Genomic DNA, 72,089 nt, shown 5'->3' with positions numbered 1-72,089 from the left:
TCTACATGACTCGTGAGAAAAAATGAAAAAAACACATTGTGAAATATCCAAAATGCCTCTAGAACAGAATAGGGTAAAACTCCCTAAAAATTCCACTTAGAGTTTTTGTTTCATCAAGGATGGTGTTGTTTGCCAAAGTGAGTATGCAAGTGCATGCAATATGATAAAATAGATATACCAACATGGCCTAAAGCCTCTTTACATTCCATTAACAAGTTTTAGCATACAAAGCCTCCATAGTTGATAAAAATACATTTTCAAGCAAAATATGACACCAATTGAATACAAGTGCAAATATAAACTTGCTTGGCCCTTGGCCTCATGTCCTACATGTCAAATGCATTAAAAGGAGTGTACTTATATACACTTTACATACGTAGAATCAAAGAATACAAGTTTGATACATAAAGCTACCAAACGATCCAAGGCAATGAAATCTTCAAGTCTTGAGTCCTGTACCTGAAATATGCCCCAGTAACGTAGGGGTGAGTAACATAAAGCTACTCGTAGGAGATGAGCAGCATCGACCTAGCATTTTATAATTTTATCACCTTAAGGTGAAACATATCAAAGGGGTTCATGCCACCTAACGTCTATGTCAAAATAAGACTCAGGAAGCATCTTAAGCTACCTTAAAACATTTCTAGCATAATCACATTGTTCATGCAATTCAAACAACATAGAAATATGATATACAAAGTAACAAGATATAGATTCTCAAAGTCTTCAACTTAAAATTCAAGATACGAAAACAGTAAGAGTGGGTCATGCCACATAACATCTATGTTCAAAGTGAATCTATAGGATCATTCCTCAACTACATTTGAACATCAAAACACAAATTATGATATCGATGCAATTTAACCAACATTGGAACTTCCAATACAATGCTTAAAGCTTGATTTCTCAAAGTTAACATCTTGCAACTTCAAATGGGAAATCAAATAAAGAATAACAAGTTACGATATCATTTAGTTTTCAACTTGAAATGAAATACGAAATCAAACAAAGTGGATACTCGGACGTCACGCCGGATCACACCGACAACATAGTTACTTTAGGGTTACTAGCCCATGGGTAACCTCCTTATATGCGCATTAGACTATATAGAGGGACAATCCCCCGTACTAGAACCAAGTCCTAGCCATAGCCAACAACGACATCCCCAAGTTTCCAACATCAACAAATTGTGCAACAACGTATATATATCAACATGTATATACAAGATATCAACCATTTACTAAGCACAACCCAATTGTGGAAACATGTACAATACATGCTCAAAGTCTACAACTACTATGGCATGAAAGATGTTAAATACAAAGTGTGCAATTCCTTTCACATAGCAACAATATATTCAATAAGGAAAAATATATTCTCATGAATATAAAAGTAACAACTATGTTATTTAATACTCAAAAGTAATCAAGTGAACATACACCAAACCAAATCCATGATTTAAATATAAAAACAACATCCAAAATGCAATTAAATCGATGGAGTAATAAAATAGAATTTAATTAGACATAAATAGTTAAATTCTCTAAATTCCAAGTTAATCCCAAATAACCTCAATTTAATATATATTGAAGGACATGCCATGGTCATCACATATATAACATCAAATGACAATTTAAGTGATTAAAGCACTTAAAACAAAATTAATCAAGCTAATTAATTAATTTCCTCTAGATTTTTAAACAATTCTAAATGCCCTCAATTTAATCTATGTTACAGAACATGCCAAGGCCTATTTAAATACCACATTACAACTTGATTTCATGCTTGATACAATCATGTGAATTAAACTTTCACTAAAGATAAATATTAAATGAAAGTTGTAATTCTTAATCAAATGAGCCAAATTTAATATATGTTAACCAACATATCCAAGCATAATTTCCTAGCATGTTACAATTCAATTCCAAGTCATACATATCCTTGAGCATTAAATCCTTTACAAAGAAATTAATTAAAATTAAATTCCAAGATTTATACAAAACATGCATACAAGTTGTATAAGCATATATAATCATCAATACAACACAAATATAATCCTAAGACACCCCCTACCTCAATTTGAGATGAAAATCTCAAAAGCCATCAAAACGAAACGGCTCCGAATCTGACGAAACTCCTAGGTTTTGTCGGGGACAACACGATCTATATGAATCTCCAAGAAGCCCCATGAAAATCCAAACTTGGCCTAAATCCCAAACTCAAAATTTGGTCAGAAATGGTTTCTAATAAGGGGTAATGGTAGAGCACGACGAGGCAAGCAACAAATGCAAAAGCCGAAGGATTTTCACTTAGGAAAAGTAGGTTAAAGGAGGAAAGAGAAGATGGCAGCTCCATGGGCATCCATGGCTGCCTTTGGTCGTGCAAGGAAAGGAGGGAGAAGAAGAAAATCTGATTTTTCTTCTTTAAGGCACCTATTTATAGTAAATCACAAAAAGTGCCCCGAAAGGGCCCCGCCGGGTCCGGAAAAGTGGATTTTGAGGAAATGAGCTCAAACGTCAAAAATCCATCAACAAAAAAGATTCAAAATGAGAAAATATGAATAACAGAAGAAACGGTGTCAAAAACTGAGTCCTGAGCAGAAAGTAAGGCCCCAAACAAGTTTGGCGGCAACTGGTTCCAGAACTCTGAAACCGGAGAAAAACGACCAGAACGGAATTCTATGAATTTACAAGTCAACAAAAAGTGAAAATGAATCCCATACGAGGATCCAGGCTCAGGACAAGACATTTTTTAATAACTTTCGTTAATTGCACAATGGCCCCTACAAAAAAGGTTAACTTCAAAACTACCCCAGAATGAAAATATCTTCCAAAAGATATTTTCTTAGATGCCCCTGAAATAAAATATCTTGAAATGATATTTATGAAAAACCCCCAAGAAATGAACTTAATTCCAAAGATTTATGCATCCATGCCCCTGTGGGCACCGGGAGCAACCGGAGTACTTTCTTGCAAAAGTAAAGATACGTATTTCGTGGAAACCACTCACGATAAGGATACGTGAAGTCAAAAACTAACTCTGAGCACAAGAAGTGAGGTTATGCCAAAAACTGACAAACGGAGATAAGACGAAATAGGGAAAAGACGCAATAGCGCATAGTGTCCAAAAACAAAAAATGCGAAAATGACTCAGTCCTCAAAGGAAGTTGTCAATTCACATGACTCAAAAACCAATTCTGAGCACTCGAGATGACACTAAGAGACGAAAAACCATCCACAGAAAAGAAAAGACAACGGAAAAAATTAATCCGCAAAATTTGAGGAAAGAGGGAAAAGGAAGAAAATGACTGGGTCATTACAACTTCTACGAATAAAACCCTAGCTGAGTAATTACTGAATCTGATCCCTCAGCTTTCGCATCTCCACTGCATGGTGTCCTAGCAATAGGTGTAGTGCCTGAAGCTAGGTCAATCACAAAGTCTATCTTGCGACTAGGTGGCAACCCTAGAATCTCCTGAAATACATCCGAAAATTCCTGTACAATTGGTATGCTATCCAATGCTACAGAAATCTCCTCCTCCGTTTCCTCCTCCACAAAAACAAAGAAGTGCTAGTAACCCCGTTAGAACGTGGCATAGCGACAACGAACATATCCTGGTATGGTGAACACAATAGACCTATCAATCAATTAACTCGGGCATGGTAGTGCGATAACCAATCCTTCCCAAGTAACACAGCATAAATGTGTATGTCCAGAACCAATAGATTGGCTAGAAATCTGAGTCTACCAATATCTAGTGTCACAGGCTTATCACTCTCATGTACAATGGCAGTATCGCCTAAAGGTATAGATATACCCTGAGGTCTATCGCATAATTGTGGCACCACTAAACTATATCACAAATGTTCAGAATACTCCGTAGAGCAAAACACGTAAGGTAAACAAAATACTCCGTAATCTACTCACTTTTAGATTATCATTCTATCCTGGGAATTCCTTCTTCGAAATCAAACCTACCATATTGATTTACATAAGTTCTTTTATAAACTCCTTGGTAATCGTCCCGTCTCAACACAACGTACTTATAAGCAAATATTTGTTTGCCTGTCCAAAAACCACTTACTCCACTGTGATAATCATTTACTATCATGACAATCACATTCCAAACTAGTTTAATAAAACCATTAATGTAACTATCACTAAAACGCTCTCATCAAACACAAGAGAAAAACCAAAATCACCAGTTTACTTTATTAAGAACTTCTTTAAACCATAAACTGTCAAAAGAATCATCGTAAAATATTCTTTAACATAGTACTAGTGTACGTGGTTAAATCCTTACTACACTTTTACTAATATCTCCACTACTACTAGTAATTAAATTTACTCTTAAAAGAGCATTCATCTTTGAACTCCGGTATCCTCCAGCTTAGACGTTCCGGTATCTCCTCCATCCTAATCTTCTTCGGGGTCTTCTTCTTCGCTTGGCTCAGCTTCAAGCACCACCGAAGTTGTGTTAGGTCCACAGTATGGTGGCTAATCTCGCACACCAGAAACCTTCCTTGACTTATACTCTGAAGCAACACCTATTGGAACCAATTTCTTGGTCTCCAATTCTGCCTTCTTGGTCGGCCTTCGCTGGGGAATCGTCAGAGTAACCTTTTTCTTCCTTGGGTCCTTCTTTGCTTTCATCGCGGACCACATCCTTTTCCTAGTGCCAAACATTCTGAAGTTACAGAATAAACTTGACATTAGTACGTTCTAAGCGAACCGTAAAGGAATAAAATGAATCCTAAACTTAAGCTCTAAATAAGATAATATGCTACGCGGAAGTCTTATACGATAGAATCCTAGAGACACTAAACCTGGAGTGCTCCAATACCAACTGTGATACCCATCAAATCCGAGACATGGGTTGATCAGGCCCAAGCCCAAACCCGAGGGAATATCAAACAATCAATATTTAAATAAAACAAGATATACAAAAAGATTTAAGAAATAAATAATAAAGCTGAAAGAATTACTAATATAAAATCCTCAAACGTGAAAGATTTGCAATAATCCAAACTTCCCAAAACCTCCAAGAGTACAACTCGGGAATCCATCTAATGGACCCCTACATAAAATCCCAACTGAATATAAACAACTGAAGATAAAATCCAGATCTAAAATATGGAATGAAATCCAACGTCGTCGATAGAGTGAATGACCATCTCTGCTCAGCCCGAACAAGCCCTAAGATTGGAACCGTTCGATACCTGAAAAATGATAGTGGGTTAGGCCTACGAACAAGTTCTATTCTAACTACAATCCAAATAAAGAACCGATACAGAGATACATCCTAGATATCTCAACAATATCTATCTAGTCCGTACATATATGTATATATCCACACTACGGGACTCTCACTGGACTACAAAGGGGTCTCAACCTGAATAGAAGGCAACATGCAAAACGTACTCGAGGTGGGCATGAGTACCTAGACCTAACAGGGTACACCTCAATCGTCATAGCCAGCTATGCATCCCAATGCATATACGCTCCCTAACCAACGATCTTAAGACTCAAGCTCACATCGTGGTACCACAGTTATATATTTAAAGTCCGTCCAAAACCAGAGTATGTCATTCAATTGTTCATTGATCTGACATACGATTTATAATCCAGTTAGTCATTCAACTTATTAAGTTGATTTGACTTAACCACAAATAACAATTAATCCAGATAGTCACTCAACTTACTCAGTTGATCTGACTTAACCACAAATAAAAATTAATCCAGGAAGTCACTCAACTTACTCAGTTGATCTGACTTAAATATAAATAAGATTCAATATTTTACAATCCAATTCCCTTATTCTAATAAGGTAGGTCTTAGCGTTTTGAGCTAAACCACCCCTAGTATACCACCGTTCTATACCGGTGCATACAATCCATAACATCCATATAAATTACAGAACATAATATAATAGTTCAGTAATTAAAGTCCAAAACTGTAATCCATGTAATTGCATAATAGAGTTTAATATTTCAGCAATTAAAATCCAAAACATCAAGCTATGTAATTGCATAATAGAGTTTAATATTTTAGTAATTAAACTCTAGAGTATGCATAGATAAAGTCTAATAAATAAGTGACTATTATACATTCAAAACCAGGTTTATAGTCCATGCTACAGTCCATTAAATTGTTAAAACAAAATTAAACAATTTAATCTTTTCTATCTGTTAACAATATGCAAAGTTGTTTAATTTCATACTGTTCATTCTATTAGCAATACGGAATAAATTATGCAATTAGAGGGTTTAATATTCCATGAAATTTCATTTAGAACCCTCAATACATTCCCCAAAATAGTTCAGAATACAAAACTCGTCCAAACAGTGCCCAGAAAAAATTCCAAATTGTACTAATATAAGAGAGCTTGCTCTCAGAACTTGAGAGCAGGCTCTGTCATGCATGGAGCCGGCTCTAGAGGGGTGGGAGCCAGCTCTACATCCCTAGAGCCAGCTCTACACTTGAGGGAGCCTGCTCCCTCTTCCATGGAGCCAGCGCCCTGAACCTTCTCTGGCCTTCTGCTTCGTCTCTGGCCACTTCCAACTCTTCTGTTCTTCATTAAAACTGAACCTAAGAGTCTGAAATATATCCAGTATCATCCCAGTCCTTTATTTAAATCAGTTTGCACTAAAAACAATAATGAAAACAATTACCAATTCATTATGCTTTAAGGTCCGACGATGAAATCCAATTTTGCAATAACTATTCCAAATAAAATTAAACACATACAGGCAAATAATCTAACATATACTAAGCATGCAAGATTCCTTTAACGTTCGATTGAACTCCTAGAGATCGTCTAGGTATGCATAGAACACAGGCCAAGGGGAGAGAGAAAGAATAAAACTTGCCTGTGAGATTTTGAATCAAAACCTCGTCGCCGTTTTCCTAAGTTTTCCAACGACGTCTGTTCACTGTCAACCTCCTACTACTCAACCTTCCCTCCTCCTAGGTCCGTCGTTTAATCCACAACCAAAACCCTAACATAAATCCCTCTATTTTTCTCACAATACTCTCTCTATTTCTCTGTACGTGAATAGGGTTCTACAACCCTTTTGGAGACTTATAACAATATATTTATAGGCAAATATAAAGCTTAAGTCCACTTTTTTTTTCATTTTTTTTTCCTAAATGAAGGAGTATATTAAAATATAAACAAGATAGTACAAGGGGCAATATGAGGGCATACCCTCGTAAAAAACACAACCAAAATCTTAATCAGGAAACTCAATATCCTTAAACAAGGACATTCAAAAAGACATTAGAAGAAAGATTACAAAATATCCTGAAGAGAACTCCCTAAGACATCAAACACTTTCCAAAAAATAGATTTAGCTAAATCCTTAGCCCCTCTAACACATTTATCATGTAATCTATTATTTCTCTCCCACTATAGGAAATAAAGAGTAGCAGTAAAAATCATTCTAGCCATCTTCCTTGTATGTTGCTTTTAAAAATGGTGAGTAAATTGTCCAAGCAAATCATTAATTCCATGGACCCTTTGCAAAGTCTATCCACAAACCTCGAAGAGAAAGTTCCACACTTTCCATGTGTAATCACAATCACAAAAAATATGATCCAAAGTTTCTCCTTCTGTATATCACAAATAGCATCTACTTGCAAGAGTAAAACCTCTTCTTTTCATAAGATTATGAGACAAAATAGCTTTGTGCATAACCAAAACTGAATGCATTGACCACCTAGGCCGGCCTCCATTCCAACATAAACCAGCCCATTTAACCTCTTGATTACTCAATCTAGCAGCATCCCATGCAACCTTAAAACAAAAAGGTTTAATCCACTGAACTATATCCTCACCTCCATTAATTAAACGATTCCTGAACAGCTGCACCAGTTCCTCTATAGTATTTCGTAATGTGTCTTCATCCCACTGTCCATCTTTAATAAACTCCTGCATAAGAATATTTTTATCTTTGCTTAAACAGCCTAACAACCTGTGGTTAAAAAGCTCACGCAAGAACTTCCCATCACACCAAGGATCCAAGAAGACTCTAATTTTCTATTCATTACCAATCTTAAATCTGCAGTTAACTTGTAAAAAATCTCTGACAGCAAGAATACTCTTCCAAACAGATGAATTAGTACCTTTAGGAACAACTTTCCAAAAGGTAGATCGCCTCAAGTAACAATGCTAAAATCAGCTACCCAAATTCTATCTTTTAATAGAAGAAAATCCCATGCAAGACAAATTTTCACAGCTGTGTCAATATCAAAAATTCACCTCAATCCAAACCCACCTTCCTCCTTTGGAACTGTGATCTTATTCCACCTTAAACCATGAATTTTTTTTCATATTTTCCATATGACCCCAGATGAAATTCCTCATTCTCCTCTCAATGATACTTGAAACTGCCATAGGTAAAGAGTAAACAGATATCCAATATTGAAGCATTAGAGTAGTGACTGCTCGGCTTAGCACCACTCTACCTGCCATGGAAATATGCATTCCATTCCATCTAGAAGTTATAGCTATAACTTTGTCCACTAAACTTAGACAATCAACCCTTCTCAACAATTTATTAGAAATTGGAACTCCCAAATAGGTAAAAGGCATTGTACCAGCTTTACACCCAAGAGTTCTATGGATAGCAGATCTTCTTCTCACTGTTCTAGTAAAAAATACTTTAGATTTATCTTTGTTAACAGCTAAGCCAGAGGTTTTTTCAAACTGCACCAGCAATTTTTTCACTGTTAGAATACTACCCATGTTAGCTCTCACCACTAACAGCAAGTCATCAACGAAGAACTGATGTGTGATTGGAATTCTAGCTTGTATAACAACCTATGAAGGAACCACTTTACCTCTATTCACTTCCCACTCCATGATTCCTGAGAAATAATCAGTCACTAAAGTGAATAACAGAGGTGACAGAGGGCAGCCTTGGCGAAGACCTCTACCAGGTTGAAAGAATCCATAAGGAGATCCATTAATCAAAATAGAAAGGCAAACTGAGGTGATACACTCCTAAATCCAGCTTATCCATTGATTTCCAAAGCCAAATAATTTTAAAATCTTAAATAAAAGGGCCATTGCACAGTATCATAAGCCTTCTTCAAATCAATCTTCCATGCCATTGTAGGTTTAGCCCTCTTAGCCCCAAAACCTTTCATAAGTTCATTAGCCATAATAATATTATCTTGAATCCTTCTGTCTTGAATGAAAGCAGATTGTTCCTTGCCTACAACATTTCCTAGCACATTAGCTAATCTGCTAGCTAAAATCTTAGCCACCACTTTGTAAAACACATTACACAATGAAATAGGTCTATAATCCTCCACCTTTGTAGCATCTTTCTTCTTTTGAATCAACGTGATGAAAGTGCTACTAGTGCTATTTCCCAATACCAACTTCTTGGAAAACTGAATAATAGCATCTGTGAATTCCTCACCAACAATGGACCAATATTGTTGAAAGAACCTGGCTATGAATCCATCTGGAACAGGAGTTCTGTCTGCCTCCATTCCAAAAACTGTAATGTTCACTTCCTCCTTTGTGACAGTAGCCTCCAACAATCCATTATCTTCAATGCCAAGAGGTTTCCTAATATAGTTAGGATCAGGATCAAATAACATAGAAGAACCCTCTGAATATGCCTGTTGAAAATGATCAACAAATCTTCTGCAAATTATAGTAGGATCAGTAGATATATTCCCTACATCTTGAATTGCTGTCATATTATTCTTAGCCCTGTGATGTTTAATTTTTTGAAAGAAAAACTTGGAGCATTTATCTTAGTCTTTCATCCATGTAATCCTTGATTTCTGAGCAAGAATAATATTTTCATTTGAGATAGCAGATTCCAGTTGAAGCCTACAATTATCCTCCTTTTAAATTAGTTCCTCATTCATTGGATCCTTTGCCAAAATAATTTGACAGTCAGCTAAATTTTTTCTACACGATATCACTTCAGCAAAAACAAAACCAAATTTCTCTATATTCCACTACTTCACAGCTTGTTTGCAAAGTTTTAACTTGTATAACAGCTTTGATATAGCATTCCCCTTGCACTGCTTAGTCCAAATAGAAGCCACTAACTCTTTCACTGCAGGCTGCTTATTCCACACCAGTAAAAACCTAAAAGGTTTTAGACCTGAAGCAATCTTTATTGGTATATTGATACATAATCCCCAGTGATCGGATGTTAATGGGGGAGTTAAAAGAATATGTGAATCAGGAAAATTGAGAGACCACTCCTCATTCATCAACCCCCTATCAAGTTTAGCATAAATCCTTTTATTGCTAAATCTGTAATTATACCAAGTATAGAGGCCATTAGCAGTGTGCATATCTGTTAAAAACAGCTTATCAATAGTATTATTGAAGTCTACAAACACTCTAGGAAGATGTACTCTACCTCCTTTCTTCTCACTATTGAATCTAACAACATTTCAGTCACCCAATAACAACCATGGACCATCCACTATCTGAGCATAATCAATCAAGTCCTTCCACAGCTGTTTTCTCTCACCATCAGTGTTCTTAGCATACACAAATGTAACGTAAATAATTAAATTCGTCCCTCTAACCAAAACCTTTAAGTGCAGCAATTGAGCTTTAGATGAAAGAACATTCACATCAATTTTTAGAGAATCCCATCCACACCAAATACGGCCTCCATTATCCGCATTGTAATTGTTAGTCCATTCCCAATTCCTTCTAATCTTATTCTTTATCTTCTAGAATTTAGTAATAGCAACTCTGGTCTCAACCAACCCACATAAATAAATCGAGGAACAACTCAACCAAGCAATAACTTCCTTCTGCATTGATTGCCTATTAAGTCCTCTAACATTCCAAAGCCTTATAATTGAGAAATGGAATTTGGTGGTACAACCCCACCTGCCAACATACCCCTTGTAATTCTGACACTAGAATCAATTTCCACTTCCTTCTTCCTATTTTTCTTCTTCTGTTTCTTTGATGATGAAACATCACTAGGTGATACTGGATTCCCTTCACTATGATATTGTCTTCAAACAACTTCACAGTTATTATCTTGTGTTTCCAAAACCACCTCTTGAGAATATACAACACAATCATCAATAATCTTTCCCACATTTTCTAGGGAAGTTATACTGACTGCATCAAAACACTTCTTCTTAGATGTCTCATGTAGTGGGTCTATCAAAACCACATCTTCTCTATCAACACTTTCCTCAAGCACTTGAAAAGTATTCTTTGAAATAATCTGATTTTGAATAACTGGTTGTTCCAACTTCGATATTCCTCTTGATTTCTTATGTATAGTAAACCCTTCCAAATCTTCTTGGGCATCATTTGGAATTTCCACTTCTTAGATATAGTAATCAAATCCATGATCCCTTATGCTAATGGCTTGTTCTTCACAACCCATTTCTCTTTCGATTTAGTAGCTTTAACCTTATTCAGTGGACACATAGCTTCATTGTGATCCATTTTCTTGAAACTCTTACACACCTGTGGCTTCCATTCATATTCAACCTTTGCTTTACATGGCAGCTCGTGTAGTTTAGTTTAAATCAATTCTGGAATTCACCATCGACCTCCATTTCATCCAAAACCCTTACGTAGAAACCCTTATCACGGCTTTACACTATATCTTCCATATACAAAGGTTTGGCAGTATTTGACATAATCTTGGAAATAGACGTACCACTTCGTACATGCATAGGTAGATCACAAACCTTCATCCAAATAGGGACAGTAGCCAGAATATCTCTTTCTAGTTGAATACTCTTATACCACTTTTTCAGGATAATGGCACGACCTTGGGAGGTATGGAATCTCGATAGAACTTGAAGTAAATCCTCCTTTGATGGAAACCGTACCTGAAAAAAACCATCTTTCATGGACATAACCACCACATCCTTATGCCATCTCTTCTGAACATACGCTTTAAAATATGGATAATAGGGTTTACTCCCAAGAACATAACATACCACGGAATTCTTCCAATACTTTAACTCCTCAACAATATCTTCGTCTTCAATAGTAACATAATCCTTTCCTCGACACTCACTATAATAAGTTAACGGAGTGAATCCAGTAGAAACTGAATTCAACAACAAAGAACTCCATAAAGGGCGACTTACAGTGGGTTTGGCCACATATGGAACACTACCCGCCATAGAGGAGGGTTGCCCCTCCTCCATCATGATGTCTTCTTCCCTAAAACCCTAGGAAACCCTAGCACCAAAAAGAATCGCACAGTTGAGGGGAAAAGGGTAAAAGGGTCATCAAAATTGAATAATGCAATTTAAAATATTTTATTTTTTTATTTACAACCTAAGTCCACTTATAATTAGGGGCGGAACACCCTAATTAAATCCTAGTCAGTCACAACGTGATTTCATAAAAGAATAAAACCCTAATTTCACATTAAATTAATAATACTAATTTAATCCAATCAACTCATTTAAATAAACTAATAAACCATTTAAACAATTAAAACTAATTTAATCCATTTAAAGAAAATAAAAATACAATTAAATAAACAATTCAAATAAATAAAACAATTAATCAATTAATTAAAATAAACAGGCAAATAAACAAATAAACAAATAAAAATGCAATAAAATAATTATTAAACTGTCGATACTATCCTTTTTAAAATCAGGAGTATTATATTCTTCCCCCCTAACAAAAGAAATTATGTCATCGGAATTCGCTCTTACCTTCTTCTAATATTTCAGGAAACTACGAGCGAATGACATCCTCTCATTCCCAAGTAGACTCAGCCTCATTGTGATGACTCCACTGAACACGCACTAAAGGGATAACCTTATTACGAAGAATTTGATCCCGACTGTCGACAATATGACACGGTGGCTCCAAATATGTTGCATTCGGCTGCAATTCTGTAATGACCCGGTCATTTTCCTTCCTTTCCTTTTCTTAGATTTTCATGGATATTTTTTTTTTCGTTGATCTTTTCCTTTCTGAGTTTAGTTTCTCGTCACTTAGTGTCATCTTGAGTGCTCTGGAATGATTTCCAAGACTCTTTTCTTTGCATTGACAACTTCCTTTGAGGATCGTGTCTTTCTGTGGCATGTTATGAACTAGTATTTATACTGTCATGCTACCTTACTGACAAGTAAGTGTGGGCGGGTTCTAGTCATTGTTCGTACTGCCATGTCATTCTTAGCCATCTGTCTTGATTCAACTTTTCATTGTCTTGGCATTCTTTCAGTGATTGACTATAATGACCCTGTCATTTTACGTCCTTTCTTTTTTCGGAAATTATCTTTTTTCGTCTTTTCCTTATTTCGTCCTTTTCTCATTTTTCACTTTTACTTGCATAACCTCATTTTTTGTGCTCGAATTTGATTCTGGTTTTGCATACGTCCATGATATTTAAATTCCATAACATCTACATTTTTACTTTTGAAGAAATGCATATTAAATGCTTACTTTCTTTGTAAAAGTCATGAAAACAAGACTTTTTGTAATTATCTATAACTTGAGAGGTCTTTAGGTAATTAGGTAAAGTAATTATTTTTCGTCTTAGGGACCATTTTGCAAATTAATTTGGAAGATATTTTCAAAAAGGACCTTTTTGCAATTTCTGAAAAATGTGACAAGTGTCACATTCTTATGGTGCCATTTGTTGATTTTGTGGTGAAACCACTTGGAGGCTTAATCTCATGACACATGGAGAGTGAAGATTTACTCACTTATTGTCCTAGGATAGGTGCACTTGTTGGCATGGATGGTTGACAAGTGTAGGGTTAATATTTAATCTTGGAAGCTTACTTGGATTCATGACAAGTGTAGGACTCACCTTTAGTCTTGCATTAGTGTGTGTGTGAGAGGTAGTGCAAGAGCACCTAGTAAGTGGACAAGCCCACCAAATTAGCTTAGGGTTTACACATTTTAATTCATTCATCACTTTCCTCTCAAGAACCCTAAGGAAGCCACCATTGGAGAAAAGCTTGACTAGTAGCTTTGACTTCATTTTTGGTGCCCTTTCACTCACCTTAGAATTTTGAACTTAGAATACTTTAGGTTCCTCCCACTCCCCTCTACAAAACCCTTGTTTGGTTTTTCATTTTTAAGCTTGGTTGCCTTGGATTCAAAAGGAACAATCCTCTTGTGAGGTAAGGGGTGTTATCACTTATCTTCCAAGTGATTTTATTTGTTCCTATAGTGATATCTAAGTTATATGTTTGTCTTGTATTAAAATGAGAAATAAATGATTAATTGTAACTTGAATGTAATTCACTTTAGACTTGATAAATAACATGACCATGGCTTGATTCATAACATATGTTAATTTAAGGTCATTTAGAGTTGTTTTAAAAATCTAGAGGGATTAATGAATTAATTTAATTAATTTTTATTTATTTGCTCCTATGACTTAAATCAAGTTTTGAAATGATTTATATAATAACCATGACATGTACTACAACATATATTAAATTGAGCATGTTTAGATGAGAAATGAAATCTAGGGAATTTAGTTGTTTTATTTAATTGTTCAAATTATGATTTTAAACTTATATCATACTTGTGAGGCTATGTTCTTGTTATTGAATGATATTATTGTAATTAGTGGAAAATTGCATAATGATTATTCAATATTCTTCATGCCATTTTAGTTGAGAACTTAGGGCATGTATTGTGTTTCTAAAATTGATTTGTGCATGTTGATGGCTTTACATTGTATATATATATGTTATGTTGATACATATATGTAATGTGCACAAAATGTTGATTTTGGAAACTTAGGGATGTCGTTGTTATGACTATGGCTAGGGCATGGTTCTAGTATGGGCGAAAGTCCCTCTATAAGTCTAGTGCGCACATAGGGAGGTTACCCATGGGCTAGTAACCCTAAAGTAATCACATTGTCGGTTTGATCCGGCGTGACGTCCAAGTATTCACTCTGGTTTGATTTTGCATTTAAATTCCATGTTGTTAACTTTGTGAAATTATATCTCATTGTGTTATGTTGAAAGTTCTATTGTCACTTGATAGCATGAATTAAATGGTATTGGATTGTAACTTGGTACAAAGATAAACCCATGCATTCCCTACGAGTAAACTTGTTTACTCACCCCTAAGTTAATGGGTGTTTTGCAGGTAAAGAAGCCTTAGTGTGGGATGCACAGCATTCTTAGACTTACTAGAGTTCTTGAAGTATTTTTGATGACATAGAATATGCATATGTTAGCATATCTTGTCCTACTTTGCTTACTTTAATAAAACTTGTACTTATTATCTAAGTTACGTAATGTGCACTTAAGTGCACCTTTTGACACTCTTAGAATATGTATGTAATGAGGCCAATGGCCAAGGACACATATATGCCATGTATGCTACTTTATCTTTATAGTTTGTATGTGGAACTTAAGGGATTTCAGCCATTGAAGGGTCATATTTTGCATATGACATCCCATAAGGCCGTAGGCCATTGTAGCACATCTATTTCATCATAATACATTTGCGTGCATGCTCACTTGGGCAAAATTCACACCATTTCATGAAATGAACTTCCTTTGGACACTTTTTGACATTTTAAATTACAAATCTGATGTGAGGGGATTTTAGGAATTTTACCTTGACAAATTAATTCCGTTCCTCAGATGGTCACTTAGAAAATGTGATTTTAGGGGGGGTTTCTTCTTTGTATTTTTGCAGAAAATGCCATCTTGGCATCGGAAATTGCATCCGAAGTTCAGCTCTCAGTTTTTAAATTTAGCAGCTTTTTGGACCCTCTGGACCAGTTTTCTTGGGAGGGCATTTTGGGCATTTCACATTGCGAATTTTTCAATTTTTCATGAGAGTGACGTTGAAAACTCGATTTTGAGGGGGGTTTCTTCTTTGAGATTTTCCAGAAAATGTCATCTTTACCCTTAAATTTCCATTTTTCCTGGCTGCTGCCAGGGTTTCTTGCTACCCATTCTGCCGCCTTCACATCTAAACGGTTACGAGGGGTTTCGTAACCGGTTAGATGAGTGTGGGCAGTGTATTTCTCATGAATTTTGGCCTCCTAACCGGTTAGGAAGGTCTCCTAACCGGTTAGATGTTCATGGGTTGCCTCTTTTGGACCGTTTTGCTCCTTCTTCTTCCGTTAGCCATATCTTCTTCATCCGGACTCCGAATCAAGTGATTCTTGAGTCTAAATTCATTAATTTTTCATTGTCTTTCCAATGGTGTGCTCAGTGGCACCCACTTTTAAGCTAGAAATGATGATTTTGACCTTAGGTTCATTCTTGTTCCGTGACCTCGTTGAGGGTCATAGTGGTGTCTTAGAGCCATGTAGTATCTTTAGAGACTGTTGTTTTGTCTTTTGCTTCAACATTTTGGATCCGTTATTGGGTCATCTTTGGGTTCATCACTGATGCACTGGGTTGAAAAACTTGGGCCGTCACATTGACATTGGGTTAATATGCCGATTCGTTGGGAGGTGTCACTTAGTCTTTGGTTTTCGCGTTCCTTTGGATAATCTTCAGGCTTTTGAAGTTGTCCTTTAGCACCTTATGGTGTGTCCTTTAGTTTAATATTACTTCAATCTTGATTGGTTCTCTTTAGTCTGTTCCTGATTTCGGGGTCGAAATCTCTTTAAGGAGGGTAGGTTGTAATGACCCGGTCATTTTCCTTCCTTTCCTTTTCTCAGATTTTCACAGATTTTTTTTTTTTCGTCGATCTTTTCCTTTCTGAGTTCAGTTTCTCGTCACTTAGTGTCATCTCAAGTGCTCTGGAATGATTTCTGAGACTCTTTTCTTTGGATTGACAACTTCCTTTGAGGACCGTGTCATTTCCACATTTTCATTTTTCGGACACTATTCATTTTTCGTCCTTTTTCCTATTTCGTCTTTTCCCCATTTGTCACTTTGTTGGCACAACCACACTTTTTGTGTTCGGAGTTGGTTTTTGACTTCATGTATCTTCATTCTAAGTGGTTTCCACGAAATACGTATCTTTACTTTTGTAGAAAAATACTCAGGTTGGTCCCGGTGTCCATAGGGGCATGGTTGCAAGGTTCTTTGTAAACTTATTCTTTTCTTGGGGTGTTTTTCATAAATATCTTTTGAAGATATTTTATTTCAGGGGTTTCTAAGAAAATATTTTTTGGAAGATATTTTCCTTTTGGGCCAGTTGTGCAGTTTTCACTTTTTGGAGGGGCCATTATGCAATTAATGAAAGTTATTGCTAAATGCCTCGTTTTGAGCCTGGATCATTGTACATGATTCATTTTCACTTTTCGTCGAGTCAACTACTCTTAGAATTTCCTTCTGGTTGTTTTTTTCCAGTTTCAGGGTTTTTGGCTTCGGTTGCCGCCGTACTTGTTCGGGGCATATCTCTCTGCTCGAGACTCAGTTTTTGACGTCGTTTCTTCTGTTGTTCATATTATCTCATTTTGGTTCTTTTTCATTCACGGAGTTTTGTTCTTTGAGCACATCTTCTCAAATTCTACTTTTCCGGACCCGGCGGGGCCCGTTTAGGACATTTTTTGAGTTTTTCTATAAATAGGGGGTCTTAGAAAGAAAAATCATACTTTTCTCTCTCTCTCCTCTCTCTTGGCCGGATCTTATGGCAGCCATGGCTGCCATCTTCTCTCTCTTCTTTTAAGCTTCTTCCCTTCAATGAAATGTTATAGTGGCTCAGTATTTTGTGTTCGTCTTGGCGAGGCCTTTGATTCCACCAATTGGAATCTCGTTTTGGCAAATTCTTGAGTTCGGGTTTGAAGTTAAGTTGTGATTTTCATGGGGCTTCCTTGGGATTCTCGTTCATCGTGTTATCCCCGATAAAAACTAGAAGTTTCGTCGGATTCGGAGCTGTTTCATTTCGGTAGGGATTTGAGATTTCATCTCAAATGGAGGTGGGGGAAGTTTTAGGATTTTGTATTTGTTGCATTGGGTGTTTTCCATGATTATATAACTTGTTTGCATAACTTGTATCAAATCTAGAAAATTAGTAATATTTAATTCTTTGTATAAGATTTAATTTACAAGGATGTATATAGTTTAAAATTAAAAAGTGGCATGATGATAAATTATGTTTTGATATGTGTGTTAACATATATTAAATTGGAATTATTTGAATAAGAATTACACTTTTATTTAATAATTATCTTTTGTGAAAGTTTAACTTTCATGGGTGTACCTTGCATGAAATTTAGTTGTGATATATTTTTAAATTAAGTCTTGGCATGTCCTTTAACATACTTTAATTTGAGAGCATTTGGATAAGTATGAAAATCTAGAGATTTTAATTAAAATGATTAATTAAAATCTATTTAATGATTCCAATGGCCTAATTAAGTTTTGATTTGGTATAGGGAATGACCATGCTATATTGTTTAACATGTGTTAATTAGAGATCATTTGATTTAGATTTGAAACTTAGAGAAATTAATTAGGTTATGTAATTAATATCCGTTTATATTGCGTTAATGATTTAATCATGTGTTTGACATTGATTGTATATCTTAAGCAAGATTTTAGACTTGTAATGGATTTATGAGATTATGTGTGATGACCCTGTGGGCGGGTGTGCTGTGGGCGGGTGTGATAGACACTGTCAGGCTACCACACTGGCGACCTACGGGTACACAGTCCCACATCGCCTAGGTAGAGGAAAGGTGAAGTGCTTATATGTAAGTGTGTCGCCTCCAATTGGTATGAGGCCTTCTGGGGTGAAACACAAGAGCAAAACCGTGCGGGCTCAGGCCCAAAGCGGACAATATCATACCATGTGGTGGAGCGGGTCGTTACAAATGGTATCAGAGCCTTACCCAGCAGGAAGTGTGCCGGCGGGGACGTCGGGCCCCCAAGGGGGGTGGATTGTGATGACCTTGTGGGCGGGTGTGCCGTGGGCGGGTGTGAGAGACACTGTCAAGCTAGCACACTGGCGAGCTACGGGTGCATAAGTCCCACATCGCCTGGGTAGAGGAAAGGTGAAGTGCTTATATGTAAGTGCATCATCTCTAATTAGTATGAGGCCTTTTGGGGTGAAGCCCAAGAGCAAAACCGTGCGGGCTCAAACCCAAAGCAGACAATATCATACCATGTGGTGGAGTGGGTCATTACAAATGGTATCAGAGCCTGACCCAGCCGGTAGTGTGCCGACAGGGACGTCGGGCCTCCAAGGGGGGTGGATTGTGATGACCTTGTGGGCGGGTGTGCCGTGGGCGGGTGCAAGAGACACTGTCAAGCTACCATGCTGGTGAGCTACAGGTGCATAAGTCCCACATCACCTGGGTAGAGGAAAGGTGAAGTACTTATATGTAAGTGCGTTATCTCCAATTGGTATGAGGCCTTTTGAGGTAAAGCCCAAGAACAAAACCGTGCGGGCTCAGGCCCAAAGCAGACAATATCATACCATGTGGTGGAGTGGGTTGTTACAAATGGTATCAGAGCCTAACCCAGCCGGAAGTGTGCCAACGGGGACGTCGGGCCTCCAAGGGAGGTGGATTGTGATGACCCTGTGGGCGGGTGTGTCGTGGGCGGGTGCGATAGACACTGTCAGGCTGCCACACTGGCGAGCTACGGGTGTACAGTCCCATATTGCCTGGGTAGAGGAAAAGTGAAGTGCTTATATGTAAGTGTGTCACCTCCAATTGGTATGAGGCCTTTTGGGGTGAAACCCAAGAGCAAAACTGTGCGGGCTCAGGCCCAAAGCGGACAATATCATACCATGTGGCGGAGTGGGGCATTACATTATGTTTTAATATTGAATTATATTGTTATAGCGTGTAACGAATCGTACACTGAAGATTCGACATGTGTTGTTATTATAGCGCGTAACGAATCGCGCTTCGAAGATTCGACATTTGTCATCCTAGAGTAGTTATGGATTTAGAGCATGTATTGTGTGGTTTCAACCTACTTGTGCATGAAGGTAGTTTCGTGTACTATTTAATACGTATATAAGTTGTTAGTTTATCTATTTTGGAGTCACTTGGGACATTGTTACAGAAAAATGGCTAGAGTTTGGCTCTAGTACGGGAGGTATGAGTTCTCCTTATAATATAGTGCGCACTAGGGTGGTCTTCCCAGCGGGTTAATGCCCAAAATAACCGTAGGTCTTGGCATTTTTTCAAGGCATGATGTCCAAGTCTCCCACTATTTGATTTCACACTTTTAGATTTCAAGTTAATAACTTTGAGAATCTATATCTTGATGTGTGGTATTAGAAATTCTAATTATACTAAATTGTAATATTTAGTTGTTTTCGCACTTTTAGATTTCTAGTTGATAACCTAGAGAATCTATGTCTTGATGTGTGGTATTAGAAATTCTAATTATACTAAATTGCTATAGTTAGTTGATTTTCATATTTTAGATTTCAAATTGGTAACTTTGAGAATCTATATCTAGTTGCTTTGTATAGCATGCATTTATATTGGTTAAATTGCATAGATATTGTGATTTGTGTTTTATGTTTTGTTATTCAAATGTAGCTTAGGAATGATCCTATGAATTCATTTGGAACATAAACGTTAGGTGGCATGACCTACTTTTGTCATTTTCATATTTTAGGTTTGAAGTTGATGACCTTAAGAATCTGTATCTTGTTACTTTGGATAACATGCTTCTATATGGTTTGAATTGCATAAATGGTGTGATTTATGCTAGAAATGATCTAGGGTAGCTTAGGATGCTCCCTGAGTCTCACCTTTGACATAGACGTTAGGTGGCATGAGCCATTTGAGCATGTTTCACCTTAAGGTGATAAAAATTGTAAAATGCTAGGTCGATGCATGCTCATTTCCTACGAGTAGTCTTATATTGCTCACCCCAAAGTTACTGGGGTATATTTCAGGTACAGGATTTAAGGTTAGTGGTTCTCATTATGCTTGGATGATTTGAGGACTTGAAAGGTTCAATTCTTGTGAAGGTTGGCTTGGAAAGCAATTTGTAACCTCATATGTCAAATGTGTATATTTAGTTCTAAACTTGTAATGTGTGCCTAAGCACACTTTTTGATTCTCATTTTATGTATATGACATGAGGCCAATGACCAAACTTCTTTTGGAATTACATTTATGTCATGCATGTCAAATCTTGCCTTTAATAAGAATATATGAAAAATCATGTGTTTTAGTATGCTATTTTACACCGGTGCGTGCATTGTGTATAAAATTCATCCATTAGCATTCATTTATTATGTATGAAGCATGGCCAAGGGCCAAACGGCATTTCAAAACCATTTCATAATTTTAAATTCCGAGTTTTCATTCTAAGTTCCATTTTTGTCATGTTGGCCGTTGGGGGGTCGTATTTTGCATCAGCGATATTTTTAAGCCATGGATCATTATAGCATGTCCTATTAGGTAAGTTATGTTTGCGTGCATGATCGTTTTCATGAAAAAAACTTCTTCTTTGGTAAAATGAGCTTCTTATGGACTCATTTTGCATCTTTATTGCATAATCTGGTCTTAGGGCATTTTAGATTTTTTTCTTCAAGAAATAAATTCTGGTCTCAATATGGTCACTTAGAAAATGTGATTTTAGGGGAGGTTTATTTTTCGTGTTTTTCCAGAAAATGTCAACTTGGTACCGGAAATCCATTGCAAAGTTTAGCTTTTTGTTTTGCATTTAGCAGCTTTTTGGACCCTCATGACCTGATTTCATCGAGGGGCATTTTGGGCATCTTATGTCACGTAAAAAACTCAATTTTAAGGGGGGGTTTCTTCTTTGTATTTTTCCAGAAAATGTCATCTAGCCCTCAAAAACCCATTTTTTACCAAAAACTCCTGCTACCAGGTTTTTGCTGAGCTGTAGTACAAGTGTGCGAGTAGGAAGGATCTCGTAACCAGTTAGATGACTTGGGGCAATGTTGTGGTCCTCTATTTTGGCCTCCTAACTGGTTAGAAAGGTCTCCTAACCAGTTAGATGTTCTAGGGTTTGCTCCTTTTGACCTTTTTGCCCCTCTTTCTTCCGTTAGCCATATCTTCTTCATCCAGAGTCCGAATCAAGTGATTCTTAAGTCTAAATTCATTAATTTTTCATTGTCTTTCCAATGGTGTGCTCAATAGTACCCATTTTCATGTTGGAAATGACTGTTTTTCCCCTAGGTCCATTTTTGTTTGTTTTTAAAATGCCGCTTCCGCATTTATTTTTCTTTGGGTTCCGTGACCTCATTGAGTGTCACATTGGTGTCTTAGAGACACGTTATATCTCTAGAGATTGTTTTTTTACCTTTTGCTTCTGCATTTTGGAATCGTTATCAGGTCATCTTTTTGTCATCACTGACGCACCGGGTTGAAAAATACGGGTCACGACAAGTGGTATTAGAGCGTCTGGGTTCGAATACCTTGGACGACGGGCTTTGGGTGCATATCATACTTTTGTTGTTGTACTTTGATATGTTTACATGATTTTGATAACATGTTGACATGCCTTTTGATAACATGCTCGGTGTGATGACATGTTTTCTGCACTTATATGCTTATGTGTTTAAAAGCATCCTAGTTTGATACGTGCTTATGTGTTTAAGTACCTAGGAGTTTTCATTATCTGTTTAACATGTTTTATATGCTTATCTGCTTATGCATGACTGTATGTTGCATACATGGACGTGGTAATTATTTGATGCATTCATTGAGCGAGTTGCATTCGATCATAATAATTCGTGTTATTATTGATCTTGTTTCCTTTTCACGCATATAGCGTCACAGTCTTGACTCATGGAGAGTCTTCTCATTAGGGCTCAAGTGAGCGTAGTGTTGTAGTCTCCATCTGGCGAGATGAGACGTAGGCCACGAAGGCACCGTTTCATCTCATTTTCTTTTGTCTCTTCGTGATGTAGTCATGGTAGTGATAGAGGTGTCGGTGTCATCTCTTAGGACTCCGCGGTGGTCTTGACCTCATTGATGTCATTGAGGTCTTTGTTTCTAGCGTCATAGGATGATGAGTCAGGACTGACTCGAATCTTTCCTTAGAAAGTTGAAAGTTGCCTTGTGAGCCTCAGGGCGAGGTTCTCGTGTCTTGCCTTCTTAGGGTGATGGTTTCAGGATTTGGATAGGTGTGTTGGCCTAAGATCTTCTTGTGTTGCCTTGGACAGCTCTTACGAGCTACAGTTATGATATGAGTGGTTTCGTGTAATTAATTGCGGTGGTGCAATTAATTACTCTTCTCGTCTTTGAAGAGTTGGGGCATTGTGTTAAGGTTTTGGTAGAATCCTATAGAGTTCCTATCGAACTCATTGGCTTTTTGGTTTAGGGGACGATTCCTTTCCTCATAGTGAGAGATTGGACTCATCCAGGTTCGGTTTTACATTTTCTACGTGGTGTCTTTTAAGAGGCATTCCATTCATTTCTGTTGATTTTACGAACTTGCCATTTGTATGATCACTTTTATATGTTTATGAGCCCTATTGTTTTCGAGCATACCTTAGAAACATGTTCAGGATGTAAAACTATGTGGTAGTAGTATAAGGATGTATATGTTGCGTTCGCTTATATTGTATCTGTTTAACATGCTAATGCCATTAGTGGTGTATAGCGTGTCATTGTTGTTTTATCCCTATATAACAGGTAGTTTATTTGGTTTACCTTATGTGTACTGTGTGTTTAATACTATGATATTATTTGATTTATGTCATTAAATTTTTATGAGCATGCACTATGTGAGTATTTGGTTTATACTGTTTCATCTTTCCTGCACTTATGTTGGGGTTTTGTGACCTTGGTTGTCGGGATTAAGATGTGTGAGCTACGTAGTAGACTCGTGTTTTGAGGTTTTAGTTGTCCAGTATAAGGATTTTGACCCAGCGTTTTGGTCTTCTGTATGTAGCTTTACGGTAGGTCTACTTCAGATCTGTATTTAGGTTTTTGGTTTTGCGGGTCCAATCCATTGGCTTGAGCGTATAGACTTGTCAGGCTATGGATTCGGGATTGGTGTTGTTGTTGCATTTTCAGATGTGGGGTTCGTTAGTACTCTAGCATTAGGGATTTAAGGCCTTAAGCGTAACGGTGCCAATGACATTGTTGTTAGAGTTTTGGGATTAGCTACCCCAACTCTCGTGGATGCTTGGTTCCCGTAGTGCTTTTGGTAATCATTTTCGACATTGATGCCATTTGTATCGAAAAGTTTCTTTGTGTGGCATGTTATGAACTAGTATTTATACTGTCACGCTACCATACTAACGAGTAAGTGTGGGCGGGTTCTAGTCATTATTCGTACTGCCATGTCATTCTTAGCCATCTGTCTTGATTCGACTTGTCATTGTCTTGGGATTCTCTCGGTGATTGACATTGGGTTAATATGCCGATTCATTGGGAGGTGTTACTTAGTCTTTGGTTTTCGCGTTCCTTCTGATAATCTTCAGGCTTTTGAAGTTGTCCTTTAGGACCTTATAGTGTGTCCTTTGGTTTGATCTTACTTCGATCTTGATCAGTTCTCTTTTGTCTGTTCCTGATTTCGGGGACAAAATCTACTTAAGGAGGGTAGGTTGTAATGACCCGGTCATTTTCATTCCTTTCCTTTTTTCAGATTTTCACGGATATTTTTTTTTCCCGTTGATCTTTTCCTTTCTGAGTTCAGTTTCTTATCACTTAGTGTCATCTCGAGTGCTCTGGAATGATTTTCAAGACTCTTTTCTTTGGATTGACAACTTCCTTTGAGGACCGTGTCATTTTCACATTTTCATTTTTCGGACACTATTCACTTTTCGTCCTTTTCTCTATTTCGTCTGTTCCCCATTTGTCATTTTGTTGGCACAACAACACTTTTTGTGTTCGGATTTGGTTTTTGACTTCATGTATCTTCATTCTAAGTGGTTTCCACGAAATATGTATCTTTACTTTTGCAGAAAGATACTCTGGTTGCTCCCGGTGTCCATAGGGGCATGCATGCAAGGTTCTTTGTAAACTTATTCTTTTCTTGGGGCGTTTTTCATAAATATATTTTGAAAATATTTTATTTCAGGGGTTTCTAAGAAAATATTTTTTGGAAGATATTTTCATTTTGGGCTAGTTGTGCAGTTTTCACTTTTTGGAGGGGCCATTGTGCAATTAATGAAAGTTATTGCTAAATGCCTCGTTTTGAGCCTAGATCCTCATACGGGATTCATTTTCACTTTTCGTCAAGTTGCGTACTCTTAGAATTTCATTCTGGTTATTTTTTTTCCAGTTTCAGGGTTTCTGGCCCTCGTTGCTGCCGAACTTGTTCGAGGTATATCTCTCTGCTTGGGACTCAATTTTTGAAGTCGTTTCTTCTGTTGTTCATATTTTCTCATTTTGGTTCTTTTTTGTTCACGGAGTTTTGCCGTTTGAGCACGTCTTCTCAAATTCCACTTTTCCGGACCCAACGGGGCCCGTTCGGGACACTTTTTGAGTTTTTCTATAAATTTGGGTCTTAGAAAGAAAAATCAAAATTTTCTCTCTCTCCTCTCTCTTGGCCGGATCTCATGGCAGCCATGGCTGCCATCTTCTCTCTCTTCTTTTGAGCTTCTTCCCTTCAATGAAATGTTATAGTGCCTTAGTGTTTTGTGTTCGTCTTGGCGAGGCCTTTGATTCCACCAATTGGAATCTCGTTTTGGCAAATTCTTGAGTTCAGGTTTGAAGTTAAGTTGTGATTTTCATGGTGCTTCCTTGGGATTCTCGTTCATTGTGTTGTCCCCGACTAAACCTAGAAGTTTTGTCGGATTCGGAGCCGTTTCATTTCGGTGGGGATTTGAGATTTCATCTCAAATAGAGGTAGGGGATGTTTTAGGATTTTGTATGTGTTGTATTGGGTATTTTCCATGATTATACAACTTGTTTGCAAGGATGTTTAATTATTTGTATCAGATTTAATTTAGAAAATTAGTAATATTTAATTATTTGTATCAGATTTAATTTACAAGGATGTATTAGTTTAAAATTAAAAAGTGGTATGATGATAAATTATGTTTTGATATGTATGTTAACATATATGAAATTGGAATTTTTTGAATAAGAATTACACTTTTTATTTAATAATTATCTTTTGTGAAAGTTTAACTTTCATGGGTGTACCTTGCATGAAATTTAGTTGCGATATGTTTTTAAATTAAGTCTTGGCATGTCCTTTAACATACTTTAATTTGAGAGCATTTGGATAAGTATGAAAATCTAGAGATTTTAATTAAAATGATTAATTAAAATATATTTAATGATTCCAATGGCCTAATTAAGTTTTGATTTGGTATAGGCAATGACCATGCTATATTGTTTAACATGTGTTAATTAAAGATCATTTGATTTAGATTTGAAACTTAGAGAAATTAATTAGGTTATGTAATTAATATCCGTTTCTATTGCGTTAATGATTTAATCTTGTGTTTGACATTGATTGTTTATCTGAAGCATGATTTTAGACTTGTAATGGATTTATGAGATTATGTTTCAATATTGAATTATATTGTTATAGCGTGTAACGAATCGCATACTGAAGATTCGACATGTGATGTTATTATAGCACGTAACGAATCGCGCTCTGAAGATTTGACATTTGTCATCCTATAGTAATTGTGGATTTAGAGCAAGTATTGTGTGGTTTCAACCTACTTGTGCATGAAGGTAGTTTCGTGTACTATTTAATACGTATATAAGTTGTTAACTTATCTATTTTGGAGTCACTTGGGACATTGTTACAGAAAAATGGCTAGAGTTTGGTTCTAGTACGGGAGGTATGAGTTCTCCCTACAATATAGTACGCACTAAGGTGGTCTTCTGTGATAGCCCTGGATTTTCGGATGCGGGTTGGCCAGGCCCACGCCCGATTACCCGAGGATGTCAAACCAATTAGCAATAAATGAACATAGAATATAATTAAGAAAACGGCAATAAATAAATTGCTGAAAAGAAACTAGAATGATAAACCAAAACTAAAAACCTTAGAATAAATTTTTTATAAAGAAAGTATTAATCTGATACAACCAACTTTTCCAATTCTAATACAACTCGGGAATCCATCTGGTGGACCCCTAATAAAACTAACATTGAGAAAAGAACCACTAGAAAGGAATCCAATGCTAAACCATATAGGAACCGCCTACGTCGTCGGTAGAATGAGTAGTGTTCTCTGCTCAGCACGAACAAGCTCTAAGACCTGATACCGTCCGTTATCTGAAAAATAATAGTGGGTCAAGCTCACGAACAAGTTCTATCCTAACTACAATCCAAACAGAGACTCGATACGTAGATACATTCTAGATATCTCAACCATATCTATATAGTCCATAAATAGATATATACATATAACCACACTATAGGACTCTCACTAGGCTATGCTGAGGGTCTCAACCTGAATAGAAGGCAACATGCAAAAATGCACCTGAGTGGGCATGACTACCTAAGCCTAACAGGGTATACCTCAACCAGCATATCTAGCTACGCATCCTACTGCATATACGCTCCCTAACCGTCGGCTATGAGACTCAAGCTCAGATCGTGGTACCATAGTTTATATATATAAATTCCCATCCAAACCAATGTAGTGCCGCTCAATAGTTCGTTGCCATGACACGACATAAAATTAGGATTTAAATGTTTTAATTAAATCTTTATCCATTCTACTAATAGAAAAATATAAACAACCATCCGTTATGTCGTTCAACTGTTTTTGTTAATAGGACATGCATCCATGTAGGATTTAACTATTTTAATTAATCCATTTCGTATGTATGAGTGGGTTGGAATTAGCGTTTTGATCTAATCCATCCCTCCGTATGTCACCGTCCCATACCGGTACATATATGTAAATGATCTGTAAATGATGCAATATTTTATGCAGTACATCAAACAAATCCATATAATCCAAATAGATAATAAATAGAATTTAAACAGTTCATCATTTATAATCCAGAATCCATCCACGTAGCTAACAAGACAATGTTTAATAGTTCATCAAGTTAATTATCCAGCATCCATCCAAGTAATTGACAGAAAATATATATAATTAATTCTTCAATTATTCTAGGCCAACACTTAATTAGATTGACAGAACCTAAGTACTAGTTCAGTAATCTAAGTCCAAACCCTAATCCAAATAATTGCAGTGTAATGCTTAATATTACAGCAATTAAAAATTCCAAGCTTAAATCCATGCATTTCATAAAAGAATTTAGTATTTCAACCATCAACATCCAAGTTTTGCCTAGACCAACCTTGTTAAATAAATGATCCCAGCGTGCAACCAAAATAATATTTATAAATATATACCTATTCCGTTAAATTGCTAAAATTAAATTAGGTAATTAAACTCCTTCCATCCGTTAACCGCCTGTACCGCTGTATACTTTTCTACGGTTAAATCCAAGAGTACAAGACATTAATTTATTTAATGTGCTCTAGTATAGCCTAATATCATGTTTAGAGTCCATGCTAAAATCCGTTAAACTTTTAAAACAAGATTTAGTAATTTAGTCCTTCCTATTCGTTAGCAGCCTAAAAAGTTACTTATTTTTACACTGTTTATTCCATTTGCCCTATGGACCAAAATTATACAATTAGAGGGATTAAAATCCGTTAAAATTACTTTTAGAATCTTCATTCCAGTCCCTGGAACCATTTAAAATTCTAAACAACGCCCAAACAGTGTCCATACAGTGCCCCAAACACGTCCAAACACCACACAACCAAAGGAGCTTGCTCTAAAATCATGGAGCAGGCTCAAAACACTTTAGAACCAGCTCCCTAATCCCTTGGAACCGCCTCTATGAAGGGGGGAGCCAGCTCTAAACTTCCTAGAGCCGGCTCTCTCCTCCTTTGAGCCTACTATTCCGCTTCCTACTTCGTTTTGAATCATCTGCTTCATCTTCGGCCTCTTCCCACCCTTTTGTTCTTCCTTAAGACTAAATTTAATAGTCTAATATTTATACAATGTCATCCCAGTACTTAGTTTACAACAGTAAGTACCACAACAATGATTAAAATAAAAACAGTTTCATGCTTTAAAACTAACAATGGAAAAGAGAGGTGCGAGAAAAATTTCAGACATATTGTAAACATATATAGATGATTAATTTGGCATATAGTAGGCATGCAAAAGCTCAATTAATATGTAATTAACATCCTAGAGACCATCTAAGAATGCACAGAACACAGGCCAAGGGGAAAGAGACAGAATAGAACTTGCCTTTACAGTTTTGGATCAAAACCATGTCGCCATCTTATTAAGCTTTTCCGGCGATCTCAACTGCCATCAAGGACCCTCATGCTCTGGTTCTAACCCTTGAATAGCCTTCAACCATTGTCCTTGGTCCAGCCCAATCCCTTGTGCCAAAAACCTTCATCCCCTTCTTTCAGTGCCTCCCTTAAACTCTCTGTTTTTTCTCTCCATCTGTATGAACGTATATAGGGTTTTGCTAACCCTAGCAGACCGTTCACTTCTATATATATACTAAAATAGACCCCGGTCCATGTATAATTAGAGTAAAACCCTAATGATAATCCTAGTCGGCCCATAGAACAAAACCTCAGTTATCATCTACAGTACCTAAGTTATAATATACTCGGCTGCATAAACGTAACTTAAATTTAATAACCTAATTTTAACATTCATAAACCAATAATCATTTAACCTTATTACCACAGTGAAAAGCAAATAAAAAGAATACAATTAACCAGTAAAGAAAAATAGCACACAATAATTAAACAATATAAATAAGTCAAATAATGCACATAAAAACAATTAAATCAACTTAATTCAAAAATTAATTAATAAATGCAAATAAATAATAAAACAAACGAAATTAGCAATTAAACAAATAAAAAGACAATAAAATAAACAATAAAATTCCAATTATATCTCTTTTAAAACTAGGGGTATTACATCTTCCCAGCGGGTTAATGCCCGGAATAACCATAGGTTTTGGCATTTATCCAAGGCATGATGTCCAAGTCTCCCACTATTTGATTTTACACTTTTAGATTTCAAGTTGATAACTTTGAGAATCTATGTCTTGATGTGTGGTATTAGAAATTCTAATTATACTAAATTGTAATATTTAGTTGTTTTCGAACTTTTAGATTTCTAGTTGATAACCTAGAGAATCTATGTCTTGATGTGTGGTATTAGAAATTCTAATTATACTAAATTGCTATATTTAGTTGAATTTCGTATTTTAGATTTCAAATTTATAACTTTGAAAATCTATATCTAGTTGCTTTGTATAGCATGCATCTATGTTGGTTAAATTGCATAGATATTGTGTTTTGTTATTCAAATGTAGCTTAGGAATGATCTTATGAATTCATTTGAAACATAAACGTTAGGTGGCATGACCCACTTTTGCCGTTTTCGTATTTTAGATTTCAAGTTGATGACCTTGAGAATCTGTATCTTGTTACTTTGGATAACATGCTTCTATATGGTTTGTATTGTATGAATGGTGTGATTTATGCTAGAAATGATCTAAGGTAACTTAGAATGCTCCTTGAGTCTCACCCTTGACATAGACGTTAGGTGGCACGAGCTATTTGAGCATGTTTCACCTTAAGGTGATAAAAATTGTAAAATGCTAGGTCGATGCATGCTCATTTCCTACGAGTAGCTTTATGTTGCTCACCCCAAAGTTATTGGGGTATATTTCAGGTACAAGATTCAACGTTAGAGGTTCTCATTATGCTTGGATGATTTGAGGACTTGAAGGGTTCAATTCTTGTGAAGGTTGGCTTGGAAAGCCATTTGTAACCTCATATGTCAAATTTGTATATTTAGTTCTAAACTTGTAATGTGTGCCTAAGCACACTTGTTGATTCTCATTTTATGTATATGACATGAGGCCAATGACCAAACTTCTTTCGGAATTACATTTATGTCTTGGATGTCAAATCTTGCCTTTAATGAGAATATATGAAAAATCATGTGTTTTAGTATGCTATTTTGTACCGGAGGGTGCATTGTGTATGAAATTTATCCATTACCATTCATTTATCATGTATGAAGTATGGTCAAGGGCCAAACGGCATTTCAAAACCATTTCATAATTTTAAATTCCGAGTTTTTGTTCTAAGTTCCATTTTTGTCATATTGGCTGTTGGGGGGCCGTATTTTGCATCAGCGATATTTTTAAGCCGTGGACCATTGTAGCATGTCCTATTAGGTAATTTACGTTTGCGTGTATGATCTTTTTCATGAAAAACTTCTTCTTTGGTGAAATGAGCTTCTTATGGACTCATTTAGCATCTTTATTGCATAATCTGGTCTAGGGGAATTTTGGGGTTTTTCTTTAGAAAATAAATTTCAATCTTGACATGGTCACTTAGAAAATGTGATTTTAGTGGGGGTTTATTTTTTGTGTTTTTTCAGAAAATGTCATCTTGGTACCGAAAATTCGTCGTAAATTTCAGCTTTCTGGTTTGCTTTTAGCAGCTTTTTGGACCCTCATGACCTAATTTCATGGAGGTGCATTTTGGGCATCTTGCAGTGAGTTTTTCTTCAAATTCTTCTATATTTTCGCATAGAAAACTCAATTTTGAGGGGGGTTTCTTCTTTGTATTTTTTCAGAAAATGTCATCTAAGGCCTCAAAAACCCATTTTTTACCAGAAACCCCTGCTGCCAGGTTTTTGCTGAGCTGTAGTGCAAGTGTGCGAGTAGGAAGGATCTCGTAACCAGTTAGATGACTTGGGGTAGTGTTGTGGTCCTTTGTTTTGGCCTCCTAACTGGTTAGAAAGGTCTCCTAACCAGTTAGATGTTCTAGGGTTTGCTCTTTTTGACCTTTTTGCCCCACTTTCTTCCGTTAGCCATATCTTCTTCATCCGGACTCCAAATCAAGTGATTCTTAAGTCTAAATTCATTTATTTTTCATTGTCTTTCCAATGGTGGACTCGGTAGTACCCACTTTTATGTTGGAAATGACTGTTTTTCCCCTAGGTCCATTCTTGTTTGTTTTTAAAACGCCGCTTCCGCATTTGTTTTTCTTTGGGTTCCGTGACCTCATTGAGTGTCACATTGGTGTCTTAGAGACACGTTTTATCTCTAGAGACTGTTGTTTTGCCTTTTGCTTCCGCATTTTGGATTCGTTATCGGGTCATCTTTTGGTTATCATGAATGCACCGGGTTGAAAAACATGGGTCACGACAAATTCAATCTCCCGACCATCGGTATGCTGATACCGATCCTCATCTCGTAGAAATTTCTACAACAAGGAAACATGAAAAGCATTACGCACATGATCCAAATTATCCGGAAGTACCAACCGATAAGTTACAGCGCCAACGCGATCCGTAATCATGAATGGACTGATAAACTACGGTGACAACTTCCCTTTCTTCCCAGAGCGCATTACTCCTTTCATAGGAAACACTTTGAGCAGAACTTGATCCCCAACCTGAAACTCCAAAGCATGAGTGCGACGATCGGCATAATTCTTCTACCGACTCTAGGCAGTACGCATACGATCCCTAATAAGTGCAATCTTTTCAGAAGTATCCTTAATAAACTTAGGACCCAAGAATCTGCTCTCTCCAACCTCCATCTAATAAATAGGAGATCGACATGGTCGACCATATAATGCCTCAAATGGTGGCATATCAATAGTCTTCCGGAAACTATTGTTATACGCAAATTCGACTAGCGGCAAATAATCCTCCCAATGGCCCTTGAAATCAAGAACGTACGAATGAAACATATCCTTCATGATCTGATTAACTCTCAGTTTGTCCATCAGTCTGAGGATGATAAGCAGTGCTAAGATGTAACTCTATACCCAAAGCCTACTGAAAACTCTTCCAAAATCCTGATACAAAGCTCAAATCTCTGTCTGATATAATAGACAACGGAATGCCATATAACTTCACAATCTCTGTAATGTAAAGTCTCGCCAATTGCTCCGAAGTGAAGTCAGTGCAAATAGGCAAGAAATGAGCTGATTTAGTCAACCTATCCACGATGACCCAAATGGAACTTTGATCTTTAAAAGAATTTGGCAATCCCTCCACAAAATTTATAGAAATGCTATCCCATTTCCACTCCGGTATAGGTAGTGGCTGTAGAGCTCCTGTAGGCTGCTGATGATCAATCTTTACCATCTGACAAGTACTACACTAAGAGACAAAAATAGTAATGTCCTTCTTCATACCTGCCCACCAAAACAGCCGCTTTATATTCTGATACATCTTGTCTCCTCCTGCATGAACAGCAAACTCAGAATGATGAGTCTCAGTCATCACATCATTCTTCAAATCATCCGCAGAAGGTACTACTAAATGTCCCTTGTACCTCAAACCTCCATGATCGGTTGGTCAATTATACATCAACCTTCGCAATAGCACGAATCATAGTAAAATAGGGCTATTGGTCGGGTAAGTCGAACCACTGGGACTGCGCTAATCTATGGCAACCTAAGTGTCTAGAGTCATTTTAGAGTGATAAGGGGTGTTCATAGAGGGTTTGTTTTGTTTGTCACTAAACTACAAATTCAGAATGCATAAAACAATAAATTGAAGGAGATTAAAAGAGAAGATTTAGAGAAGGAAGTCTAGGGAAGTGAATCCACTCCAAACCTCTACACAAACTAATTATATGATTGATTTGGGGAATTAATGTAGAAATGACCTTGATGAATAGCAATTCATGACTACTATAACATCTTTAAGAAATTCAATTAATTAAAATGTAAGAACGACCTATCAAAGCTCCACATGCTTAAATTACCTACACTATGGTGCAATCCTCAACATGTTCACTAAGCTAGAGATTGTCAAACAAGTAATCAATTGATGAGAGCACATGATAACAAGTCACAAGGTTAATCCATCAAAAGAAATTCTTAAGCAATGAATTAACAAGCCACTCAAAATCATGCCATTAAAACCATTCCATAGTCTTAGCTCCATTGTCACTATGAAACTACAAGCCATACAACCATGAGATTAAATCATCTAAGACAAGAGTATTTAATGCAACATGATCCTTAGAACATTAAAACATCCATTACATTATGTAACATGCTCTAGATTATGGAACTAGTCAAATACACATTTCATTCCCCAAAATAAATCAAAAACTAGACATGCTTACAAGGAGGAGTTTCATCACCTCCCTAGATGGAGGTTTAGTTATCCATGGATACAAAAATGGAAGAAGAAGAAGAAGACTCCATTGTTGCCTTCAAGAACTCCAAGAACTCTCCTTCTCTTGCTCCTCTTTCTCTCTCCACGAATCTAGCAAAAAAATGTAGATAATAGAATGTGTGGCTCTCCCTCTCTTATTTAGATAACATATCTACCCAAAAAGCCCTCTCTCTCCTCCAACAAACATCTCCAACCACTTCATAAAGAGAGCATCCAAAGTTAGCAAATTTCTGAGCACAAGTGGCTGATCTCATGAAGCAATCTACCCTATTTTCGAGCACTCGAAATAAGGCCTCGAGCACTCGAAAATTGGGCAGAATGCCCTATGCTTGGTTTGCTCCGCCCGGACCTACTTTGGTAAAACGGCCATAACTTTTCACTCTGAACTTTGAATGATGAAATGTTTGAAGATTTGGAAAGCTAATTCAGAGATCTAAAAACTTTATGTTTTGGTGGAGATCCAATTCTCAAGTCTGGTTGGTCGAAATTGAAGAACAAGGCAGACTTTCATTGCTGCCAGGAAGTTCTGAGCACCTCTAATAAGAAGATCATAACTCTCTGCTCCGAACTCCGAATGACAAACCGCTTGAAGATTTGGAAAGCTGATTCAGAGCTATAAATCTTTTATGTTATGATAGAAGTCCAGTTCTTGAGTTTGCTAGGTCGAAAATGGTGACAAAAGTCAGGTTCCACTGCTGCCAAGCTTCAGCATTGTGCCTTTCTTATCCAAAATTACAACAAAACTTCAAACTTGCTTCTTTTTGGCCAATGAACCTGAAAATGCATAAAAACATGGAAATGGAGATAATCTACATAAATAATCAAAAGATGGACTTAACTAATGCAATTTAGGGCACTTGAATATATAATATTCGGCGCTTATCACTCCATCAGTCCCAACATAGTAAAATGGGACCTCCCCAGAAGTGATCTCTGCAACTTTGTCAATGCACTGCTGATTCGTGAGTTGCGCCTTCAAAACTTTGTGAATAATAGAAGGTGTAACTACCAAGCAAGCCATGAAAGCATCCGATAACTCATCCACCGTCTTCAAAGCATTCCACTCAGTGGTGAATAAAGTAGAAAGACTAGCAGTGGGTCGACAACTAAGTGCATCTGCCACTACATTCGTTTTCCCTAGATGGTACTGTATAGAGAAATGATAGTCTTTCACAAACTCTAACCATCAGCGCTGTCTCATATTCAGCTCCTGCTAAGTGAACAATTACTGTAGACTCTTGTGATCACTAAATAACCTAAAGGATTCTCCCAATAGATAATGCTTCCAAATGCGTAAGGTAAATACCACAGCTACCAACTCCAAATCATGTGTTAGATTATTAAGCTCATGAGGCTTAAGTTTTCGAGATCCATATAAAATCGGTTGCTCCTCCTGCATCAAAACACATCCAAGACCCTGCGAAGAAGCATCTGTATAAATAAGATACTCAATCCCGCTCTGTGGTGTAGACGAAACCGATGCAGAAGTCAACTTATGCTTTAGCTCGTCCAAAAGCTTTCTGACAATGTTCATCCCACATGAACTGTACACCCTTTTTCGTCAAATGAGTGAGTGGTCTCGCTATCTTTGAGAACCCCTGGATGAACCTACGATAATATCATGCTAATCCAAGGAAACTCCCGATCTCGGTAGGTGAAGTAAGCTGTCCCCCACTCTACCACTGCAAAAACCTTGGCTGGATCTACCGTTAGTCCCCTTTCTGACACCACATGACCCAGAAACTTCACTTCCCGTTGCCAAAATTCACACTTCTCAAAATTGGCATATAACTGGTGCTCATGAAGCGTCTGCAAGACTATGCGAAGGTGTCTAACATGATTGTCCTCTGACATTGAATAAGTCAAAATGCCATCAATGAGGGCAATGACAAACTGATCTAAATAAGCCCTGAAGACTTTGTTCATTAAATCCATGAAGAGTGCTGGTGCGTTAGTCAACCCGAACGGCATGACACGAAACTCATAAGAACCATATCTCGTGAAAAACGTTGTCCTATAAACATCTTGCTTCTTAACCCGAAGTTGATGATATCCAGAACGCAGATCAATCTTAGAGAAGTACGTAGCTCCCTTCAACTGATCAAAAAGATCATCAATTCTGGGCAAAAGATACTTATTACGTATAGTAACCTTATTCAACTCCCTATAATCTATACACAGGCAAAGTGAATCGTCCTTCTTCTTCACAAACAAAACCGGTGCTCCCTAGGGTGAAGTACTTCTACGAATAAAACCCTGGCTTAGTAATTGCTGAATTTGATCCCTCAACTTTCGCATCTCCACTGGTGTCATCCTATATGGTGTCTTAGCAATAGGCGTAGTGCCTGAAGCTAAGTCTATCACAAAGTCTATCTCACGACTAGGTGGCAACCCTGGAATCTCCTGAAATACATCCAGAAATTCCTGTATAATTGGTGTGCTATCCAATGCTATAGTAATCTCCTCCTCTGTTTCCTTCTCCATATAAACAAAGAAATGCTAGTAACCCCGTTAGAACATGGCATAGCGATAACAAACATATCCTGACCAGGTATGGTGAACATAATAGACCTGTCAATCAATTAACTTGGGCATTGTAGTGCGATAACCAATCCATCCCAAGTAACACATCATAAATGTGCATGTCCAGGACTAATATATTGGCTAGAAATCTGAATCTACCAATATCTAGTGTCATAGGCCCATCACTCTTATGTATAATGGCAGTATCGCCTAAAGGTGTAGATATACCCTGAGGTCTATCGTATACTTGTGGCACCATTAAACTATATCCCAAATGTTCAGACTACTCTGTTACAAAATACTCCGTAATCTACTCACTTTTAGATTATCGCTCTATCCTGGGAATTCCTCTTTCGAAATCAAACCTACCATATTGATTTACACAAGTTCTTTTATAAACTCCTTAGTAATAATCCCGTCTCAAACAACGTACTTACAAGCAAATATTTGTTTGCCTATCCAAAAACCACTCACTCTACTGTGATAATCATTTATTATCGCGACAATCACATTCGAAACTAGTTTAATAAAACCATTAATGTAACTATCACTAAAATGCTCTCATCAAACACAAGAGAAAAACCAAAACCACCAGTTCACTTTTTTAAGAACTTCTTTAAACCATAAACTGTCAAAAGAATCATCGTAAAATATTCTTTAACATAGTACTAGTGTACGTGGTTAAATCCTTACTACACTTTTACTAATATCTCCACTACTACTAGTAATTAAATTTACTCTTAAAAGAGCATTCATCCTTGAACTCCGGTACCCTCCAGCTTGGACGCTCCGGTATCTCCTCCATCCTAATCTTCTTTGGGGTCTTCCTCTCCACTTGGCTTAACTTCAAGCACCACCAAAGTTGTATTAGGTCCACAGTAAGGTGGCCAATCTCGCACACCAGAAACCTTCCTTGACTTATACTTCGAAGCAACACCTATTGGAACCAATTCCTTGGTCTCCAATTCCGCCTTCTTGGTCGGCCTTTGCAAGGGAATCATCGGAGTAACTTTTTTCTTCCATGGGTCCTTCTTTGCTTTCATCGCAGACCACATCCTTTTTCTAGTACCAAACATTCTGAAATTATAGAATAAACTTGACATCAGTACGTTCTAAGCAAAACGTAAAGGAATACAATGAATCCTAAACTTAAGCTCTAAACAAGAGAATATGCTACGCGGAAGTCTTATACGATAGAATCCTAGAGACACTGAACCTAGAGTACTCTGATACCAATTGTGATACCCCTCGAATCCAAGACATGGGTTGATCAGGTCCAAGCCCAAACCTGAGGGAATATCAAACAATTAATATTTAAATAAAATAAGATATACAAAAAGATTTAAGAAATAAATAATAAAGCTGAAAGAATTACTAATATTAAAAACTCAAACGTGAAAGATTAACAATAATCCAAACTTCCCAAAACCTTCCAGAGTACAACTCGGGAATCCACCTAGTGGACCCCTAAATAAAATCCCAACTGAATATAAACAACTGAAGATAAAATCTAGATCTAAAACATGGAATGAAATCCTACGTCATCGATAGAGTGAATGACTATCTCTGCTTAGCCCAAACAAGCCCTAAGACTGGAACCATCCGATACCTGAAAAATGATAATGGGTTAGGTCCATGAATAAGTTCTATTCTAACTACAATTCAAACAGAGACCCGATACGCTGATACATCCTAGATATCTCAACAATATCTATTTAGTCCAAATATATATATATATATATGTGTGTATATATATATATGTAAATATCCACACTACGGGACTCTCACTGTACAAAGGGGTCTCAACCTGAATAGAAGGCAAAATGCAAAATGCACTAGAGGTGGGCCTGAGTACCTAGACCTAACAGGGTACACCTCAACCGTCATAGCCAGCTATACATCCTAATGCATATACGCTCCCTAACTAACGATCCTAAGACTCAAGCTCATATCGTGGTACCATAGTTATATATTTAAAATCCATCCAAAACCAGAGTATGTCATTCAATTGTTCATTGATCTAACATAAGATTTATAATCCAGTTAGTCACTCAACTTATTAAGTTGATCTGACTTAACCATAAATAACAATTAATCCAAGTAGTCACTTAACTTACTGAGTTGATCTGACTTAACCATAAATAAAAATTAATTCAGGAAGTCACTCAACATACTCCGTTGATCTAACTTAAATATAAGTAGGATTCAATATTTTACAATCCATTCCCTTATTCCAATAAGGTAGGTCTTAGCATTTTGAGCTAAACCACCCCTAGTATGCCACCGTCCCATACCGATGCATACAATCCATAACATCCATGTAAATTACAGAACATAATATAATAGTTCAGTAATTAAAGTCCTAAATAATAATCCATGTAATTGTAGAACAGAGTTTAATATTTTAGCAATTAAAATCCAAAACATCAAGCCATGTAATTGCATAATAGAGTTTAATATTTCAGCAATTAAAATCCAGAGTATGCATAGATCAAGTCTGATAAATAAGTGACCCTATTATGCATCCAAAACCAGGTTTATAGTCCATGCTACAGTCCATTAAATTGTTAAAACAAAATTAAACAATTTAATTCTTTCTATCTGTTAACAACATGCAAAGTTGCTTAATTTCATATTGTTCATTCTATTAGCAATATAGAATAAATTATGCAATTAGAGGGTTTAATATTCCATGAAATTTTATTTAAAACCCTCAATACATTCCCCAAAATAGTTCAGAATACAAAACTCGTCCAAACAGTGCCCAAAAAAAATTCCAAATTGCACTAATATAAGATAGCTTGCTCTCAGAACTTAAGAGCAGGCTCTGTCATGCATGGAGCCTGCTCCATGCCCCCTGGAGTCGACTCTAGAGGGGTTGGAGCCGGCTCTACATCCCCCAGAGCCGGCTCTACACTTGAGGGAGCCGGCTCCCTCTTCCATGGAGCTGGCTCTCCCCTCTTTAAGAGCCCTAAACCTTCTCTGGCCTTCTACTTCATCTCCGGCCACTTCCAACTCTTCTGTTCTTCATTAAAACTGAACCTAAGAGTCTAAAATATATCCAGTATCATCCCAGTCCTTTATTTAAATCAGTTTGCACTAAAAACAACAACGAAAACAATTACCAATTCATTACGCTTTAAGGTCCGACGATGAAATCCAATTTTGCAACAACTATTCCAGATAAAATTAAACACATACAGGCAAATAATCTTACATATACTAAGCATGCAAGATTCCTTTAACATCTGATTAAACTCTTAGAGATCATCTAGGTATACACAAAACATAGGCCAAGGGGAGAGAAAAAGAATAAAACTTGCCTGTGAGATTTTGAATCAAAACCTCGTCGCTGTCTTCCTAAGTTTTTCGATGACGTCCATTCTCTATCAACCTCCTACTACTCAACCTTCCCTCCTCCTAGGTCCTTCCTTTAATCCACAACCAAAATTGTAACAGAAATCCCTCTATTTTTCTCACAATACTCTCTCTGTTTCTCTGTACGTGAATAGGATTCTACAACCCTTTTGCAGACTTATAATAGTATATTTATAGGCAAATATAAAACCTAAGTCTACTTATAATTAGGGACGAAAAACCCTAATTAAATCCTAGTTGGCCACAACGTGATTTCATAAAAGAGTAAAACCCTAATTTCACATTAAAATTAATAATACTAATTTAATCCAATCAACTCATTTAAATAAACTAATAAACCATTTAAACGATTAAAACTAATTTAATCCATTTAAAGAAAATAAAAAAACAATTAAATAAACAAGTAAACAAACAATTCAATTAAATAAAACAATTAATTTATTAATTAAAATAAACAAATAAACAAGCAAATAAAAATACAATAAAATAATTATTAAAATGCTGAGACTATCTTTTTTAAAATTAGGGGTATTACAGGTTAGGCTGGTGTTCAATTCATAATTTTGTGTATCTTATACAAATACTCTAGCAAGCCCGCAAGAGTCCATCAATCGGCGTAAGACCAAAAACTGTGCGAGCATATTTTGGCACGCCCGGTGGACCCTCATTTGGTGTTAAAATAATTTGCAATGCCGTGGCCGAAGAACTCTAAGGCCGTAACCACAGACGATGGAAGAAGGACATCAGCCAGCTCAGGTTGATAGCTCTACCTTGGTCACTGTGGATGAACTAGCTATACCATCAAAAGTATCAATGGTTCAAATACAGACAAGCTCTTTGCTAGAGGCGATGGGAAGAATGAGTGCAAGTCAAAATGGCCTGCATGAAATAGTATCTTAGCTTTTAGCCCCTATTATGAAGAGGTTGGCTCAAGCTGGGAGCTTTAACAATCCGGAATCGGCCACTCAGCCAATTTCATCACAATTTGTTCAGCCTACAATGGATACTCAGCCATCACAGCCGTGGCTACTGATGGTTCTGCGTCAACCAAATATAATGGCTTATCAGCCAGAAAGCTGGTTGAATTATTATCAGCCACCAATGGTATATCAACGGGGACTAAGGGGCAGCCGATAGCTAATCAGCCACAAGGCTGGCCGAATTATTATCAACCACCAATCGTATATCAGTCTAGACTCGGGGGGCAGCCGATGGATAATCAACCAGAAGGGTGGCCAAATTATAATCAGCCACCAGTGGTAAATCAATAACAATAAGAATGGCCAGAATATCAGCCTGTTGTTTCCAGACCACAACCTTCAATATTTGGGGGGCAGCCGATAGATAATCAGCCACAAGGCTAGCCAAATTATTATTAGCCGCCAATGGTATATTAGTCTGGACTTGGGGGGCAGCCGATGAATAATCAGCCAGAAGGCTGGCCGGATTATAATCAGCCGCCAGTGGTAAATCAATCGCAATAAGAATGGCCAGAATATCAGCCTGTTACTTCTATACCACAACCTTCGATATTCGGGGGGCAGCCGATGGCTAATCAACCACAAGGCTGGCCGAATTATAATCAACTACTAGTGGAAAATCAGCTGCCAGTGGTATATCAGCCAAAACCTTTGGTACTCGGGGGGTAGTCGATAGCTAATCAGCCACAAATAGTAAATAAGCCACTAGTGGTAAATTAGGATCGACCAGTCGTTGATCATCCTAATCAGCCGGCGGTTGATAATGTTCAGGTAGTTGATATTATTAAGCAAGAATATGGTAATGACCTTGGGAGAATAGGCCGGCTAATGTACAAAAAGGCAAAAACAGCCACATTTGGCACTTGAACATCTACCGTATCGGCCAAAAAGGGAGTGGATGATGAAGTCATGGGGATCGACAATGATCTTTTCATAGCAGGTAGTAATGTGATCAGCCAGGCTCCCAAAAGGAAGGTTGATGAAGGGAATTAGCCTAAGGTTGCCGAGAGGACACCATCAGCCATTCCAAATGTCAAGGCTCTCATACAACACGGTTGCTGCCCTGAATGGAAAGGTATTAACCGAGGCAAAATGAAGTTTTTTCATAAAATAAAACTCTAAACTCGGTTTTCTAACAGAAGTGTTCAAGAGAGATTCACTTTTTATCAAGGTAAAAGAATTTCAGGATCAAATCGGCCAGATTACTAGAATACTTGGCTGAGAGTGATATCTAATCCTCAGCCAGAACCATCATTGGCTGAAAGAATTCTTTTAGCTTTTCGACTTCAACCGAATTTCAAGAAAAGAAAGCGGGGATGGAAATTAAGAAAGGTTAAGTTAAAGAGAAATCTGTGGAAGAAAATAAATCGGCCATTTAATGGAAAATTTTATGTGGCCGATGTAGTGCTACACGAAGAGAATCTTATTTTGTTCAAAAGAACAAATAAACTGGGGCGACCAGTATCGGCCACAATGAAAAGAAGTCTGGCTAATGGGTTAATCAGAAAGGTACTTTGGCCGAGGATAATGCTTCATCGGCCAGCTGTTGAGGTGCCAAATAAAGAATCAAGGAGGAGTCAGGCCATCATGGGTGCTAACATTCTGAAAGTTTACTCGGTCGAGAAAAAATCGGCCACAAAAGAAATATTATTCTTGGTATTTCCGGCTGATATATCTTAAATCATTAAAGAAGATGACTATTCAAAAACATGGGATAGTGTGCTTTCAGAAGCTCTATGGGATTATTAAAATTCAAGAGGATCAGCCATCAAAAAAGCTTCATGCTAGCAGAATGTTGTTCTTCTAATAGAGAAGCCAATTAGATCGGCCCAAATGACCTTACATAACAACCTGATTTCGGCCGATCACGATCATACCTTACTAGTAGAGTTGGGAAACTTCAATGGTGGGTCTATCATGGGTTTATAAATAGCCAATATTTTAAGAGGTATCAGCCAACTATATGGGAATAATAGAAGAATTAGGATCTGTCAGTCCTGCATGACACAAAATAAAGACTAACTTAGAGGTGGTCGGGAAGAAATAAAGTCTAGAAGCTCGCTGGCTGCCAGTTTCTTTCATGTTATAAAAATTCCAAAAATCTTATCAGCCTGAGTGGCTGATAAGACATTTGAAATTTAGAGGGCATTTGTTGGCACTAAAACTTGGCAGCCATCTCAGCGATGACATGGACCAATAAGGAGCGATGGGTATTTCTAATATGGAGTCAAGGGGATCAGCCAGTTTGGAAATATCAAGAGCAAATATAGGAAGATATATTTTAGCCACCTAATGGATATGGTTGTTGCTGAAATATAGCAACAAATAGTTGACCTTTTTTAAATTGGGTTGTTATCAGAAAAAAGGAGATATTAGAGTTTTGGTAAAATTGGACAACTACATTCCTATAAAATAAGAATTCTAGTTGAGAAGGAAAGATTATGAAGGATGGCAGCTGCGTCATTACATGGACAAATCTAAAAATGACAAGTGGCTTTGATATGATACCAAAGGTTGAGCCATTTGAGGAAAGATATAGCTGCCAAATTCATAGAAAGTAGTTGCTAAAAAATAAGCAATTGAAGTTGACTAAAGCAAGGAAGTTTTCCAGCGAATGATCAGATGAAGGTTTTAATTGGAAACTGAAAGAAGGCATACAAAAGGGCAAAGTATTCCAAAATTTGACCCAGTTTGAATTACAAAAAAGAGAGAATCAAGGGAAGAGATTTTCTAGCAAGAAATAATGATAAATTAGTTAGATAGGACTTCTATAAATAGAAGTATTGTAATTCCATTTCAATTTGTTTAGCACCACCCACAAAACAATATGAATCCAAAATTCATCAAATGACTCAACGTCATTTTATCTTCAAATCTTTTGTCCAAATGGCAAATTTCATTCGAAGAAACTAAGTTCTAGTAACTTACTATTCTTTTGCAATGCTTAATTATGCTATTCACAAATTTAATCATTGTTTTATGCAACGGATTCAATGACAAATCTTTGATCAGATTGTAGTCATTTCAATTCGGCCATTCCATTCCGTTGCAAACATTACTTTTCAGTTTATTTCAATTCGGTCAGTTTCCTTTATTGTTTATTTCAATTCAGCTAGTTCTTTACTTTAAATTGCATTTTTATTTCTTTTAACACTTTTATAAAAAGTTCTTACAGACAAGGCAGAAAAAAAACCTTGCTAGGAGTTCTTACTATTCTCTCTCCCACACATTCGCCTGAAGTCAGCCATCGGAAAAGAGATAGACTGGTGTTCAATTCATAATTTTAAGTATTTTATACAAATACTCTGGCACATCAGCAAGAGTCCATCGATCGGCGTAAGGCCAAAAACCGCGCGAATATATTTTGGCACACCCGGTAGGACCCCCATTTGGTGTTAAAATAATACGTGAGATTGGTTTTGATGCACAAATGAGTGTATTTTAGGGCCAGCAATGGTCAAAGTGGGTGAGTAAATTAAAGGGGGACAATAAGGTAAATGTGCTGGAATAGTGAGAATTGGAATAGGGAGAATGATATTTTAGGTTACACAATATATTAAACAGTAAAAGTTCATGTCCATGTCATCTATTTAGTCAACCTCATTTTTTTTTTTGAAATTATGGGACTTTGAGTCAAATACTTAGTAAATATAGAGCCCTAAGCCTACATATGTTCGTTGCACATGACTTCCTAATGTCCAATTTCTAACCTAGCTATCAAAGACGACAAGGACTTCTTTGCAACATTTTTTAAAACAATTAGGACTTATATATAAATAATAAATGATATGGGTGTTATATGCTCAAACTGTACTTTGCACTAAATTATAAGGCTCAATCTACCTACCAATGTTATGGTGTAAAAAAATAAATAAATAAATAAATACAAATCTACCGTGTAAATTGACCTTTTGCCAATTGATTCTGAATGGCTTTATCAAGATTAGAAGCGAATTTACACTTCAACTCAACATAGTTTCTAAAATTTTCTTAAAAATCCCCAAAAAGTCCGGATATTCAAAAAAATATAAAATATTTGGACATGTATTTTGACGTATCCGACACGTGATGGGGCGTGTCTGGCGCTTGTCAGTGTTGACACAAATTCTTTGCCCTTTTAGGTGTGTAAGTGCTTCCTAGACATGGAATAAAGGAACATTTATATTTGTCAACTACTTACATTTTACCGACATGAATCTCATTAAATTGGCCTTGCAGAAATTATTTTTCCATCTTCAAAGCATTAAGTTAATTTAAAATTAGAAGATACTGAATGTGATAAAAATAATAAAAATTCACGCATATGAAAGTTTAAATTTCATTTATAACAAGGAGTATAATAGTGTACATAATATTTTGTTTTCATTTTCTTAAATATTGTTTTCGACAAGATAAGTATTCACCCATCCCTCCCTCCCTCTTTGGGACAGAAAGGTTATACAATTAGATTAATGGCCAGTAACACTGGAAGCTACTGCCTAATAAGTTGCCTCGAGAAACAACCTAAATACTCCACCAACTTCTAGTTTTTTGATCAAATGTAATTAATTTGTAGCAAGATAGGCTATTGAAATTAAATCAACCATCTATTTACGAAAATAAAAACATGTTTGGTATTTAATTTGTTGCACTATTTATAAAAAAAATGTTTGAATTTTTTTATTATATTATATTTGTTTTTTAAAAAAATAAAATAAAATCTCATTACTGTTGTTTATATAATTAACAAAAACAAATGAAGAAAAAGAAAAACAAAGAAAAGTTAAAATTAAAAGAAATAAAATATGAAAGAACTTTGATTAAATAATAATAATAATAATAATAATAAGTATTTGAATGAATAAAGAGAATGCAAATTTTTTGGAGTAAAAAAACAGAGAAAAAGAGAGAGAGAGAATCAGAGGGATTTTTAGAAAAGAAAATTTTCGGAGAGAGCATTTTACAAATTTTTATAAATTATACACCAAAGTGTAAATGAAAATGAGGTCTGTGTAGGCTGGGCTACCAATCAAGCAGACCAGAAAACATACGAAGGACCAAGCAATTATAAATACCACATAATTTCATATATATATTTTTTCATTAATTTAAAATAAAAATAAAAATAAAAACAAAATAGAGCCAGAATTCATTATGAACCATCATATAAAGAGAAACTTCTTCATCCATCCCCTAAAATTAGGTAGTAACATTTTATTTATTGGACTTTTCACCAGCATGCACACCAGAAAAGTAGCCCTGAGGGCTACTCTCAAACCCATCCCTTGATATGTATGACCCATCACCACCAGGAGCCTTCATCATTCCTCCTGACCCTGCACCACCACCGCTGCCTTTTGCTCCACTTCCTCCACCACCTTGGACGCCGCCGCCGCCGCCGCCGCCGCCACCACTGCCACCTTGGACTCCACCACCACTGCCACCTTTTCCGTCCATTTGAAATATGGTTATATAGAGTTTGTGTTTCTAATCAAATTTGGTTTGAGATTGATCAACAGAAGGACGAGATGGCCGAGTTTATATACGAGGGATTTAGATAAGCTCTCATTTAATGGACCACACTTGAAATTATAAATAATCATCTTGTAAACATAAGAATTGTCTTGAATCTTGATGCATGCACCGTCCAATAGACTTAGACTTTGTGGAATCCGAAGCATCACTTTTAATTTCTTATAGTATTCAAAATAAGATGGACTATTCTCATTCACTTCACTCGGTTCAATGGATTCAAGAGCCAAGTGAACTCCTAAATTGAACCTTTTATTACATGGATATTCACCTTTGTGTTTTTTTTTTTTTTTCTTGGTATTAGCAAAGGTGAATACAAAACGTCACCTTTGGTAAATCAATGTTATTTTTACATGGATATTCACCATTACTAAATGTTATTTTTGCCTCCTGTTTTTACTTCGAAAAACAAAATTATGTTTCTGTTTCTTTGCGACTGCAAAAATAGAAAACGAAAACGTTATTAAAGGCACCCTTATTTAGCGAATTCCTGTATTACAAACAGAATAAATTACTACTGTTTGATTTTTTACGGGCTCAAATTATCATCTAATTTTATTTTTTATTTCTAAACTTGTCAACAAATATATTCTAATGCAAAATGAATACAACAAACAACTTTTCATTTTTGTCACATTGTCATTTACTTTTCAATTTTTTTTCTTTTCTATTATTATTTTTTATTTTATGTTTTTGGGTTGATTACTAAGACCTTTCTTGTTAAATGCTCAAAAAACAGGCACATCTATATAGTTTAAAGAATAACAATAATAACCCATTTCTAAATGTGTGAAATGGCAATTATACCAATTATATTTTTATTATTATTTATCATTACAACACATGGACAAAAACATTTATTTTCAAGTTACAAGGCAAAAAGTAGATTTAAGTAAATTTCAAGAATGACATCAACAAATAATATTGAAGGATTTAAACAATTAATACTAACTGATTTTATGAGAGATGAGATTAGTGTTACTCTTACCATAATTACAAGAGAGGTTATCATGTCAGTGTTATTTTTGAAACTATATGAGAGTTTCTTATTATTTAGGCATTCAACAGAAAATGTTAGTGTAATTTATCAAATAGACATGAGATTTAGGAGGGAAATTAAATTCGTAATTTAAATCTACTATAGTATCGATTGAGAAAAGGCAAAGAGGCATTCAACAGAAAATGTTTATCAAATAGACATGAGATTTAGGAGGGAAATTAAATTCGTAATTTAAATCTACTATAGTATCGATTGAGAAAAGGCAAAGACATCTGATTCAGGGGGAAAAAATTCGTAATTTAACTTTAAAAAGTGTTAACTCTTATTAAACATTCTTTCCCATCATCACCTCAGACATCGCCTCTTCTCTAACTCTTTGGTCACTTTGGTTTGTAAAGTATAAATTACAGGGTCGCGAGCAAAAATACCCCTATATATAGTATGCATATAGAGTATGCAACCTCCTATATGTTCTCAAAACTCCATAACATTCAATTTAGGTGCAAAGGAGGGCCAGATTTTACTAAACCGTTAATCCATGAAGCACGGACACTCCTACAAAGGAGTTGTACCCGTGTCGTGTCCGCGTCGAACATCGACACTTGTCGAACACTCCTCGTACACGTGTTCATAAATAAAATAAAAATTAAAAAAATTATTACTTTAGACACTTAGGCCAACTCTTTCAAATATTTTTAATACAAGCTTACCCGGTAATCTTGAAAATAATATGAACATATTTTAAAGTGTTTAACTTTTTTCTTTAAGAAAAATTGATATCAAGCATTAAATGACATTTATTCATTTAAAATAAAAACACTATTATGACAAATAGTATAATAATGGTATGCATGATATAAAAGCCATTACAACTATTATATAAACTTATAAATGAATTAAATTTTTATAATACTATTACTCAATACATTTATAAATAAAAATTCATATTTATATATAGTCGTGTCAAAGTCGTACTGTGTCCTACTTTTTAAAAATTTGGCATGTCAATGTATCTGTGTCTTGTTGTATCCATGTCCCATGTCTGTGTCTATGATACATAAGTTGTTAATGCATGACTGAAAAGACTAAAATACCCTTCTGAATAAAATAAAATAATAACTCATTAAAAAACGGTGTCGTTTTCATTTGGGAATTCTTCTTCCCTGGATGAAATCCAGAATGTGTACTCCACCCATGTTCTATGATTTCTGGCCATTAACACCATTAAATTACAAATGGCAATCCAATTTCTTCTACAGTGCTGAAGAGAAAAAAGGAAGCAAGCATTGTAATTAATAAGAACATTGTAATTTTCTTCTACTAAAAAGCAAACTATGTAATAATAGAAGGCAATCCAATTTCTTCTATAGGGCCAAATCATGTACACAAACACACATATATAAACACTCTGATCAATAAGAACTCGTAATATGAAAGTTGTTAATACCAAAAACAAAAACAAAACACACACACACACACACACACAGAGATTATCAACATGAGTTGTATTTCCTAATGTATTTATGTAAATTCTCCTAAATTGATTTGGTAATTAATTAGGATAGTAAAATATATTATTATTATATTGTGTAATATATTCTAACCATGTATAGGTTTACCATATAGGCCACACATCTCGTCACCTATATAAATCCTTGTGTATCTCATATCTCATATATCAGTACAATATACAATTGCTCTCTCTTATTTTTGACATGGAATCAGAGCAACAATAAGAATTTTATTCTTCTCTTCTTCTTCTTCTTCATATTCCGTATTCCAAATATCATATTTCGAATTTTATTCCTGTTGTTAGTTTAAATGGCGATTACTTCAGGTGCAACTACCGTACCAACCCCGACTCTGTCACTACAAATCATAGTCCACCAAGACAATTCTGCATTTCCAACTGGAATTATACTGGATGAGACTAATTACTCATTACGGTCTCAACTCATGGAGATGCGGATTAGCACTCGTAATAAGGCTAGGTATCTCATCGGAGAAGTGAAAAGGCCCGCACCTGGAGATTCAAAATTGGAGGCATGGATGACCAAAAATCATCGAGTCAAGAGTTGGCTCATTGTCTCGATGATCCCATCATTGATGCAGTGATTTGTTCATCTTCCCACAGTTAAGGAGATATAGGAAGTGTTGTCTAGGACCTTCTATAATGGATCGGATGAAACGTGTATTTTTTAATTGAATCAGAGGACTTTTTCTACCAAGCAGAATGGTCGCCCTCTGCCAACATATTATAATGAACTTGTTGCTAGCTTTTAGGAGATTGATTACAGGACTATGTCACAGGTATGAACAGTTCAAGAATGAGTGGTTAAATTGCACTCGGCCAGGGCGAGGCTTCAAGTTCATATTTTTCTAAGCGGACTTGACTCTCAATAGGTTCATGGAGAAATTCTACGAAAAGATCCAAAGCTTGACATCGAGAGTGCGTATGCATATGTCTAGAAAGAGTATCAGCAGAAGCAGGCGATGGAAGAATCTCATCCAATCTCAGAGAGCTCAGCGATGATAGCTAACCAAACTCGACAAGGACCACCATCAGGCCCTTTGAAAAATCAGTGTAATTAGGCTACTAGAAAATCTAGAGGGCAAGTATGTACTCATTGTGGTGAATAATGACATTCGAAACAACGATGCTACGAGATTATTGGCTAACCTGACTGGTGGGATTTTACGAAGAAGCCTCGGAAGAATATTGAAGGAAAAGCCATGATGACTTCTATGGAAGAGGAACAGGTGCTACCTGGCCCTGGGCCTACATAGGACTTCCCAGGCAAGAAAACCAAAAATATCTTAAACGGTTCCAAAAAAGTATATAATGATTCTAAACTCAAAGAAACGCTCCAAACAACTCCCGGAAACCTACGTCACGTGTCCCCACACATAGAAAAATAAAATATCAAAAATAAAAAAATAACGAAAAATTGCATGATGGAACTGGGCCTTATAGATATTATTGTTGCGGTACATACTTACATTTTCAACATTAACACATGTACTGAAATTCCAATTATTAAACCATCCAAAGGTGAGAAGTGAAAGGTTGGGATTGAAATAGATAAGCAGTTGCAGTAAACAATTCGGGTTGGAACTCAATTTTGATTAAGTCTGGAGGTTAACTGGTGTTGGTGTGGAACTGGACTGGTTGTAATCTCTTTCTTCATAGTGGATTCTTCTTAGCCTTGTGAAAGGCTCCAGAGGTTTTTTGATCCCGGGTTCAGAGGTTTTTCCTCGTATATGTCTATCTCTTTTTACTTTACTGCACTTCTTAAATGCCTATATATTGCTTTGTGATTGATGCATGCTTATATTAATATAATGTCGAAATTAATTCACGTACATGCTTAAGTGTTCAAGGCAATTAACCAGATATAGTATATCACTTATAGGTTGGTTAAAATCAATTAGGGGTGATTGATTGCTTATTTATTTATTTAATAAATTAGATTTATTTATTTATTTAAAAATAATTTATTTATTTATTTCTGATTTATATATTTATGGGTCGCGCTTAACACAACGAATAAATAAATTCACCAATTGTACTTGATTTAATATATTTTAGATATATTAGCTTCCGCATTCAATAGAAAAGAATTGAGTGAATCTATCTTAAAGTTAGAAAAAGCCGAAAATTGGGAACCGACCTATATATTCACCCCCTCTACGTCATATCTCAAGATCCTATTCGCTGCGTTCACAGTTGAGACCTCTTCAATTAGGCTCACTTTTGAGCGAAACTGATAGAACCTATATCAATACCATGATTAGATTTTATGATGCGTGGATGTCTACTAGGATAAAGTTTTCTTTCAGAGTCCTCTTCGCAGTCATTATCAATAAATCGACTACCCCAATATGATGGGTGGATGTCTAGCAGAAAGGTTTAAACCTAAAGTCACTGCGATTTGGTATGAAAAATTGCTTAGCTACCACTTAAAATATTACGCACCAAAATTTTAAGTGGCTGCAGGCACCTTGCTTAATTCTTATTGTAGAAGAGTAAGTGAATTTAGGTTTTAAAATATTTTACTAATGACAATTTTACCCTCAAATAATCATAATGTTTATCACATTATCTCTCTTCTCAAGTCTCAACACTTTTCTCTACTCCAAATTATATCCCAAATTAAACCTATTGGTTCCCAATCAATGCGATTTGGTATGAAAAATTGCTCAGCTACCACTTAAAATATTATGCACCAAAATTTTAAGTGGCTGTAGGCACCTTGCTTAATTCTTATCGTAGAAGACAGTATGTGAATTTAGGTTTTAAAATATTATACTAATGACAATTTTACCCTCAAATAACCAGAATGTTCATCACATTATCTCTCTTCTCAAGTCTCAACACTTTTCTCTACTTCAAATTATATCCCAAATCAAACCTATTGGGTTGCCAATCAATGCATTTTTGTTTTTAGTTTACTCCAATATCCCAAAAAAGTTTCAGCTAACATTGCTCTTTTCTTTCTCAAAAAATATGGATACAAATAATATTTAACAAATTATAAATACAATATACATACGGTTCACTTAGGTTTATTATCAACAGGTGTGCAATGCAACCCCTCTTACCATTGTTATAAGGCAAACTATTATAAATAAAAAAAGAAACGATTTGGGTGTGAATTTTAATATCCTTTTCATAAATATTTAATTTTTAAGTCATTCATTTTATATTATTTCATTTAATCTTACTGTCAATTTTACAAACACAATTTTATACTTGTGTTTGATTTACATGAAAAGATTTTACATGTACAACTAACACGTTAAGTTTTGAACATATCTTTACAAATAATTATGTACCAATATATCAAAATATAGATTTAACAATTTCATGAAGGTTGTATATTTAGCTCGACTTTAAGTACAAAATTTTTATCCAACTTTTTCAGCAACCAAAGCTACTCAACTTGAACCAACCCAAATACGCTCCAAATTTAAAACTGAATTCAAGTTAGAATAGTACTAATAAAATTTAAAATAAAATATAAAATTTTAAAATTTAATAGGTAACATAATTATTCATGATTTTGATGAGGTAACATAAATTTTATATATATATAATTATTTTATCTTGATTTGTCAAAAATGAAACTGGACATATTATTTCAGATCTTATAATTCTCACTTTGACTGTCAATTTAATCCAAAGTCAATCTACTTTGTAGAAGCCAAAGAATGGGTAATTCAAGGGAAATTGCAATGAACTATATCATACCAAAAAATAATAATACATAAATAAATAAAGGGAAGATAGTCCCATGAATTTTATTTTGACCAGCTCAATTTCAATTTTCTTATATATATATATAGTACTAACTTCAGGATTTCATATAAGAGAAAATATGTGGGCAAAGTAAGAAATTAAAAAAGGACAAGAGTGTAGCCTTCAGTGGTATCCCAATAGGGAACAAAGTAGTTGTGTGACTTATTATTTTCCGAATAAAGGAAAAATAAAAATGGATATCAAGAAAAAAAATTAAGTTAAATTTATATATATGGATATTATATGTATATGTGAGCTAGGCTACCAAAAAAGTTAATATATACTCCGAAAAAATATATTTTCCGGGTATATATATATTTTTTGGGCAAGTAAGATTGTAATAAAGAGTACTAATGCCATTTTATTTATTTTATTATTATTATTGTTTCTTTTCTTGATTTCCAGACAACTGTTAATTTAAGTTAATTTACAAATAAGCAGCTGGTTAACCTTCCCATCAAAATTACACATTTCAACAAGTGAGAATTAAGAAGAAGTAAGCAATTCATGACTAAAAGCAATTATAACACATAACTTCATATATATTTTTTCATTAATTTAAACATAAAACACCAGTATTTATTTCATCCCATATATAATTAGATAGTAACATTTATTTATTTATTGGCCTTTTCACCAGCATGCAGACCAGAAAAGTAGCCCTGAGGGTTGCTCTCAAACCCGGCCCTTGATATGTATGATCCATTACCACCAGGCGCCTTCATCGCTCCTCCAGACCCTCCACCAACACCTCCACTGCCTTTTGCTCCACTTCCTCCACCACCTTTACTGCCGCCACCGCCACTACCTTTGCCTCCGCCGCCACCGCCGCTGCCACCTTTGCCACCCATTTGGAATATGTTTAGAGTTTATGTTTTCTGATTAAATTTTCTTTGAGATTGATCAACAAGGATTTAGATAAGCTCTCATTTAATGGACCACACTTGAAATTATAAATAATCATCTTGTAAACATAAGAATTGCAATTGATTCAAAGCATGGGATACTTTTCCAATAATAATAGAATTGGATATATCTACGTGGCAGCTTTGAGTCCGTAAGATGATTAGACTATGTAGAATCCGAAGCATCACTTTTAATTAATTAGGATTCAAATAAGTTGGAACATTCTCATTCACTTCATGACTCTGTTCAATGGATTAAAAAGCATAGAAATAATAATTGGGATATAGAAATTTTGTAAACACACACCCCTTATGGGCAGTATGACTTTGTGCATGATTTTGCATTCCTAAAACATCCATATATGAGACCTTAATTAAAGAAATAATAATTTGTCAATTTAAATGTTTAAAAAATGAAATAGTTTATTTTAGGAAAATTAAAAAATAAGTGCTTTTTCTTTTTCTATTTTATAGGACTATCAATTCATATCAATGAACAAGAATATGAACAATATTTGCCTCCGCACCGGTTTTGAAGAACCTCAACATTTATGTGATACAATAAGAAAATGAAGTATGTCCATTTGGGATTATTAATACAATAGAGAGAAAGTTAAGATTTATTTTATTTGTTCTTTATACATTTTAAATTTTAAAATAATAGGGTTTTCTTGTCATTATGTCACATCAATGCTGTGGATCGAGAAGGTATCTAGGCGAATGCTTATTTGAATAAATAAAAAGGAAAAGAAAATCACATATAAGGCTTGATTTAGGCGAATGCTTATAAAAATGTAAGAATTAAGTTTGCAGAGAGTGAATTTTTTCTATTGCAATTTGCGATAACGGTTGTATAAGCACAATTGAATTTTTTCATCTTAGTCTTTTAATATTACTGAAACATATTATAGACACTATTAGTTAACGTTGAAGCTCCAAAGTTTTCTAGAATTATTGAATTTGATTTTTAATTGATCTCTTCCTTCCGTTATTTGAGATTGTATATATGTTCATATGTATCACAATTACATACAGTATATACTTTTTATATATTTGGTTGAAGCTCCAAAATTTCTTAGAACTATTCTAGTTTGACTTCTAATTGATCTCTTACTTCTAGTATTTGAGATGATATATATATTCATATACGGAGAGAATCAAATAGACGTATTTGGATAGTTCAAGGCTATTTTTGTCATTTTATTTATAAATATATATAGAAGTGGATTGTTTGAGTATTATTTTGGAACGCGAATAGCAGCTCCCTATTTTGTTTTGTCAAAAAGAAAATTTGGACATATTAGTTAAGATCTTATATATTATTGTTTTATAAAATTAAAAAATAAATACTGAAAATTTTAAGAGCTGAATTTTAAATACTAAAGTTTTTAAATGGTAATTAAAAGTAAATATTTCTTAAAATTTTTCCTCTCACTTAAAATTTTACACCATTTTAAGTGGTACTTACCATTTTTAATGATATTTAAATCGTATTATCAAACACACTTCATTAGATAAACACTTAATTCACTGAATTAGGTTAATTATCACGCAACACTTCAGCTTGTAATTCCCGCTTTAACCGACATTTTAGTCCAAAGTCAGCCTACTTGTATGAATCAACAGGATCAAAGGGTCAGCCTAATATGAATTAACATATGTATTCCAACTTGTACTTATTAGTTAGGAAATTGCAATTTTGTGTTTAATAATTGATCAAGCAGCTTAAGTCACGTGGCACAAATTAGAAAGAAAAAATATGGCAACTGATATTGGCGCTCCACATTCTTATTCTCCTAACATAAAATTACAAAAAAAACAAGTCCCAGAACCGGATAAGTTATTTTTAATACCATTTTTGCCCTTTCTTAATAGAATGATATTTTTTTTTGGTAAGTTAATGCATTGATAAAAGAATTGTACAGAAAGCCAAAACGGGCTAACAAACTGGCCCAAAAGCGGGCTAACAAACTGGCCCAAAAGCACCCAAAACAAGCCCATCCACCCACCAACCAAACATTACTACCTTAACATATGAAAGCAAAAGCAGCAAAAAGATCATATAGCAGAGAGCAGAGACACAACACAAGATCCGACTATGGAGGCTTCACCTTGATAGCTAAGTTCAGAAGGCTCCAATCAGCTTCCACAGACCTCGAACTAGAACAATCCAGACAACAGTTTTAACCTCATACAATCTTTAATCTGTTTGCAAACTCCTTCAACAGAGGTTTGTTTCCCAGTGAAGTTCCTGGTGTTCCTCGATTTGCCTGTAGACACTAAAATCTTAGTGGGCTTTGGTTTTTGACAAATGGACCCATTAAATATGGGCCTAATGGTTAATTAAGTTATTTAATTGGCCCAAACTTAGTCTACTTAAAATATTTAATTAGCCCAGCCCAGATGGTTAAATAAACCGATAATTATTCCTGATAAAATATATTTGGAATAATTATTTTTAAAGATAATTATCATAATATAACTGGCCCGGCCCAGTCATTATTTTATCCTTTTCAGTAGATAACACGTGTCATCATCCTATTAATCCAAGAATCCTATAAATAGAGGCCTGGAGGAAGAAGGAACGAACACAAATGGAGAATTCAGAAATCTAGAATTCGAGAGAGAAATGCAGAAACTCTCATCCCCGACATCCAAACCCAAAAGCAAAGAACACCAAGCACATCAAATCGTGCCGTTCTTCATCAAATTCCACGGTAATCAACAACAAGCACATCCAACGACGTGCCGTTCTTCATCCAAATTCCACGGTGATTCAAGATCAAACTCGTGCAGCCCTTGGATCCAACCAGCCAAAAAAATGGAGATCGAATCAGAGGACGTTATTCTTTGGAATATTATTACAGAGGATTGTACTCTAAGTTTTTTCAATTAATAAAATATATATATATTTTTGTCCATATTTTGTTTTTATTTGCAGGACTACAAAATTTGTGTGTACAAATTTTTGGCACGCCCGGCGGGACCTTCTTTGCCTCTAATCTCTTTCTCCTATCATCAAGTTTCTTCTCTATCAAATTGTATGGCTCCTCCTAAGACTCAGACAGACAACAAAGCCCAAAAGAACATCACTGCTGCAAAGGTCAACGCTAAAGCCACCATAAAAAGTGGCACGAAGGCCAAATCAAGTGTTGGAAGTACCTTGGCGGGCCCTGTGACACGTAGCAAGTCTCAGGCAATCGCGTCCTCCAAACATCAGCAAGACTTGAAGAAAACCAATCCTGCAAAGCCGGCGAATGTGAAAACTCAACATGTCAAGAACCCTGACGTTGTTCTAGAGAAGATTCCGCCACCAAATTTACCTCATTCTGTCTATGATGCTCACTCTAGTGTCAGTTCACCCCCAGAGTCACCACGTCAGACTTCGGAGCAATCAATCACTTCAAGGAACATTGACTCTCAAGGCCTATCATACTCAGATGTGGTTGTTGCTATGATGACTAGAGCTGCCATGGTAGAGGAATAACTAGCAACTATGGCTCGTTCTATTGAGAAACTCACAAAGACTGTTGAAGAGAAGGACTTGCAAATTGCTACATTGATGAACAAATTGGAAGTTCAGACTTTCGGTGAATCACCGATGCCATCTGGGAATCGTGCACCACCACCGTCTGGGAATCCTACATCTTCCACAACAATGCCAACGGAGAATCTTAATTCTACCGCACAAGGTACTCGCATGGAGGACCCCAAATAGACGCTAGTGACAGAACAAACGACTGATCAAACCAATCACGTTTCTTTAGTCTCTTCATTATTTGTCAAATAATTGCAAGATAAGATAATGAATACAATCCGAGCTCAATATGGAGGCATCTCACAGAGCACTTTCGTGTACTCAAAGCCCTATACAAGGAGAATCGACAGTATGAGGATGCATGTAGGATACCGACCTCCAAAGATTTAGCAATTTGACGAAAAAGACAACCCCAAGCAACACATTGCCCATTTTGTCGAGACTTGCAACAATGCTGGAACTGATGGGGACTTATTAATTAAACAATTTGTTCACTCTCTTAAAGGAAACGCGTTCGAGTGGTACACCGACCTAAAGTCATAATCAATTAATAGTTGAGACCAAATGGAACGAGAATTCTTGAACGGGTTCTAACACTCGTCGTACTATTAGTATGATATAACTGGCTGACACGAAGCAATGGAAGGATGAGCCTGTAATCAACTACATTAATCGGTGGCAAACACTTAGTATTGACTGCAAGGATCAATTGTCAGAAATCTCTGCTGTAAAAATGTGTATGCAAGGAATGCATTGGGGCCTCCTTTACATTCTCCAAGGTATAAAACCTCGCACATTCGAAGAATTGGCTACGCGTGCCCATGATATGGAGATCAGTATAAAATCCCATGATGACAAAGGTCCGATGGCCATAGAACCACGCAAGGATCAGAAAGACTGGAAGAAGAGTGACAAGTCGTCAAAGAACACTGCTAAAGAATCCATGACTAACTTAACTACCCCAGTTAAGATATATGTTAAAGATAACAAGAAGGATGATAAAAAGTCTCACCAGTTTCAAGAAGGGGAAAGACAGCGTCCTACGCTAAAAGAATTAGAGAAGAAGGAATACCCATTCCCTGATTTCGATGTTCTTGGCATATTGGAATGCTTACTTGAAAGTAAAATTATAGAAATCCTTGAATGCAAACGCCCTCAAGAGATGGGACATGTTAACGACCCAAAATATTGCAAATATCATCGTATTGTCAGTCATATGATTGAGAAGTGTTTTATCTTCAATGAGGTGGTGATGAATCTGGCAAAACATGGAAAAATCTTATTGGACATAAACGAGGTTGTAACTTTAAATCATACTACTGCTACTTTGACAACATCTGTCGTGGGGAATGCTCATTCTCAACCTTCAAATTCTGAGGTATATTGCACAACTATATAGTTTGGCTCATTCGAACCAATCCCTATCTATTTTGGCTAAGGAAGTGTACTTAACGTTTCAACATTTGGAAGAATCTTTCCTCAGGATGATGAAGAAGAATGGACTACGATGACATGAAAGAAACCACAGAAGCAATGAGCTGACATTTTTTAGACTAGTTATTCTGACAGGGGGTAAAGGAGGAAAAAACCTCAATATCACCATAAGCAGTCTGGCTATAATAAAAAATGGGTCAAGAAACCATAATCAACTAAACACGCCTCTATGAGCAAAGGGATTCAGAAGCCCATTACTTTGTAAGAGTTCTTTCCAGAAGGATATCTAGATGACGAAGCTGTGATAGCTTACATGGCTTCAACTGAGAAAATGAGCCCTGATGATGAGAATAACAAGGATCAAGATAAAGCCCAGAATGTGTAGAACTATGCAAAGGATGCAGCCATCATTGAAAATTTCGATGATGATGAAGTAGTAGGAGGTACGCTTGATTCATGTTATACACCAATTGTTTTCACTGATGAAGATTTTTAGTTGGGTTCAAAGCCGCATAATTGTCCTTTCTTCGTTTCCGATTACATAAAAGAACAAAAAGTTACTCGAATTCTTATTAATGGTGGATCAGCGGTGAATCTCATGCCAAAATTTACGATGAAAAATCTCGGCATCACAGTTGACGAGTTATCTCATAGCCATCTTATTATTCAAGGTTTTAACCAAGGAGGATAGAGAGCTGGGCGAAACTAACTATTGGCGAGCTCCAAGTTGAAACCTTATTCCACGTTATTGATTCAAAGACGTCCTACAATTTGTTGTTAGGAAGGCCTTGGATACATAGCAATGGTATCATTCCATCGAATCTTCATCAGTGCTTTAAATTCTACAAGAATGGTGTACAAATGGTTGTGGTAGACCATAAACCATTTGCAGAAATAGAATCTCATTTTGTCGATGCCAAGTTCTATATCGATCCTGATACACCTTCGGAAGTGCCCATCCTAAGCCATCCATCTACACAAGAGATTCAATCTACAAAAATAACAGAAGCATTAAGTGATCCATTAGATGTTTCAGTGACAGACATTGTAAAGGTAGCTAAAACGCGAGGGGTCTCGATAAAAGTACATCGGACGAAACCTATTTTAAAGTATGTTCCAAAATCTCAACAACAAGAAGGGTAGTCACCTGTCATCGAGATAATTGAAACCAAGGAATTTAAATTGAAGATGTCACAAACTAAGGAAAAAGAAGATATGCAAAAGCTTAAAGGAGAGTTAAATCTTCGTCTCACTAAGATTCAAAAGTCTTCGCCTTCTAAGTCTCCGTTAAAAGGGTATGTGCGGCCTTTTCGATCTCTGGTTGAACATGGATCACTTCCAAAACAAAGGACCGATGAAGGATTCGATCATAAAGCATACCAACTTTTGGCTAAGGCGGGGTATGATTTTACAAATCCTACAAGCTTTGGAAAACTTAAATCTGAGGTCACCGGTGAGAAAGTACATGGCCTCAATAAGACAAAGAAAAAGCTGAAAGAACAAGGGTATAAGATCATTCCACCTAAGTCCAGTCTCGGTTTCGCAGCACTTGAGCCACTTCGAATTCAAATCACAAAAAAGGATAAGAAGTCAAACACTTTATACATTGGGTTTGAAGAAGTTATGGATGAACAAGACCAGCAGACTATGCATAAAAAAATTTATCTACGACCGTATAGGAGCTTCATTTGCTCGAACATCTGTATTCAACAGGTTGTCGAGCCAAAAATCAAATATCTCAAGTTCTCATATTAGCAATTTGCCTCGTAACTTTGTTTTTAACAGAATGAGCTTCCATGACCAAGGAAAAAAATCTCCGTAACCTCAATCTCAAAAGTCAGTATTTTCTCGAATTGGTACTAGCAATGATGCACTGCTAAAAAGTAGCAAGAGTGGGAAGTCAGAGGAAGCAAACATTAACGTGGTGAACAATAGTGAAGTCCAGAGCCTAGTGCCCTCGCGAATGAAATGTAAGACAGAGATAGATGTCACCAATGATGTTACACTAAAAGCTCGAAGGCGAATCATTGTATTCACTAATCAATCAGAAGAAGTGGATAGAACAGAAGACACTGGCGAATCATTTTGTGTTACTTCGCACCACATCACTATTGAAGAAGAACTTGACTCTAAACAACCAGATGACATCGAGAAAGCTCCATCAACACTAGAAGACGGGGGGCAGGTTATTGTTGATAAACTCAAGGAAATCAACTTAGTGACTGATGATCAACCCAAACCAGTTTTCGTTAGTGCATTCTTAAGTCCCTCAAAAGAAAATGATTACTTTCAATTATTGTCTGAGTACAAGGATGTATTTTATTGGACATACAAAGAGATGCCCAATCTTGACCCTAAAATTGCAGTGCACAATCTTGCTGTCAAACATGGGACGCGTCCGATTAAGCAGTCTCAACATTTCTTCCATCCAGAGCTAGTTCCAAGGATAGAGGAAAAACACAACAAATTGATTAAAGTGGGGTATATTCGTAAGGTCAAATATCCAACATGGATTTCAAGCATTATTCCAGTAAAGAAGAAAAATGGACAGATTCAAATCTGTGTGGACTTTCATGATTTGAATGAGGCATGCCCAAAAGATAATTTTCCTCTTCCCATCCCCAAGCTCATTGTAGATGCAACCACGGGGCATGAAGTTTTTTCTTTTATGGATTGTTACTCCCGGTACAATCAGATAAGAATGACTCTGAGGGACGAGGAGTTAACTGTCTTTCGCAGTCCTAAAGGCATATATTGCTACAAAGTTATGCCTTTCGGACTCAAGAATATGGGAGCAACATACCAGTGCACCATGCAAAGGATCTTTGATGATATACTCCACAAGATTGTTGAATGTTATGTTGATGACTTGGTGGTTAAGATGAAAGAACGAAGAAATCATTTACAGGATCTACGTACAGTTTTTAATCGCCTCTGAAAATTTCAACTCAAGATGAATCCTCTTAAATGTGCATTAGGTGTGACTTTAGGGAAATTCCTGGGATACGTTGTACGTCATCGCGGTATTGAGATTGATCTTAATAAAGTTGAGGCCATTCAAAAGATGTCACCACCAAAGAATTTACGCGAGCTTCGAAGTTTACAAGGTCAACTTACGTTCATTCGTCGGTTCATTTCAAATTTAGCTGGCCGTTGTCAACCTTTTAACCGACTCCTGAAGAAAGATGTTCCATTTAATTGGGACCAATCATGCCAAAATGATTTTGATAGCATTAAAAGGCACCTTCTCAATTCTTCGGTATTAGGAGCACCTGTACTGGGAAAACCGCTCATACTTTACATTGCTGCACAAGAGAATCACTAGGTGCCTTACTTGCTCAAAATAATGAAGAACATAAAGAGAAGGCATTGTATTACTTAAGTCGCAAACTCACCCCGACGGAGGGAAATTATCCTCCAATTGAAAAAACAAGCCTCACACTTGTCTTTGCCTCTAAGAAATTGAGGCATTATTTCTTGGCTTATACGATACATCTTATAGAGCTGATCCTCTCAAATATGTCATTTCTAAACCAGTCCTTTCCGGACGCTTGGCAAGGTGGTTAATTTTGTTCAATGAATTTGAATTATTTATATGCCACGAAAAGCAACGAAATGACAAGTTCTAGCAGATTTCTTGGCTGACCATCCTATTCCAGCCGATTGGGAAATTTCTGAAGATTTTCCTAATGAAGAAGTCTTTCTTGTGGACATCCTCCCTCTATAGATGATGTTTTTTTATGGGCAGGTGTAGCTTTTGTCTCTCTAAAAAGACATGTTATTCCGTACTCTTTTGCACCCACTGAAAATTGCTCAAATAATGTAGCTGAATATCAAGCCTTGATTATCGGCCTTCAAATGGCGAATGAGATAAATATCATGGATCTTGAAATATATGGAGACTCTAAGTTGGTGATAAACCAACTTCTTAAAGAATATGAGGTTAAGAAAGATGATCTGGTACCGTACCATCATTATGTGATCGGTTGGTCAATCATACATCAACCTTCACAATAGCACGAATCATTGTAAAATAGGGCTATTGGTCGGGCAAGTCGAACCACTGGGACTGCGCTAGTCTTACGGCAACCTTAGTGTCTAGAATCTTTCTAGAATGATGAGGGGTGTTCATAGAGGGTTTGTTTTGTTTGTCACTAAACTAGGAATTCAAATGTGCATAAAACAATAGTGACTTGCAAGAATTAGATGAGATAGAACAATAAAGAAGAGACTAGGGAAGAGACTCCACAACCATCAATAAGCATGCTAGGATATGATTTACTTAGGAGAATAATATATATGTATAACCATGGGATGCAACAACACAAATTATTACATTTCCTTCAAGAAATTTATGAAATCAATAGGTAAGAATAACCTATCAAAGCATTGCATGTTTTGGTTACCTAAACTAGGTTGTAACCTTAGACATACTCACTAAGTATAGAGTTATCAAGCCCTTAATCACATAGTAGAAGCACATGACATAGAATCCAAGAATAATCTATCAAAGGAAGATCCTAAGCAATAGATTATCAAATCTCCTAAATATCATGCCATTAACAACACTTCCATAAACTCCATTCCATTGTCACTATGAAAATGTAGCAATATAATCATAGGAGAAAAACCATCTAAGACAAGATATTTAACTCAAGATGATTATGTATAGGTATTGAAATTCATTACATCAAATGAAGAGCTCTAGTTCATGGAAGGATTACATACATATATTAACCCCCAAATATAAATCAAAACAAAGCAAAGCTTACAAAATGGAGCTTCATCACCTCCCTAGAGGAGGTTTAGTTACCCATGGTGGCCCTAGATGAAGGAAGAAGCAAGGCTTTCCCCTCCATTTTCGAGCTTCCTCCTTGAAGCTTCAAGAACTCCTCCTCTTTGCTCTCTTCTCCCTCCTCTCATCTTGTAGAATGAAGCTTAATGATTTTGTGTGGCCTTGCTTCCCTTTATTAGATATCTTATCCACTCCAAGAGGCTACTAACCAACATCTCCAACCACTTCATTAAAGAGGAAAACAAAATGAAGAAACCAAGGTGCAAGTGGGCTGAAATGAGCCATTTCCAAAGGGCATTCTGCCCAAAATTCGAGCACTCTAAGCAAGGCCTCGAGCACTCGAATTTAGTGTAAAAAGCTCCATGCTTCACTTGCTCCGCCCAGACCTACTTTGATGAAATGGCCATAACTTTGCGCTTCGAACTCCGAATGAAAAACCGTTTGAAGATTTGGAGAGCTAATTCAGAGCTTTAAATACTTTATGTTTTGGTGGAGATCTAATTCTCAAGCATAGTTGGTCAAAAATGAAGATCAAGACAGAATTTCATTGCTGCCAGGCAGTTCTGCGTACCTCTGGTAACAAGACCATAACTCTCTGCTCCGAGCTCCGAATGACAAAATGTTTGAAGATTTGGAAATCTAATTCAGAGCTCTAAATCTTTCATGTTATGAGGGAAGTCCAGTTCTTGAGTTTGCTAGGTCGAAATGGCGAGCAAAGTCCTGACTCCACTACTGCCAGAAATTTAGCCTTGTGCCTTTTGATGGTCTAAAATCCACAAAGTCTTATTTGTACTCCTTTTTGGCAAAAGGACCTAAAAATATATACAAACACACAAATGGGGATAATCTACATAAAATAAGCAAATAATGGACTTAAATAATGCAATTAAGGGCACTTGAATATGCAATATTCGGCGCTTATCATTATGCCTCTCATTTGTTGGAACGGTTTGATAGCGTCATGCTAGAACACATTCCGAGAAAAGAAAATCGGATAGCTGATGTTTTGGCAAATTTAGCTACAACATTGGCATTAACTGATGAGGAACTGGTTAATGTTCCTGTATGTCAACGATGAGTCATGCCACAAGTCCTAGAAGATAAATTTGAAGAAAGTAATTTGGTTTCTTGTTGGACACAAGAGGAAGAAGACTGGAGGCTCCCTATCATTGATTTTCTAGAACCTGGAAAGCTTTCCGAAGACCTACGCCATAGACTGAAATACAAAGACGAGCACCTCGTTTCATCTATTACAATAATACTTTGTATAGGCGTTCATATGAGGGTCTTTTCCTTCGCTGCCTTGGAAATGACAAAGCAACCTACGTAATGAAGGAGGCACATTCTGGGATTTGTGGAGCCCATCAATTGGTCCAAAGCTTCACTTTCGCGTCAAAAAAATGGGTTATTATTGGCCCACCATGGTCAAAGATTGCTTGGAGTATGTGAAAAGTTGTCAAGCCTATCAATTCTATGCTAACTTCATACACTAACCACCGGAGCCGTTACACCCTATTGTGACGTCATGGGCATTCGATGCATGGGGATTAGATGTAGTTGGTCCTCTAAAAAAGTCTTCAAAAGGCCACTTATATATCTTGGTTGTTACTGATTATTTTTTTAAATGGGCGGAAGCTACACCCTATAAACATGTGGAAAAAGAAAAAGTTATTGATTTCGTCAAGTCTAACCTTATTTATCGATATGGTGTCCCTCGATACATTATCACTGATAATGGGACAAATTTCAAAAACAGTTGGGTGAGCGACCTTTGTGAAAAGTTTGGCTTCAAACAACGTAAATCCTCCATATACAATGCCCCTGCAAATGGTCTCGCGGAAGCATTCAATAAAACTCTTTGTGAGTTATTGAAGAAAGTAGTCAACCAGACAAAGAGAGATTGGCATGAGCGAATGGAAGAAACATTGTGGGCATACCGCATTACGCATCACACACCTACTCAAGTGGTGCGAGTGTCGTGTCATAACACTAAAGTTGCAATAAAAGTGTGGCCAAGTTTAAATTTATAAAGAGCCACTACTACCTCTAACTACTAATATAGGTAGAGTGAGTAGGGATCATCCCAAGGGATTGAGAGTTATATTAATATGGAAACAAGGTCAGATTAGTAGGTCAAATGATAAAAAGATTGTTTGTTTGGTTAATTAAACTACAATGTAAATGAATTCAATATAATGCAATTGAAATAAATAAAAGGGTAGAGAACAGGAGAGAGAGGTCTTGGGATCTAAAGGTCACCACTAAACATCACCATTCTAGACATTCAATATGTAATAAATGAGGGAAAACATGTATTGTAATACAATGAGGTATGATTGATTGAATCAACAAGCATGGTTTGACTAATTAACTATACATTGTCTAAACAACCTAGTGAATAGTACAATATATCAAATTAAGTCATTAATCCTTCCTTTAAGCTTACAATCAACACATTAACAAGTTAAACAATTATACTACTTGCATTCATAAGTATGGAACATCAAACAATAAGTATGGATTGTCCTTACATCTAAGAAAGTAAAGCAACTACATTACTTCTAAGCTAAGGACATAAAAATAAAACTAATTAAACTAAGGTAGAGGCACAATCCATCAAGAAATGAGTATGAACCATCAAACAAACCGCAAGAGTATTCTATTTAAGCACTATACCTTGACAATCTCTAGATTTATAGCATCAATACACATAGGCATGCATCAATATCACAAAACTAAGAGATAAACACATGAACATCTACTCTAGCATACATAGACATATAGATAGAATGAAATGATCAATTGGAAGTATTAATGAACCCAAATCATTGTAAGAACAAGATTCATATATAAATCAAGTGTCAAGACAACTGTAATACCCCTGATTTTAAAAAGACAGTCTCGGTATTTATTTAATTATTTTATCGCATTTTAATTGAATTACTTGATTATTTTGATTTCGTGGCCATTTGTAAATATGTTTTTATTTGAATTAATTATTTTATTAATTAGATGTTTAATCATTGTATTAATGGTATGTTTTAAATGTTGTATTAATTAAATGTTTAATTGTTGTATTATTTTTATTTGAATTAACTGTTATATTAATTTTATGGTTTATAAGTTATATGTTTAAATGTTATTATTAATTAAGTGTTTTAAGTTATATGTTCTAAGTTATATTATTTAAGTGTTTAATGGTTGTTATATTAATTAGATGTTTAATTGTTGTATTAATGGTATGTTTTAAATGTTGTATTAATTAAATGTTAAATTGTTATATTATTTTTATTTGAATTAACTATTGTATTAATTTTATGGTTTATAAGTTATATGTTTAAATGTTGTTATTAATTAAGTATTTTAAGTTATATGTTTAAAAGTTATATTATTTAAGTGTTTAATGGTTGTTTTAATTGTATGTTTAAATGCTTTATTAATTAAGTGTTTAATCGTTGTTTTAATTGTATGATTATTAGGAGTATTTAATTTAATTAAATACTATTAGTCGGTGGATTCATATATGCATTTAATTATATATATATATATAATATAATATTATTTAAACTAAATTACGTCTTTAATTTAAAGTAATAGAATTAGGAAGGGAAAATGATTATAAGATATTAGTATATTTATATAAGTTGTATGTCTGTGAAAGGGTTGGAAACCCTATTCACGCAGACACTAAGGGAGGTAGGAAAACAGAGGGGTTTGAAAGAGAAGAAAGGAAGGAAGAGATTTAGGGTTTTAAATCAAAAAAATCTAAAGGCAAGTTCTATTTCTTCTTTTCCTCTTTGACTTGTGTTCTATACAGACTTAGATCAATTCCAGGAGAATTAATTGGATTAAAACAAACTTTTTACATGTTTAAAGTCTGAAGTTACAATGTAAATATGTATGGAATGGGTTTGTATATTCTTTTATAATTTGATAAATTGATGTATGATTTGTATTCTGAATTATTTAAAATATGTTCATATGATGTATATTGGGTATTGGAACATTTTGGGAAGAGGAATCAAAACTTTGAATCACCAACAATGGAGGTTTGAAGAAGAACCCGTAGAAGAAGACGATGTGCAGTGCCGTTTTGGCTGATCGAAGGACGAGTTTAGTCAACCGATATGTCGTAGGATTTGGGAATTCTTAATGTTATTTATACTGTTCATGTTAATAGTTGTTTGGATTTGTTTTAATTTGTTTAAATAGTTAAAATAAATTCATAGAGGTTATAGAATGCATGATTATAATTATTATGCTAAGATATTAAACAATATGAAATTTTAAATGGAGTTGCATGTTGTTAATGGAGAGTATAATTGCTTAGATTTAATTTAGCAATTTAATGTGGTGTATATATGATTTAATCATATAGTTGTAGTATATTATGATCATATACATGACTGATTTATATTATGCTCATCTCTAGATTTAATTGATGTGATATTATATTTATTTTCATCAATTGTGGATTGTGTCATGAAATGCACCAGTATGGGATGGTGGCATTATATGAATGGATTAACTTATCAATTAAATCCTACCTATTTTGTATAAGGGAATAGATTAACTAAAATGTTAAATCCTACTCATATTCAAGTCAGGTCAACGGAACAAGTTGAATGACTTATAGAGGATTAATTATAGTTGGATATAATGGATTATATATATATATATATATAATTAGGGTGCCATGATATGAGTTTGAGTCTCAAGATCAGTGGTTAGGGCGCGTATATCGCCAGGGATGTGTAGCTAGATATAGTGTAGTTGTGTGCCCTGGTAGGTATAGGTACTCATGCCCACTATATGTACGTTTTGCGTGATACCTACTATTCAGGTTGAGGTAACCCTATAGTCTAGTGAGGTTCCTTTAGTGTGTATTTATATATATATATGGACTACTAGTTACTGTAGAATTGACTAGGATGTATACATGTATCGGGTCTTTGTTTGGGATGTAGTAGATTTACCTCCGAATCTAGTAATAACAAAAGATAAATGTAATGTCAAAATTTTATTAAAACAACTAAATGAGTTTCACCTTATAGACAAAAGAAGAAATTATATTATATAAAATACACCAAGTTTTGTTGTAAGGAAAATCAGAGGCACTATATCACATGGTTGTTCCTCTGAAATCTTATTACAAGGTAGAAATATTTTCACAACATACAATACCAAACCAAACATAGAAAACATGAAAACCACAACAACTCTGTGTTGCCTTGACGACTTTGGCCTCTCTAGCGGACAACACATAGCATCCATTATTCTCACATCACATAGATTTATTGATCCAAACACTACTACATATGATTAAAGTGGCTCATCATTTGCTAAGTTTCGATCAATATTTAAAGTGGCTCAAACAACTGAAAATGTGCTCCGATGGAATCAAGCCAGTCTCCGGACCTTCCATGGAATCCAACGACCTGCCCAAAGATTTGAGGAGACTCGAAAGCATTTCCTTGTTCCACACCAAACGGACCATATGTTTTCATGTTGCTTTGAATTGTAAGGGAGCTAACAACAACAACATTTATGTACGCATCGCGGTAGTGCCCACGAATTGAAACCAAATACTCGTTAGGGTAGTCTAGTTTCACCTGAAAGAGTTAAACATTCACATCAAGAACTTAGTAACCACATTATAAGCCGTCTAAGAGTTCAAATACTAACCGTGTGTTTGGTACCGCCTTATTTTGGAGTTAAAACATTCACATCAAGAAATTGTTGCATTATGAAAACCAAGCACGGTAGTCCCAATAAGTTCCACCGGTGCCTCCAAAAGGTCCAAGAATCACTGGTTGGAGAGTATTTGCTCAAGATAGACACCAGACCTTCCATGGAATCCTACAGCCTTAGCGCTTGTTAACGGAAACTTAAAATATTGTCCCTTCTCTGTGCCAAACGGTCCATATGTTTTTCTGTTGGTTTCGATTGTGAGAGATTGAACACATTGAAGTGCAGAATCCGAACTATAGTAGCCCTAGATTGAAAGGAGATATTCACTTGGATAGTCAAAATTGACCTATATATATATATATATATATCAGAATTATAGATCCGAATCAGTATATTTAACTTTACTTTCAGAATCCATTTATACATAAAAACTAATTTATTGTTTGAAAACTTTCTATCCCAATTAAGAATAAATAATCTTGAAGCAGGAAAAAAAAATTGAATTTACTATTATAACTGAAAAGACTATCCAATTAAAGAAAGGGATTTACTGATTAAACATATTTTTAAAATAATTACAGCCAAAAAAAAAAAAAATGAATGAAAAAGGAATCACGTGCATAACTATCCAATTAAAGAAAGGGATTTACTGATTAAACATCCAATTAAATGAATGAAAAATTATTTTGTAAAATTAATCACATGCATATTAATTTGATACTCAAATTGCAAAAATTCTAACGGACAAACCGTGTTTTTCACTCCGCCATTACCACCGTGTTTTTGGGATAATTTTGATTGTCCATTCAGATCATACTCAATTTGAATGGAGTCGATAATTTGTTCCGAGTATATTATTAATTGCTTAACACCGGTGTAAATTCCGTCATCCCATGCCTTTCCTCCTTGGCCTCCGAAGGGACCAACCGTCACATTCGTCTTCTCCATGGATCCTCTTTGTCTGTCACTAAATTAAGTTTCCATGGTCAGTTATATATATATGTGTATATCTATGTGTGTGTGTGTAATGTGTACATATATTAACTTTTGAAAAAAAAACAAAAAAACGAAAAAAACAATGTATGCATATATGTCATTCGAAAAAATGTGAATATATGCCATTAAAAAACTAGAAGAAATGCTTCTTTAATATGATCAATAAATTCGTATATATAATGAACCAATTAAAGAGGGTGCAAAAAATAATAAAAAAAAAGGAAAAAAAATAATAAAGAGTGTAGAACTATAAAATAAATAAATTCTCCCCCGCGTGTGCGTGGACTATGGAGCATGAGTTTCAGTACGGAAATATGGTGGATAATAATAATAATAATAATAATAATAAGTGTTGTGTTTCTTAAATGGTTGAGTTTCAGTATCTAAAAATGTGGGTTCAAAATCACCATTCTGTTCTCCTTTCTAACTGTTAATTTCTAACATTCTCATCTTGAAAAATAATAATAATAATAATTAATAAATAAATAAAAAACACACTACTGGATCCTCTCATGTTCCTTAGTCCATCCGTGCACTAATAAATCAGCAATGCACTATATTTATTGTAATGTAATAATGTGACACTTATGTAATATATTATATCTATAAAGATGCAGCACCCATTTAAGACATTGACAATTTAAAATTGTTGCATTGTGATTGCCACTTTAACTACAGACTCTCCTTTAGACCTAATTTCCTAAACTAATTTTTAAGCAGAAAATTAGCTAGCTGATGTAACTGTAATAGCTAAAAGATATATATATATATATATATATATATATATATAAGGGAGATAAGCTATATATGTGTGTGTACGTGTGTGTTGAAGTAAAACCTTCTATTTAGAATGAACAAGAATGCCTTCCTCTCAGCTGTCAGATGTTTATGCTAGCTGTGGAAAGGAGGACTTGTATGCAACCGTGGAGAAGATAGTATGGGTATATATAGCCATTCGGAGGATGGTAATTTAATTTATTTTTCTTTTTCATTAAATATAATAATTGAAATGGGTCCTACTAGAAAGAAAACTGAGAACTTTTTCTTTTTTATTTGTGTTTTTTTCTTCTGTGGGGAAGGTGGAAAACTGAGAACTTTGATTAAACACATGATTGCTATGGGTGGCTTGGGGAGAAATTACGTCTATCAACGGATCAGATTCGAATCACATCGATTAAATTTATATCGATTTGTTAAACTAATGGACTATTGGATTCGAATCGCTAACGGGTTATCGGATTGAATATTCCAATCCATATCCTATTTAGTTCGGATTCAGATCGGTTCATATTTAAATTCAAATTAAAATCATACTCATTAACATGTACTACTATAAGGTTAGATTGAGTGAAAAATAGTAAATATAGATAGGATGGAACCAAATGAATATAGTGGTAAATAATTAACATATATATAAATTTAATATTAGATAACTAATATATATAATATATTGTAATGTAATGAAATATATATATATATATATATATATATATATATATATATATATATATATAATTTTAATCAGATCGAATCATTATTGAATCCAATTAATTATCTATAATCCATATCCGGTTTATTAAGATAACCAATTATTGAATTTGAATTATTGTTGAATTATTAATTTTGTTTGGTCAAAGTACAAAACCCCCCTTCGACTTGTAATCTTTTTCAATGAACTCCTCATCTAACTTTTTACCAAACAATCTCCTTCGACTTGTAACATTTTCAAAAAATCCCCCTTTTCTATTTTTGTTAACCAAAGAACCTCCTTCTGTAACCTTTTTCAATAAAACCCCCTTCCCTATTTTTTTTAACCAAAGAACCGCCCATCAACTATCTAAGGGGTAAAAGAGTTGATATTTGGACCAAAATACTCTTTTATTTAAATTTTAATTTTTTCGAATTTCAAAAATTCATATTTCACAAACCGTACATCAAAATATTGCAAATAATATATGCACTAAAAGATTATAAAACAAGGATTACAGAAATATAAGATTTGTTTAACAAAACTTCATAACTAGAGAG

At 35.6% G+C, this 72,089-nt stretch overlaps 1 protein-coding gene across 1 annotated transcript; it reads right to left on the bottom strand.

Moving 5' to 3' along the window:
• Positions 1–45,555: 45,555 nt before the first annotated feature.
• Positions 45,556–53,553, bottom strand: LOC132296478 (glycine-rich protein DOT1). Its single transcript, XM_059794677.1, has 2 exons — positions 53,340–53,553; positions 45,556–46,225 (listed from the first exon to the last, which is right to left on the bottom strand). Exons 1-2 carry the CDS (start codon positions 53,551–53,553, stop codon positions 46,086–46,088), a joined length of 354 nt encoding a protein of 117 aa, XP_059650660.1. The 3' UTR covers positions 45,556–46,085.
• Between the last annotated feature and the right edge of the window lie 18,536 nt (positions 53,554–72,089).

Source organism: Cornus florida, unplaced genomic scaffold (genome assembly GCF_030987335.1).
Source record: "Cornus florida cultivar Cherokee Brave unplaced genomic scaffold, ASM3098733v1 CherokeeBrave_3.0.0_Hap2_Chr02, whole genome shotgun sequence".
Lineage (NCBI taxonomy): Eukaryota > Viridiplantae > Streptophyta > Magnoliopsida > Cornales > Cornaceae > Cornus > Cornus florida.
The sequence above is the reverse complement of the archived record's forward strand: the minus strand, read 5'-3'. Positions and strand labels throughout refer to the sequence as shown.

What these genes read in the sequence shown, in the direction of transcription:
- LOC132296478 (XM_059794677.1), bottom strand. Translation starts at nt 53,553, where the DNA reads ATGGGTGGCAAAGGTGGCAGCGGCGGTGGCGGCGGAGGCAAAGGTAGT. An exon ending in CTTTTCTGGTCTGCATGCTG is followed by an intron (nt 46,226 to 53,339) that starts GTGAAAAGGCCA and finishes GTGGAGCAAAAG; the next exon opens with GCAGCGGTGGTGGTGCAGGG.